General features: G+C 34.7%; 3 protein-coding genes across 3 annotated transcripts; 2 read left to right on the forward strand and 1 right to left on the reverse strand.

Moving 5' to 3' along the window:
* Nucleotides 1-12,225: 12,225 nt before the first annotated feature.
* LOC140452709 (uncharacterized) lies at nt 12,226-19,825 on the forward strand. The gene is made up of 3 exons (XM_072547030.1): nt 12,226-12,576; nt 16,109-17,822; nt 17,889-19,825. The coding sequence occupies exons 1-3, from the start codon at nt 12,226-12,228 to the stop codon at nt 19,823-19,825; spliced, it is 4,002 nt and encodes a 1,333-aa protein (XP_072403131.1).
* Nucleotides 19,826-22,345: 2,520 nt separating this feature from the next.
* Nucleotides 22,346-23,590, reverse strand: LOC140452710 (uncharacterized). Its single transcript, XM_072547031.1, has one exon. The coding sequence runs from the start codon at nt 23,588-23,590 to the stop codon at nt 22,346-22,348; it is 1,245 nt and encodes a 414-aa protein (XP_072403132.1).
* An 11,982-nt stretch (nt 23,591-35,572) lies between these two features.
* Nucleotides 35,573-39,991, forward strand: LOC140452711 (uncharacterized). The gene has a single exon (XM_072547032.1). It carries the CDS (start codon nt 35,573-35,575, stop codon nt 39,989-39,991), a length of 4,419 nt encoding a protein of 1,472 aa, XP_072403133.1.
* Nucleotides 39,992-72,089: the final 32,098 nt, after the last annotated feature.

The raw sequence follows: 72,089 nt of genomic DNA on the forward strand, positions 1-72,089 counted from the left end.
AAGGCTTGGCTTTACCTTTCTAGAGTTAAACGCAGTGTCACAATAGAAACTATCTTCGATTATCTACTTTACTTAATCAGTAGACCCATTTGTACCTTTCGGTGTTGGGCTGTTTAAAATTCAATTCATTAAATTACAATATTTGACAGTCTTCTGAGGTGTCCCAGCTCTTAACAAACTTTCTCCATTCCTTCCTATTGGATGCCATCTGTGTTGCTTCCTGCCAAATCTTACCCTTACTCTGCAATATCTGCGAGATGTCACTGTTCCATCCTTTAATGGGTCTTCCTTTTCTGTTCTTCCCTATTGGTTTGGCGTCCCACACTCTTTTTACTTGTCTATTATTGTCCATCCGGGTTAGATGTCCGAACCATGCCAATTTTTTCTCTTGGATTGACTCGACTATCGGTTTGATTTTGAGTCTTTCTCTTATTTCTTTATTTCTGATTCTATCAGTTCTTTTTACTCCTATCGTTCTTCTGAGGTATTTCATCTCTGCTGCCTGAATTCTGCTCTGATGTCTTTTGTTTATTATCCAATTTTCTGCTCCATATGTCACTGTAGGTCTATATATTGTTTTGTATATTGTCATCTTGGTCTTTGTTGATATTTCTTTGTTATTAAGGAATCCTCTATTTAGTGCTTGGAATAGTTTTCCTGTGTTTTCCATTCTGTTGTTAAGATCATCCTCAATGTCTCCTTTGTTGTTGATTACTGTCCCTCAGTATTTGTATGAATTTGTCTGTATTATTTTTTGTTGGTCTATCATTACTTCTATTTGATCTTCCGTCCCTTGTTTCCTTGATATTTTCATTATTTGAGTCTTCTCTTTGTTTACGTTTAAGTTGTATTTGCTTGCTTCTAGGTTCCATTTCTCTAAGTTGTATTTCAGTTTTTCTGCAGTTTCCGCAATTAATACTATGTCGTCTGCAAATATACACATCTCAGCATTTATCATTTGCATTCTGTTCCAACCGATGCAGTATTTCTTGAATGTTTTCTTACACTCTTTCACTATCTCATCTATTACATTTATGAATAGTACTGGGCTGAGACTTCCCCCTTGTCTAACTCCTTGGGTTGTTTCAAATGGTTCTGACTGTATATTTAACATTCTTACTGTATTTGTTGTTTTCATGTATATACTCTTTGTTGCTTCTATCAGTTCTTCACTGACTTGTTTCTTCTTTAGGCTTTCCCATATATCTTTTCTTTTGACTGAGTCGAATGCTTTTTCCATGTCTATAAAGCTCAGATGTATTTCTTTATTTTTCTTTAAGGCTTTTTCTATTACTTGTTGCATGGTGAATATATGGTCTTGTGTGTTGTGTCCTTTCCTGAATCCACTTTGTACATCCTCTAATTTATGTTCTATTTCTTTTCTAATTTCCCTTTCTATTATGGTTTCGTATACTTTTGCTGCTACACATAGTAGTGATATGCCTCTATAGTTCCTACAGTCTCTTGTGTTTCCTTTCTTGTATATAGGTATAATTACTGCATTTGTCCATTCTCTGGGTATTACTTTTCTCTTCCATATTAGGTTATATATGTATAACAATTTTTCTTTTGCTTTTACTCCTATATATTTTATCATTTCTGGTGCTACTTCATCGCTTCCTGGTGCTTTTCCAATCTTTATCTTTCTTATTGTTTCTTCCAGTTCTTCTTTTTCTATGGTTTCTGGGTTTTCCGTGTTTCTCATGGATACTCTCCTGTTGTGGCTTTCCTTCTCCATTGTATTCGCTTGATTTCCATTCAGTATCAGCTGAAAATGTTCCCTCCATCTTTCCATTATTGTCTTATCGTCGTTTATTATTGTTCCTTCCTTGTTCATTATTTGTTTCAGTTTCGTTTCTTTGTTGCTTCTTAGGTTTTTCAGTGTTCTGTAAAATAATTTTACGTTTTCTGTGCTGTTTTCTTCCATTTTTTCCCCGAATTTTTCCCAACTTTTCTTTTTCTCTTTCCTAACTATCTCTTTATTCTTTGTCTCTTATAATTTTCATATTTTTGTTGTGTTTTGTCTTGGATGTATTCTTTCCATAATTTCTTCTTTTCTTTTATTTCTCTTTTCACTTCATCGTTCCACCAAGATGTTCGTTTCCCTCTGTTGTTATTTCTTGTGGTTCCACATATTGATTTAGCTGTTTTTATCATCGCATTTTTAAATTTTCCCCATTCTTCTTCTATTGTTTCTGTTATTTCATGTTCATTGTCCATCTCTTTCTCTAGTCCTTCTGAGTATCTTATTCTCATTGTTTCTTCCCTTAGTTTATAAATTTTTATTATTTCTTTGTGTTTTCTGTTTATGTTCTCATTTCTTTTTATTTCTTTTCTTTTGCTTTTGAATGTGGTTTCTAGTAGATAGTGGTCACTACCAATTTCATAACTCCTTTTAACCCTTACGTCTCTTATCCAGTTCTTCTCTGTTTTTTGCACTATAGTATAGTCTATAATTGATTGTTCGTCTCTTGATTTGACTTCTCTTGTGATCTTGTGTATCCTTTTATGTTGGAAGTGTGTGTTCATAATCACCAGGTTATTGTCTAGACAGACTTCGAGTAGTAATTTTCCATTTTTGTTTAGTTTGTCCTCCCCATAAGGTCCGATGACATTGTTCCATTTTTCTGTTTCTTTCCCCACTCTACTGTTCATGTCTCCTGTGGTCACAATTTTCTCTGTACAATCATTTATCACTTCTTGTAATTTGTCCCAGAATTCATTCTTTTCGTTTTTTGTTGCGTCTTCATCTGGTCCATAACATATGATTAGGTTTGTATTGGTTTCCTCTGTATCCATATCTATGTCTACTCTTAGTATACGTTCGTTGTAATATATCCAATTTTTTATTTTGTTGATACTCTCCTTCTTTATCATGCACGCTACTCCTGCCTGAGCTCTCTTCGTTTTTCCACTCCACTGTATATTAGTCACATTCCGTTTTCTAATATTATTGATCCTTTTCCTTTTTTCTTTGTCTCTGTTATAACTACTATTTCAATGTTCTTATCTCTAATTTCTTCCCCCAGTTCTATTTCCTTCCCATTTATACCTCTCACATTCCATGATGCCATTTTCCAAATTGTTTTGTTCTTTTCTGTGTTTAAGTTGTACTTCAATTTGTTTTTACTTCCGTTTGTGTTATTATCTTTAGATCTGCTCATGTCCCTGTTCTGTGCCTGTTTTGTTTCTCGGTCCGTCATTGTGTTTTCTTCAGCTAGTTTTTTGAACCAGTTGGTTCTGTATTGTATGATATTTTTTCTATCCGGCTTGTTTTTTAATTCCATTTCCACTTAATGCCTTCAATAACTATGAAACCATATCCAATTTTTGTCCTTTTCCCATTAGTCTTTTCATCTGCTGCTATCTTCCTAAGATTTCTTTGTATCTCAATCTCTTTTAATGTTAGGTCACATTCTATATATACTCTATGTTGCTTATAGTTTATTAGTTTACCCTTGGCTTTCAGTATTTTCATTTTATCTTCGAATTTTTTACATTCGAAAACACACATTGTTTCATTTATCTTTTGTACCCTATTTATTTCTGATTTTACTCCCATTTTTGTTTCTATGAAGTTCTCCAGTTGCTCTACTTCTATTGTGTCTATTGGTAAGCCTTTCATTATTAGGTTATTTTTCTTCTTTTCTTTCTGACATGCTTCGAAGGCTATTCCTATTTTATCTATTTTTTGTTTCATCGTTGTCATTTCTTTCTTTAGATTTTCATTTTCTCTTATTATTTCTTTCATTTGCAATTTGTATTCATTATTTTCCTTCCTAATTTCTTTTAGTGCCTCAATCATATTACCCATTGTATTTTTTATCTCTTCCAGATCCGTGTTTTTCTTTTTATTATCGCTTGCTATTTCTCTCATTAGTTCCATCATTTCGTTCTGGCCGCTGGTTTCATTCGTTGTTGGTTTCGACCTGTCTGGCGTTCGGCTCACTTTTCTGCTCCTGCTAAATATGTCTATCTCCTCTTTGCTTTTTCGTTTACTATCTTCATCAACCTTACCATTCGCCATCTTTCTTCCTATTCAAATAATTAAAGTATTTATAAATATAAATATTATAAGTAACGGTTACGGATCTCAACAAGCGCCGCGCCTACCTCTACAGTTAAATCTTAGCAATTATTCACGATCCTAACCAGTTTCAACTTCTACCACTTGTAAATACAAAAATACAATCAATATCAAAACAATAAATAAATTCAGCCTTTATAATTCTGTATAGTTTTACCGAAACCTGAATAACAGACCTATTGTTTTTGTTGATAATTATTATTGTTTATCATTCTTAATCACCCGTCCAGCGCAAAAAGCTCAACTCGTTTCGACCACTCAGAAGTTTCACTTTTATCCGTAGGGCAATTAAAACTAACTATTAATTTAATACAGTTCAAAATCAGATAACTGATTATTTACTTACATAAAGGTCCTTTTTAAATACACTTTACACTAATTTGCATGCAGATTACACTCGAAGTCACCCAAAATTGGAATTTAATTTCGGAGCGACACTACACACGTCCAACTAGTCTGACTGCCAAACGTCGATCAAAAAGTGATTAGTAATTGTTGTGTAGAGTTTTTAACGTCAAGAGCTGTATTATTATTCAGTAAGAAATTGTTTATTAATACTTTTCTAACCAAAACATTCAGCTGTTTTGACATTTTTTTTGCTATATTCGACATAAGTCAGTCCTACCAGAGACTGGCTCGTCGAAGTTTTAGACAGGCAACCAGTAATACAGACATGCGTTACAACTGCTGCCTATCACTCGAAACTTTAATACAATAAAACCAAAAATAGTTACTTTTGACTACATGAGTAACAACTTAAATCAATGTTCTCCTACAGTTAGCAACACCATGTCTGGAAACAGCATCATCAGTAATAATCCAAATTCATATGCAACTGCTACTATGTCAAAACCCAAACCGAAATATCCCAAAAAAGATCAAGCAATATTAATACATGCTGAACCAAACTTATTACTACTCGACTACGTCAAAGCCATAGGAAACATTGTTAGCCCCAAAAACATATGCTTCGCCTCAAGAATTTCCAATAACCGGATATGCATCTACTTAACAAATTCTGAACTCGTAGAACATATTTTAACAGAATATCCTACGATTACAATCAACTCTGTAGAACTACCCATAAGAAGACTGGTAACCCCAGCCAAGAGACTAATAATCTCCAACGTCTGTCCATCAATACCTCATGAAATTATAGAAAAACACCTTCAAGATCTTGGTCTTCAACTTGCTTCACCAGTGTCACATATCAAATCTGGAATCCCTGGTGATGAATTTACGCATATTATGAGCTTCAGAAGACAGGTATATATCACTCCAACTACAGATAGCCTCGAAATCGAAACATCATTAATAATTCCATTCGACAATAATTCATACAGAATATTTCTCTCTACTGACAAAATGGCATGTTTTCTATGCAAAAAACAAGGACATACAGCAAATAACTGTCAAAATCCCCCTAGCAATCCTCTTCCAAACGAACAAACGTCCCCAGCTGAACCCATCCCTGCTACCCCAATATCAAACAACATGGCACCACCAAACACAACACAAAATTCAGTTCCCAGTCAACAGATAAAAACTGTCGACATATCCACCACTTCTATTGCCGCAAACAATGAATTTCTTCCTCCTACCACTGGTCAGAAACGAACTCGTTCAGACCTCAGCGATTCTACCTCCCAAGAAACATACACATCTACTAACTTACCCATCAAAGACATAAAAATGCCTTCACCCGATGCAAACGTACCTATAAAGCATAAAACTAAAAAATCCAAGTAAGTCGCACCCGATCAGTCTAAATTAACTGCCTCCTCTGTTCTCACAATTAATAATCTTTATCAAAAAAATCCAAACTTATTCTCCTTACCGGTTGAAAATTTTCTTGCCTTTCTGGAAAACTTATTCGGCAGTAATAACCCTCTACAAGAAGCACAGCAGTTCACTCAAAATGTAAGATCACTACTCGACGACATGTTTAGAATATACCCTTCACTGGAAGATAGAACAATTAAGAATAGATTTACAAGGATTTCTAAGAAAATTAAACAGCAACTAAATTTCGACAATTCAGAAATTGGAAGCACAACATCGCAATCTACAAATAATGATGAAGATTATCTAACCGACTCTTCTCTGACCTCTCAACGTTCTAAATGTTAAAAATTTTTTTACTTTCACGTTAGTGCAGTGGAACTGCGATGGGTTCTACCCTCGCTTAGAACGCTTACAACAATTAATAAATAATACAAAAGCAGATATTATCTGCCTTCAAGAAACCAATTTCAAGGAAACACATAGACGTGAACTTAAAAATTTTAAAGGTTACCATTTCCGTAGGCCTACGTTTATAAGAGCAAGTGGGGGAACATCTATCTTCGTGTCTAATGATTTATTTTCTATACAATATATCCTAACCACCAATTTGGAGCTATAGCAATAACTGTCTGGTGTCCCGACCAAATAACCATATGCAGTACATATATTCCACCTAATTATAACTTAACAAAAACCGAGTTAGATGATTTAATCCGCCAACTTCCCAGTCCTTTTATACTAGTTGGAGACTTTAACGCCCATAATACCATGTGGGGCTCAAAGAAAACTTTTGGTAGAGGAAAAACCGTAGAGGCCGTATTGAGTTGCAATAATACTTGTCTGATGCATGGTGGAGCCAGTACATATTTTAACATTGCCTCAGGAACTTACTCATCTATCGATCTAAGCATATGTGATCCCAAGTCTGCCGATTCACTCTCATGGTATACTTTAGATAGCCTATATGATAGTAACCACTTTCCGATAGTCATAACAAATAGCAATAAAAATTTTTGCACCATTACTAAATGGAATATCGCTACAGCGGACTGGAATAATTTTCAAGCTAGCGCCGAAGATCATATTTTATTACTTCAACAATCTGAAGATATAGACGAGGCAATAACTCTCTTTAACAACTGCATTATTATGTCTGCAGAAAATCATGTAAAAAAAATAACAATTTGCCCCTCTAAAAAAGCAGTACCATGGTGGAATTCAGAATGTGAACTAACTGTACGTCAATGCAAAACAGCCCTCAACAGATATCGAAAAAGAAGAACTCAAGAAAACCCAATCTATTTCAAAAAGCTAAGAGCCAAAGCGAAATATGTCCTTAAAAAAAGTAAAAAAGATTCCTGGCAAAATTTTGTCTCTACAATTACTAGTGATACTCCACCATCTAAAGTTTGGATAAAAATAAGACAAATGAAAGGTCATAAAACTCCTCCAAAAAATCCAGCAATATCACTGAATGGAAACGTTATAAGAGATAACCAAAAAATTGCTCAAATAATGGCTGAAAGTTTTGCATGGAAATTCAGGTCTGAAGTCTAACAGATTGAAAGTCCAAATGACCAGAATATACAAATTCCTCTTGTTCCACAAATTAGTAGACACGACATTGATGCTATTAACCTTCCTTTTACACAAGAAGAATTAGCACTTGCACTATCCTCTTGTACGAACTCCGCCGCTGGACCAGACAATATCCCAATTATATTCATCAAAAATTTATCTCATTCCAGCCTCGCAACACTGTTGAATCTTTATAACAAGATATGGCATACTCAGCAATTACCCAAACTGTGGCGTGAATCAATTATCATACCAATAAAAAAATCTGATCTACCCTCAAACCTAACAAAATCATACAGACCTATCTCTTTAACCTGTTCATTATGTAAACTGTTTGAGAAAATGATTAATTCAAGATTAACATGGCTTCTCAAAAAATATGCAATAATTGACTCAGCGCAATCCGGTTTCAGACGTCACCGTTCAACTCTTGACAATTTAGTGCTATTACAAACACAAATAGCTTCCGCTATTTCAAACAAACAGGATCTGATCGCTACTGTCTTTGATATAGAAGGAGCTTTCGATACTATCTCGCCCCAAGCCATTCTTGAAAAGCTTCGTCAATACAAGATAACAGGAAATATTTACTCCTTCATAAAAAACTTTTTACAACAAAGAACGTTCAAAGTAAAAACAAATGGGGAAATTTCGGCGACATTCGGGCAAGATAATGGAGTTCCACAAGGTTCAGTACTCAGTACAACACTGTTCATTCTTGCAATAAATGATATTTGTTTCAGTATTTGTCCACCAGTCAAGCACTTAATATACGCAGATGACCTTATTTTATATTGTCAGGGAAATCGCCACATGCAACGTACTCCAAACCGCTGTAAATCAACTTAGCGAATGGTCCAAAAAAACCGGATTAGCCCTTTCAACGACTAAATCCAAATTAATACGGTTTAGCAGAAGACCCTGCAGCCAAAGTCCAATTATCACCCTTAATGGAACTCCATTGCAACTAGTTACTCATCACAAAATACTTGGTTTAACGTTTGACAGTAGGCTAACTTGGAAACAGCATATTAGTGTATTAAAGGGCAATGCAATGAAGAGACTCAATATCATCAAGGCACTATCAAAGTACACATGGGGTGCGGACGAAACCATCTTACTTAATATATATAGAGCTTTAATCCGCTCAAAACTGGACTACGGCAGCTTCATATATATGTCTGCATCAAAATCTGACTTAAAGCTACTGAACTCTGTGCAAAACACTTCTATTCGTCTTTGCTTAGGCGCTTTCAAATCCAGTCCCATAGATAGCCTTTACTGCGAGGCTAATGAACCACCTCTCTGGATTCGACGAGAGTATCTTCTCCAATCTTACTTTGCTTCCGTATCCGCAAACCCATCCAATCCAGTCTACCATTTAATTACTTCAGCATCGCCTCCGGAGACCCCACAAAGGATCCAATCAATAATAGACATCCAGAAATTAACTCTAAGAAATACCATCGACCTTACTAAAACACATCCCTTCCCAATCCCGGATACCCCGCCTTGGAATAGACCAATCCCACATTCAATCACTTGTCTATTAGAATACAGTAAACATGAAACCTCAAGCTTTCTCATAAGGCAACACTTCAAAGAAATTATAAGCAAGTACCAATTCCAAACAATTCTGTATACAGATGCCTCCAAAAGCGAAGCAGGCGTTGGATGTGCCGTTACCACACATGATGAAGTAATCAAATCATCTTTTTTACCGAATTTATGCAGCGTATACACTGGAGAACTTTATGCAATACTAGAGGCTTTTAAAAAACTAAAAACAGATCATAAAAACCAAGCAATATGCACAGACTCGCTGTCATCACTACAATCGATAAAAAGCCTATACTCTTAGCATCCCTTAGTTCAAGAAATCCATAGGACACACAATGCACTCGCTTTTCAAGCGAGTCAGATGGTAGCCAGATGTCACGATCATCTGGCTACCATCTCATGTTGGCATCCCCGGTAATGAAAAAGCAGACCAAGCAGCCAAGCAAGCTTCTTGTGTAAACAGTCAATCCTCAAAAGCCCAACATATTCAAATCCGTAATGACCTAAAGCAAATCTTCAAGCAACAACAATATCATACCTGGCAAACCCACTGGAACACAATCAAGAGTGCACTACATGAGATCCGGCAGACTGTTGAAAAATTTAAACTTCCAAAAATGTCTAGAAACGAAAAAGCTGTCATCCGAAGATTAAGAATAGGACATACCCGATTCACACATGAATATTTAATGAAATCCGAGCCGAAGCCCAATTGCCAAATCTGCTCAAGTGTATTAACCGTGAAACATATCCTGATCGAGTGTCCCCGGTACGCAAAACACAGAGTGCAACATAAACTTAAGTCAAATATCAAAGACGTTTTAAACTCGTCTGATCAAGTCTTTAACCTAATTGGTTTCTTGAAAGACATTCAGTTGTTCAACAGATTATGACCCCTTGTTTAGTAGGGAGGAAATAGCGTAGGAGCAGAGGAGCACGGAGCACCTGCATACACCTGTCCCTAATTTGCATACACCTGCCCTAATTTGCATACAGCTGTCCCTAATTTGCATACACCTGTCCCTAATTTGAATGTGCTCCCTAATTTGCATACACCTGTCCCTAATTTGAATGTGCTCCCTAATTTGCATACACCTGCCCTAATTTGCATACAGCTGTCCCTAATTTGCATACACCTGTCCCTAATTTGAATGTGCTCCCTAATTTGCATACACCTGTCCCTAATTTGAATGTGCTCCCTAATTTGCATACACCTGCCCTAATTTGAATGTGCTCCCTAATTTGCATACACCTGTCCCTAATTTGAATGTGCTCCCTAATTTGCATACACCTGTCCCTAATTTGAATGTGCTCCCTAATTTGCATACACCTGTCCCTAATTTGAATGTGCTCCCTAATTTGCATACACCTGTCCCAAATTTGAATGTGCTCCCCAATTTGCATACACCTGTCCCTAATTTGCATACAGCTATCCCTAATTTGCCATACCAGGGGTCATGCTCCCTAATTTGCATAAGCTTGTCATCCTAAATATAACCTGGTGTTAAAAGTTAGCCAACTCAAAGTAAAACAATTCCAATTGAATCAAGTTTCAAAATAATAAAATTAACTTATGGTACCCTAATGACACTAGTTTATAAATATCCAGGATTACTAAATCATAAAGTCCTTAAAGATATAAGACATATAGTTTCAAGAAACCCACTCAAAAATTATTAATTTTTACTAGTAGTAAAACAGAGAAATATTTTTTGTTCAATATACTTAAAGCATCAAAAATAATACTTAAATAACCCAAGCCCCTGGAATTAATTTATAGATAAGCAGGAAAACATTCATATCCTTAAAGTCCATGTATGCAGCTATTTTGTTATAAAGATATCAAGGACTATTTAATGGTCAACTTTAACGAAAATGTCCGTATCCACTACGTTGAAGAAAATTGTCCATGTAGAACCAGGTACTGGGAATTTGTTGCTTTGGCCGAGTAAGCTTCCGACTTAGAATAGAAAAAACCGCTAAAATATTAATCATGTACTAAATATAAAACAGAAAAATAAAATACATTCATTAAACATTTTTATTTATACTACTCCTTTCACTAATTTTGAGACAGATTTTACAAAGAAATTTAGAAAAAATTTTAATCACAATTAATACTGTTTGTATTAATTTACTACATAAATTTTAGACCACAAATAGAGTATTGCCGAAAAGCCTCATATCTGTTTCATAAAGTTTCAAGAATAAACAGCCAAAAATCATTAATTTATAAAAAATGCATTCATAAAAAAACATTTTTTATTTTATTCTTTCCACTAATATTTACTGTATTTTAACAAAGAATTTGGTCACTATATAGCTATAACAACACATGTTAATTTTTTAAACACTTTGTACTTGTTCAGATGGGTCTCAAGGTGCAGGGACATTTGTTTTCAATTAATATTGTGTACTGGTACAGTTGCAACTTCCAATAAATGAATCTTGTCTTTTAAGTAATATTTTGTTATATGGGTAGTATAAATTTTGCAGCCTGCAATAATTAAAGTGGCACCTTTTTCTTTAATTAGTATGTTATATGGGTACATATAAATAAAGAAGTTAGCAAATTAACTACTTATGTTGGTAGCAATGAATGTGGATACAAAGAGAATTAATTGTAGTAATATATGCACAGATGCAACTAGCATCTTGTCTTTAAGTGAATAGGTATATAGAGGTACTTATAGATAAATTGTACAACAAGCAATAAATAAAGTAACACCTTTTCTTTCAATTAGTATTGTGTAGTTGGATAGGGGTACTGAATGCATAAACTTTGCAGTCTGCAATAAATGAAATACCCTTTTTCTTTCAATTAGTATTTTGTAGTTTTATATGGGTACATATGTAGCTGCTTGAAAGAGGCCTGAAATTAAGTTAATAAACTGCTGGTAGCACTACACAGGTGAGGTTCTTCAAGATTTAATTGATGTGGGTAGCAGGTATTGAGACACAAAGAAAATTATTAAAAATTATGTTTGTAGAAATTACCTTTAGTAAGAGGTAAGTAGGGAGTGGGTTGGGTCTAAGAAATAAGGTTTATTTTTCATTGGTTACACCACTACATAGCAATTCAGAGAGGGGTATAGGACTGTGAGAGGGATTAGGATCCTATAAAACCAATACTTGCTCCATTATATGATTATTTTTTAGTGACAAACCCAAACAATTTAAGTTAAAAAGTTTTAGTTTTCTGTGAAAAAACCAAAATGAAAGTATCCAAGTTTAGTGTTCCTATTAATGGAAAAAAATCGGGGAAAATTATTACGCAATTGCTAAAATCTCCTCATTTGGAGGATAGTGTTAACTCAAGCATAGAGTTTGTTGAAGGCGATATGGAAAACCATTGTCCCTTAGGATTTAAAGAATTCCAGCAGAAGGTTTCCTGTTCATCCACACCAGGCCAATCAATAATGGATTCAAGATATGATAATATATCTGAAGATAGTGCTTCCGAAGATGAACAAGTTTTAAAAGTGTCAATGAGTGAATTAAACGGGTCAATAGAGGAAGGAAGTGCGCTTAATGCGACAACGGACTACGATGGTATTGATAAAACGGTAGTAACTTCCGATCATGATTTTAAAAAAGTGTTAACAGAATTTGTAAGTGCAAATGAAAAATTTTTAAGTGACTATAAAAACCAAAGGGATATTATTTTAAAAAAACTATCCAGCTATGACAGGAAAAAAAGAGGGCTCAGCAAAGTTTACAAATTTTGAACCAAAAAATTGCTACATCCAACAAATTATTAACAAGTATTCATTCATTGTGCGAGTGAAAAGGTAAAACCAATACTTAGGATTTCAAGACTTGTTCAAATTTAATAGTGAAATTTATTTTGTGAGTGATAATCAAAAATCAATGTAATTTAATCAATCAATGTAATTTTTATTATAGAGTTTAATATTTATCTAATGACAATATAAGCTACATATCTTCCTTGATGTATTAACTGTTATAATTCCATATAAAAGACAAAAAGACTTTTAATGGTACTATGTGTTTTTATAAAAAAACACATAGGAGCCCTAAAAGTCTTTTTGTCTTTTATATGAAGTTATAGCTGTTAGTATATCAACAAAGGTAAAATATTATTTTGTTTTCAAAAGAATACAAAACTTTTTTAAACTTGAACTGATTTATTTTGTAAGCGATAATCAAAAATCAATGTAATTTAATTATTATAGAGTTTAATATTTATCTAATGACAATATAAGCTACATATCTTCCTTGATGTATTAACTGTTATAATTCCATATAAAAGACAAAAAGACTTTTAATGGTACTATGTGTTTTTATAAAAAAACACATAGAAGCCCTAAAAGTCTTTTTGTCTTTTATATGAAGTTAAAGCTGTTAGTATATCAACAAAGGTAAAATATTATTTTGTTTTCAAAAGAATACAAAACTTTTTTAAACTTGAACTGATTTATTTTGTAAGCGATAATCAAAAATCAATGTAATTTAATTATTATAGAGTTTAATATTTATCTAATGACAATATAAGCTACATATCTTCCTTGATGTATTAACTGTTATAATTCCATATAAAAGACAAAAAGACTTTTAATGGTACTATGTGTTTTTTTATAAAAAAACACATAGAAGCCCTAAAAGTCTTTTTGTCTTTTATATGAAGTTATAGCTGTTAGTATATCAACAAAGGTAAAATATTATTTTGTTTTCAAAAGAATACAAAACTTTTTAACTTGAATTGTTTGGGTTTGTCACTAAAAAAATAAAAATATACACAATAATCTGCCTTTTATTTTCTTAGTACCTAGGTTAAAAATTATCTGTTTGATACATATCTTCCTTGATGTACTAACTGTTACAATCTTATATAAAAGACAAAAAGTTTTTTGTCTTTTATATGAAGTTATAGCTGTTAGTACATCAACAAAGGTAAAATATTGCTTTGTTTTCAAAAAAAATACAAAACTTTAGGGTGTTTCATGGTCTAAATTGATAAAAAATGAAAAATAATGACTTTTTATGAAATTTACATGAATTCTTTGACCCAATTTGACAATCGAAATCATTTTTTTGTATAAAGTATAAAAAATACTGTTAATTTTTAAATAAACCAACACATGAAATAATTTTTGTTTTGACTTATAGTTTAAAGCAAATTTCGATTGTTATTAAACATTTTGATTGTTATTAAACATGAAATAATAATCGTAGATTACTTACTTTTTGACATAATTTTAAATAATCCAGATATTTCACAAACACCCACAAACAGACACACACACACACCATTTTTTTACGAAAACAAACAGAAAAAACACCAGATTTTATTCAAATATATCAACAAACGAACCGCCATTTTATGTTACGTTACTTAAGCGTCTATATTCTTTGCTAAAACAGAGATGAGCAGTAAAACATTTATTTATTATTTGAACACTTTTCAGTCATTTAGCTCCATCTATAAATTAAAACGATAACCTCTCCTTCACGTTTGAATGTAATCTTGGAGAGTTTCGCCATTGAAATTAAAGATGGCGCCAGCAGTACCATACCGTACTTCATGGATTATTTCAAATAAAATAGGCCAGGATTTTAACGAAATTTTTTAATTTGTCATAATTTTTAAAAATAAAAGGTTTTAGATAAAAATTAAATGTTTTCAAACTTGGAAATTAAAAGAAATGTTATTGGGATCTTATTTATATTATAGTTAAAGTCCGAAAATTGGATTTTTTAGTGTTTTTTAACATTTTATATCAAATATCTCTGGATCCTTAAAAGATAAAAGGCCCAAATTTTTACAGTATTAGTAGGTAGATAATATCAAGTTCCTGGTAAAGTTTTTTTTTTTGAAAAAAACAAGTAAAACAAAGTTTTTTGGATTTTTTGCAAGTATTTTAAAAAATCTCTGCGGAACTAAACAATACATTTCAAGATAAAAAACTGCTTTGGGTTCAGAGATATGGGACATTTTCATTAAATAAAACTTAAAGAATTAAAACAACACTTTTTTAAAAATTTATATATTTGTATAACCAAGTATAGTACCTATTTAATTGTATAGTCTATGCATTACACAGAAGACAGTGGTTTATAAACACCACGGAATATAGTTTTGTTTCACACACAGCGCAATGATGTCCAGATATTTCATTATATCTCCCACTAACATGGCGGCTCACATGGGCAGATGGGACTTCGCTTGGTAGTCCTTGCAATACACTAAAAAAACAAGATATGCACAGTGGAGTATTGTCCAAAATGTAATAGTGTTCTGTAACGCATATAGGGTAACTTTGTTGATTATTTAAAAACCATCTATTATCAATATCACTAATATTAACAATTTTTTCGTCAATTTCGGAATTATCTACTTCTAAAAATTCACTGTCAATTATTTCGTCAAGATCAATTGTTGATGCCTCACTACTTAAATCGTCTTGTTCCATGATTTCTCTTCTGCTATGGTAAAAGTTTAACTGACCGAATAAGTGTCTTATTTTATTTTATAAAGCCGAGGAGCACCTCTCCTATATCTATTATAAGTGGGGAACTTGTGTTTTTAACCTATCCCCATACACAAAGGGTTAGCATACAACTGTCGTTTACCTGTCAAACATCTGCTTCCTGATTTACATTCACCCATCACTAGTTTGCAGGTGTAATTTACATACAGTTGCCGCCACATGATAATTTACATACATACGGGTCTCATTTTTATAAAGAAATGTGGAAAGCAGAACATCTGTTAAACAACTGCTGCCTATTTTATATTTAACTGTTTTTAATTTGTGGGTGCAATCTGCGTATATCAGCCCTTACAATATAATTTGCAAATATACGGGTCACATAGTCGCAGCTTTTCATTTGTGGTATTTATATAAAGAAAGGTGGAAATCAAAACATCTGCTCACCCACATAGAGGCTATAGCGCAGAAGTAGGGGTAAAAAAGGGTATTTAAGCTTGGGTGAATCATTCTAGATGTTTAAACATATAAGATGAATCAGTGTACGTGCGGTAAAACTTTTTCGCGGTCTTATAACCTTCGTAGACATATGACTGTATGTAATAAGAGTCACTCGCGTGTGTTTATCTGTAACAAATGTGGAAAGACTTTCACACGAGGTTCTAATTTACAACGTCATGAAGTTAGTTCGTGTTACGCCGCTTGCCCTATTCCGAGAAAGAGACTAAGACCAATAGGTGTTGAAGTGCTTGAGAATGGTGTTACTAAACTAACACATGCATTTAAAAATAGAATAGCATCATACCGATTTATGAGTAAATCTAACAAAATTTCCTATTCCGGCTTCATGAATGAGGTTAAACCAAAAGTAATAAAAATTCTTAGTGACTATCTTCTTCAACACACGGCTCTTAAAGTTAACTGTGAACTGTTTGCGATGTTTTACAAACCCGAGAATGAGATGTCAGATATTAAGTCAATGAATACATCTAATAAAATCTTCACTTTGAGTAGTCACATATCCGACATGTATGATGACTTTGCTGAAGCGATAATGACACAAGCATCAGAGTTCCAGGAGAAAGATTCCAACTGGGCACTTCAGGAAATTCTATTCCTAGATGTCAACATTAACAAATTCAGTACTGTTTCTGCATCAGCATATATTAATCTTCCATCGCAGATTAAAAGAAAAGGTGCAATTTTAAATATTCAAAACAAAGATAGCATGTGTTTTGCTTATTGTGTGATGGCTGCTATATTTCCTGCTAATGGTGATCCAACAAAACCAGAGTCATATCCTCCTTGTGACACACTTCTAAATTTTGATGGTATCGGGTTCCCGGTTAAGTTAAAGGACATTAACAAGTTTGAGATTTTAAACAATATATCAGTTAACGTTTACGGTCTTCAATCATATTTTAAAGAAAACAAGATGCAATATGAAGTTGTAGGACCACTTCACTATACTCAACAACGTAAACTTATACATGTTAATCTTTTATTAATAAGTGACAATAATCAGAGCCATTATTGTCTCATAACAGACTTGTATCGCTTAGTAAAAACTCAAAAGACAAAATATGACGGAAAACAATATTTCTGTGATGGGTGTCTTCAAACTTTTTCAACCCTTGAAAAGCTAAAAAATCACCAAGAAAATGATTGTTTACACATCTCTACAATACTCCCAACCAGTGAATTGAGAGTTAACAAGTGTGGTGAAACTCTTCCATCCAATATTCTAAAATTTATCAATATTGAAAAGACAAGCCAACACCCGTTTGTAATTTATGCTGACTTTGAGTCGATTCTTAAGCCAATACATCATTGTGATCCATCAGATGGACAATCCTACACAATCAAAGTTGCAGAACACCAGCCTTATTCATTTTGTTTCTACCTCAAGTGTTTTTTTGATGATAGTTTATCAAGATTGGAAACATATCAGGGTAAGGACGCTGCTAAAGTGTTTGTTCAAAAGTTAGATGCTTTAGCTATTAATTTATACCAGAATCATCTAAAGCATATCAAACCAATGGTGTCTTTGACTAGAGAAGAAAACAAGAATTTTCAGAATGCCTTCAAATGCTCCATTTGCCAGAAATCGTTTTCCTCGTTCGACAAAAGAGTTCAAGATCATGATCATCTTACAGGATTATACAGAGGTGCAGCACACAATTCCTGCAACTTAAATTTTAAGGTACCTAATTTTATTCCAATTCTATTTCATAATTTAACAAATTACGATTGCCACATGTTTATTAAGGAATTAACAACTAATGGGGAGTATTTATCAGCTATTGCGCAAACTAAAGAAAAGTATATTACATTTTCAAAATCTGTTCTAGTACACAATAGTGATGATTCAAAAAAACATAATGTTTATTTAAAATTAAGGTTTGTAGATTCATTTAAATTTTTAGCAAAGTCTTTAGATAAATTAAGCCAAACATTAGAGTCTAGTCAATGCAATGAAATAAGGAAATATTTCCCAGGTGAAAAAGAGTTCGGTTTAATGCGCCGTAAAGGTGTGTTTCCATATACATATATTGATAGTTATATCAAATTAGAAGAGAAACATCTACCATCTAAAGAAAAATTTTATGATAATTTAAGGGGAGAACATATAACTACAGAAGATTATAACAGAGCACAGGAGGTCTGGGATCATTTTAACTGCCAATCTATGGGGGATTATGGAATGCTGTATTTAAAATCAGATGTACTTCTACTAGCTGACATATTTGAAAATTTTAGAAAGGTATGTCTCAAAGAGTACAAATTGGATCCTGCACATTATGTTACAGCCCCATCTCTAACATGGGATGCTATGTTAAAATATACCGATATCGAGCTTCAGCTTTTAACGGATGTTGATATGGTACACTTTTTCAAAAAAGGGATCAGAGGAGGCGTGGCTACCTGTACGAAACGTATGGGTATTGCAAACAACAGATTTTTAAGTAATTTCGATCCAACAAAACCGGAAACGTACATAATGTATCTAGATGCCACTAATCTCTACGGTGCCGCCATGAGCCAACCTCTTCCTTGGGGAAATTTTAGATGGTTAAATGAACAAGAAATTGACCAATTTAATGTTTTTAATATTGATGATGATGGTGAAAAGGGGTATGTGTTGGAAGTAGACTTGCATTATCCACCCAATATGCATGATCAGCATAACGACTTACCATTTTGCCCCGAGTCAATAGTACCACCTAAAAGTAAATACAAAAAACTGATTCCTAATTTATACGATAAAAAAAAATATGTCATACATTATAGAAATTTAAAACAATGTATACAGTACGGATTAAAGTTAGAAAGAGTGCATAGAATACTAGAATTCTCCCAATCACTTTGGTTAAAAAAATATATTGATCTGAATACTTTTCTCCGAAACAACGCCAAAAATGAATTTGAGCGTGATCTTTTTAAGCTTCTTGTCAATGCTATATTCGGCAAAAGCCTGGAAGGAATAGATAAAAGAAAGGATATACGTCTTGTTTCTCAGTGGGAAAATAGCAAGGGAAGGGTTGGAGCAAAATCTTTAATTGCCAAACCAGAATTTAACTCATTATCAATATTCAGCGAAAATTTAGTTGCAATTCATTTAAATAAAACCAAAATTATTTACGATAAACCTTTATATATTGGTTTTTCTATTCTGGATGTATCTAAGACATTTATATATGATTTCTTCTACGGGTATATAAAAAACAAGTACCACAATAATGCTAATCTTCTCTATACAGATACTGATTCGCTCATTCTAGAAGTACAAACACCAAACTTTTATGATGATATGAACAAAAATCTACGTTACTTTGATACATCTAATTATTCGGAAAATAATCAACATGGGGTAGACAAGACAAAGTCAATTCTTGGAAAGATGAAAAATGAATTTCCAAACACCACCATTAAAGCATTTTATGGTACTGGAGCTAAAGCTTATTGTATTGTGGCTGATACAATTGTGAAAAAAGCGAAAGGTGTTTCCAGACATGTTGTTAAAAACCAACTACATTTAAATGATTACGTAAGAGTTGTACAAAACAAAGAAACAATATTTAGAAAAATGTATTTTTTTAGGTCAGAAATGCACACTATTTACACCGAATTGCGAAATAAGGTATCACTAACATCCCGTGACGATAAAAGATATGTTATTCCTGGTGATGTCTCTACTTTGGCTTGGGGCCATTTATTAATTAATCAGCATGAAGGTAATATAGATGACCTTTTATTTTTTGCGAATGAAATGATAGATGCTCCTACATTATATGACTTAAATAATATCCCCAATGAGGAATTGTTCCAAGTTGCACCTTTTTATTATGACTCCTACTTATAAATTATTGTTTGTTATCTGTAATTATATTTAAGAATTAAGCATATGTATATTTTTGTGTATTAATAAAACACTTGTATATTAACATATTTTTTTATTTAAAACTTTAATTAATTCCATTACCAGAGGAACTATTGACAAAGTTGAACATATAGCTATATAATAAAATATTGGAGATAAACCTTTTTCATCCTTGGGACTTTCATTATAAAGTTCTAACCAGCCGGAATCAGTGATTTTTTCACTAAAATGTCTAAAACGCAATTTATATTTGGTACTGTTCAAAGCTATTTGAGCTTGTAAAGTTGGTAGAAAATTGTTTTCCGGATACGATTTCATTCTTGTCCATTTCGACGGCCACGTGTCATTTAGTATACCATTACTATCAAAACACACAAAAGTTTCTCTAACATTGATTGGTTCTTGAATTAAGAGCAAATTTCCCACAATTGCTTGTAAAACAATAAAGTTTAATGATACCATCATAATAATAGCTGTTTAGAATTTAACGTCTATTTATAGTAAATCTAACTTTGGACGTGGGGAGTCCCATTTATGTGGTGGGGATTCCAATAATCCATCACGATAACCTACAGAACGATGAGATAGTCCCATAGGTCTAGTCTCACTACAAAATGCACAAAATTCAAATACCAATTTCCATCCTTTAAATATTAAGTTTCTTCGAATAAGTCTAGTTCCAGACATTTTACGACAAACGAGACAAAGCTTTTGTCGTACAATATAAAAAGGAAGTCTCGAAAATGTTTCCCATTCGTCACTCCTATAGCTAAGTAGATTATCACAATATTTATATGGTATGTTCCCTTCGTTTATTATACTTGAACACATAATTAAAAGTATACAAATTAGATTTTGTGAGGGACTCTAACGAACTGGTTTATGATTTAGCTTAACAAGTTTCAACAGGAATGAGTCCCCGCTAGCTGATAAAGTCTTACACACCTTGCTTGGTACACTCTAGTGTTAATATATTATTATGAGTGGGGGTAATGAGCAACACACCTGCAACCGGTGTCAATGGGGGTAGGAAGGATATAAGGAAGAACCATCGTTAATTTAAACAGTATGGACTCAAGAAGGTTTCGTGAACGGCTTAATCAGTTTAGTATACGCATTAAAAGGATAAAACGTGATATTCTATTTTACAAAAGTCAGAGATATATCAATCATATAAATAATCGTATTAACCAGTTAAAAAGTGAATACAAAGATAAACAACTTATGTTTAAACAGTTTTCAAAGCTGTGTTTGAGTGATGCGCTTGCGTAGTGGTAAAGTTTACACAACAAAACCAGAAGCAGACGTAAGACTATTTTTTCTCTCCAGATACGAAGAGCAAAAGTGGATAGACTTGGTCTTTAAGAATATTAACAGATTTACTAAAGATGGATTGTTGCCTCCGGTCTCGCATAATGGCAGAGCATCCAAAAAAACCGTTGTACAAGTTCACGACCACAGAATTGGAATATTTTAGCCTAGCCTACGTAAGAAAATTTGTAGACCCAATTGAACTTCTCCGTTCATGGTCTATACTACCCAGAAAATTTTGCCAGGATTTTGAAGTTCAAACTCGTCTCCCATGTTTCGTTCATTTCAATCGTCCTGAGTGGAGAACAGAGTTAGAAGGATTCGCCCCAGCTCAATCCAGTTGTCATTTGTGTAAACTTGCACTTCAAAATATAAATTGTAACATGTAATAGTTATTGAATAAAGTACTATTTTTTTAATAAGGTTTTTTATTAATAAAACAAAATGTAAAAAAAAAAAAATTATTTCATTATAAAAGTATCATAAAGTTGAAATACATTACTTAAAGCACAAACACTCCCACTGTTTGAATGATATGGACATCTTGGCTCCATTTTCTGCAGAGCTGGTTGTTCATCAAACTCCAAAACTGGGGATAGACTATACTTTTTGATGTACTGTGACTTTTCTCGCCCTTTAACATAAACCGCATTAACGCCTTTTGTCAAATGTTGGATAATATTATGGAACTGGTGTACTGGTGTAAATCCGTGATTCCAGTTCAATCCATGATGGTTATTCATCAACCAAACAGCTTGATTATAATATTCAGGACCCAATAATCGTATCGGATATGGTGGTTTAAAAAAAAAATGACTAATTTTTTGACCATCATAACTTGCAAACTCTTTCACGATAAACTTATTTTTTTCGGTAATAAAACCTTGGACATCTACTATTAAGCACATGATTACAGACTGAGTTTGTGTAGTGCATAATTTGTATTTTTAAAAGAATTTTCAGTCATGCGCATGAGAGAGTTTCGCATATAATGCCATAATTAGCACCTGACCCTTATACAGTCCTCATACGGGAAGTCTCTCATTAGATACAATTTTACAACACCTGTACCTGCTCTTTGCATACAGCTGCTCCCTATTTAAAACAAACTCCCTAATTTTCAGGTGCTCATTAATTTGCATACAGGTGCTCCCTAATTTGCATTCACCTGTTTTGTATAATATAAATATTTTACAATTGTTTCACAATTTTTGTTAGAGGGTTATATGTGAATTCTTTCTCGTGAAGTATTAGACAATAGGCTGAGATATCAGAGGTTGTTGGTTCATCTGTCTCAAATTCTATACGAAGCACAACAGATCCGGATTGAATTACTTCTTTTTGACGAGAGCAGTCAATGTGTATAAGTGGAGCAATTGTTTTAAAGTCAATTGGATTAAATATGGGTTGGTTTAAGGTCATGTGATAATAACTCTCCTGGAAATTGGCAAACATTTCATATAGTTTGGCAAACCTATTAGTCTTAAAATCTAGTTGAAGATCATTATAGGGATACCTCTCAGAATTTAAAAACACTTTAATATTCTTTAAAGTGCAATGATCAAATTTACTCATATCTTTTGTTAATTTTGATTTTCTGTTATTTTGAAAAGCAACAACAATGTGTCGTGGAGTTTCTATTTTGGTACTAGTCCGCACTGACCATGTGTGACGTGTAGAGTTATTTAGGGCTGGATATTCAATCATTTGCCAACTTCGAAATTTAATAGGTAGTTCTTGGTTTGTATGTGAAATTTTGTTTAGTCGCAACTGTTCTCGAATACTAGGAGTTACATGTGGTACCTCCCAATATAATTTAGTAATGTCAATTTTTGGACGCTCAGTCTCATCTTCGCTTACTACTGCATCAATATCATCATTTGATCGAATAAGTATCAATTCTTGTTTCATGTTCATAATAATTTTTCTAAAATCTTCAAAGAATCCGGATAATAGTCTTAAAGGTATACACACATTAAAGTTTCCATTTGAATCTACCAAAACATTGTTTTTAGGGACTTCACTATTATTTTCCATTCTACTCATTTTTGGAAACCAACCAGCATTTTCCAATAGCAAGCTTTGATTTTCGTTAAGGCTAAGATAGTTTTTAATACTTGATACTAATCCTACATCACGTACTGAATCAATTATTACCCCATTTAATTCAAAACGTAGTTCACGAAACAAGTAAGCTATACTATTATTAATAAATTTTATTTTGGTTGGTGTTTTATTGTCATGTGTGGCTAATTTGCCCTCAATATAGAGGAAACTATTTGCTGGAAACGTCAAACTATCCAAATCTTGTACTGAAATACGGATTTCATCATTGTATCCCAATTTTCCAGGAATGTATGGTTGATAAGTGTGGAACTGATAATCTTCAATAGTGTTATCATTAAAAGGTTGACCAGTAACGTGAAGAATTTCCATTATACCAAGACTTTAAATCCTAACGATTGAAGAAAGCGACGATTAGATGGAGTTATTTGTTTAAAAGGTAATCTCCTTCTATATGATTTTGGTAGAGATGGAGTTATTTTTGTAGAAGGTAATCTCTTTATATATGTTTTTGGTTCGCGAGAAAAAACTAAAACCATTATATACGTTTTCTAAGATGTAGATTTACAGTAACCTCCTCCCCTCCAAAGTCAACAAGTTTACCTGCTTGGTTGATAATTTTTGCTGTAAGGTTAGAGATTGTTTTAATACTCACTGGATAATACAAAATATTTTGGGGTACCTCAACTATTTTATACCCAGTTGGTACGGTTGGGAAGAACTGATGGATAATGTGAACTGGATTTCCGTTTAAATAGGATCCTGATGCTATGTTACAGTCAATACATAATGCGTTTGCACCCCAAATCTCCACTGGGTTGTCTGAGATATGTATCTGGTTTGCTGCTAGTAGCCCTGATTTAAATCCAAATAATTTCCCAATAGAATTCGCGGGAAGAAATGAAATTTCTCTATTACTATTAATTATAACTTTGGAGGATGATAACTGTGGAGTAATTTCTATAGTCGCATCACTATCTCTCTTTTTCATGTTTTCTTTTATAAGTTTTGTAATATCATCTAATTCATAAGACCCCTTTGGTAATTTATAGGTATAAGTAACATTTCGTATATTCCAGAGAAAAATGTTATTGTTTTCATCGATATTTGGAATACTATTAAAACTATAAAAACTAGTTACCCCAATTTCGTAATCGAATTCATCTTCAAGGTAAATCGGAGGATTAAAACTATAACTCAGATTTGAAGCGTTCCCAGTAAGCGTAAAGTTGAAAGACATTGTTTTAAAACGTAAACAATCAATGTTTGCTATTTATAGTAGTTGTATAGAAAATCTAAGGAGTAATGACCACACCTGTATGAGTCGTTTTGGATTTTATCATAATTGTAATATATTTTTACATCGCCATTACTTAAAAAATACTTTATTACGCTTTTTGGAGGGGGTAAGTCTCCATAAGAATCAAAGTAAATTACGTTAGACTTAGATTTTGCATAAGCTACCCAGTGGGTTCCGACTCCTCGATTAGAATCTAAATTTATAACACCACACTCGTTTTTATGAATTTTTTTTGGCATATTATTTCTCATATACACACCTCTAAACAAAGGAAGAGCTTTACCATGCTTTATTATATCAGTACTTGTTAAAGCATGATGAGGAAGATTTAGTTTTTTGAATAAGGCTTCAAGTATAATCCATAGCCCTTATAAGGTCTTAGATATAATCCTTTGCCTTTCTGTTCCATGGCTAGATTATGGCGTTTTTGTTCTTCAAGACTAATTCGATTAGCTTTCGCATCTCCAATGGTCTTGTAAATAGTAGTACCAAGGCCCCCAACAGCAGATAAAGCACCGATTAGTGGGAGAAGTAGGGGAAGGAATCCACCTTTCTTTGGTGTTTTAATGATCCTTTTTTTCTTATTTATTCTTTTACGAAGAGAACCACCTTTTTTGCGTCTTAGACCCATTCCCAACTTACGTTTTCCTTTCATAGCTGTTGTAACAAACCAAGCAGCTGCCTTCTGTCCAAACGGTGTGTCTTTAGATTTTACAATATCCCAAGCTTTGTTTTCTAAAATCTGATCCGCCTTGTGTCTGGTTGATAAATCAGTACTTGTAGAGTATGCAATATCGTGGTGTTTACAAGCCTCGTCTAGTTTATTAATTCCCTTATCTCCCCGCTCTAATCTTTGTTGTAAACGGGTTCCTGGTCCACAATATGAATATCCTGGAAGATGGAGTTCTAATGGAAGCTTATTTATAATTTTGTTTAATAATCCACGCCCTTTTCTTTTTATATGCCCTTGAATCTTTTTTTTCATGGTGTCTCACTTATATATATAGTAGATGGGCTATATATACCCCAAAGTTTTAAAAACATTTTATTAATGAAGATTGAAAAGCAGAAACTCTCTCTTCCTATTTCTAACCATGATGAGGTTACAGAGGAACAACATGTAAAACATGGTTATCTTTTTGGTGGCAACAGAAGGTTTTTAGTTGTTGGACCAAGTGGTTGTGGCAAGACGAATGTATTATTGTCTTTAATTGAGCATCCAAATGGTCTAAGATTTGAGAATATATATTTATATTCCAAGTCGTTGTATCAACCAAAGTATGTATATTTGCGAAACTTGGTTGAGCCAATAAAAGAAATTGGCTTTGAAGGATATAATGATCCCAATAATGTACCATCTCCTGATGATATTAAAGAAAATTCAATAGTTATTTTTGATGATATTCCATCGTGTGATCAAAAAATTGTACAAAGGTATTTTTGTTATGGGAGACATAAAAATATAGATTGCTTTTATTTATGTCAAACATACAGTGCTATTCCAAAACAATTAATTAGAGATAATTCTAATTTACTTGTAGTTTTCCAACAAGACTTTACAAATTTAAAACATATTTTTGACGATCACGTTAATATAGACATGACTTTCCAACAATTTAAAGATTTGTGCTCATTATGTTGGAAAGACAGATATGGATTTCTTGTCATTGATAAAGACTCTCCCAAATCAATGGGTCGATATCGGTATGGGTTCGATAGGTATATAAGGCTTTAAACTAACATTCCTAGTACACAATGGATCCTAAAGTTACGCGAAAACTGCTTTTATCACGACAAGCGTTGAAGAAGAAGTATCGTAGTTTAAAACATGACATAGCTCAGTCTCAATCTGCTTTAGAAAAAAATTATAAACCTATTACACAACCACTTAATGAACTTTTACATAAACTGGAAACTGTTCCGTCTATTAAACAAGAACCACAATATTCGTTTGATAAACCAATCAAGTTGAGTACACCAAAAGACTACAAAATGCGAAAATCCAATTATCGCTTAGCATTTTCTTCTCCAAATACGAGTGTACTTCCTGGGGGATCAAAAACACCTACCAACTTTGGTGATGAATCTATTATTCCAAGGGAAAGACAACCAGAAGAAACTTTTGAGTCAGAAGGACAAACTAATACCACGGATGAGGATATTAATCGGTATTTTGAGGATACGCTTAGAGAATTTAATCAAATGATTACAAATCCAGATATAATGAATCAATTTTATGAGAATTATACATCACCTTTACCAAAGAAATATATTAAAGCTAACATTGAAGACACAAAAGGTAATTTTGACCATGATTTAGGAGTTTACCATGATTTGGAAACTGAAAAATTTTCTATTGGAAATTCTCTAATTGATTTTGATGGCGCGGATCTTATTATCAATAATATAAGATACAAGGGAACTCCAGGGCTCTACGAGCTTTTATTTAAAACGAATCCAGTATCGTTTAAAAAAACAGATGTTAATGAATATATTGATATTTTACGTAGAACAAATGCGATATATAGAAACAATAATCCTGACTTACCTATAAAAAGTATTCCGTCAAAAATAAAGGATAAATATAATTTTATTATTAAACCAGCTTTGGAAACGAGACCACAACCATCTAGAGTTCGTTTAAGTTCACTTCCTGGAAATTTAGCGCAGGGACCTGTTACCCGAAATTTAGCTAAACATTATAAAAAAAGGGGTGGTGCACTTTTCAGAAAATATAGTGGGAAGCCATTAGAGTATAAATACTTTGATAATTTTAATGAAATAATAGATAGATTAAGGTTATTAATCGCATCACAAGCTGCGGGAAACGACGGACACGTGAATGAAATTATATCTATAATTGAAGAACTTCGAGAAGGTGGAATAATACAATAATGCCAATAAATCGTTTCGGAACTCACTTTTTATCCGAGTCAAAAACTTGTAGTGATGACATTTCGGTACCCTTATATTTTACAGCTAATCCAGAAACTTTTTTTAGCAAATGTTTTTATCGTATAAGAGGACATGAAAATTTAAAAATTAATAAAAATTATTATATTTTGGAAAACATGGAGACCACTTTTCCATTTCCGTTTAGTTGTAAAATTGAATCCGTTTTGAAAGTACTTTATTTCGATTGGTTTGTTAAAATTAATTCTAAAACATATAAATTGAATGAATTGGTTGGTGTTCAAATAAAAAAGGGAGATACAATTCAATTCAAGTTAACTAATTTACCTTTAATAATTGTAGACTTTATTCTCCAGTGTCCTTTAGAAAAAGATATATAAACACGAAAGTGTAGATATAATTATCAAAATGCCTGTAAGTAAATTTGGTAACCATTTTTTAAAATCATGTAAAAATTTATCAAGACCGAGTAAACTATATTTTGTTTGCGACGCTTCTACATTTTACAGTAAATTCGTTTTAACACTAAGAGGAGAAAAAAAATTAAATTTGAATAAAGAATACTACGTTCTTGAAAATGGTGGAACAGCTTATGTCTTCTCCGTAAATGGAAAAATAGAGAGCATACAACATTATGCATTTGACGCTCCAGTAATATTAAATTCTGTACAGTATAAATACCATGAATTAATAGGTAAAACTTTTCAGAAAGGTGATAAGATTTCATTTCAATTAGGCACTCATCCCAACGTATTGGTGCATATAACTATCCAATGTCCTTTAGAAAAAAATGTCTAAAAGTCAAGTAATTGAAGAGATACATAGAACAGCGAGAAAAAATTATAGAAGAAGACATGTAATCATAAAAGGGTTAAATGATTTGGTTCAAGCAGATTTAGCCGTAATGATTCCTTATGCCAAAGTGAATAAGGGATACCAATATATTCTTGTTGTTATAAATGCATTTAGCAAATTTGTGTGGGCAGAACCTGTTAAACGAAAAACGGGAATTGAGATAACAAAAGCAATGGAAAAAATTTTGAATCAAATGAAAACATTTCCAAAAAACCTTCAAACAGATTTGGGAACTGAATTTTACAATTCCAATTTTAACTCTCTTATGAAATCACACAATATTAACCACTATAGTACATTTTCCAATCTAAAGGCAAGTATCGCGGAAAGAGTAATAAGAACCATAAAATCAATGTTGTGGAAGCAGTTTAGTTTACAAGGGTCTTATAAATGGGTAACCAATCTTTCTGATATTGTAAAAAAATACAATAATACTAAACATTTAACTACAGGTTTCGCACCTAGCCAAGTCAATGAAAAAAATGCTGGGAATATAACTGCCTATAATTACCTTAAAACCATTGATCCACGGAAACATAAATTAAAAGTTGGTGATTACGTCCGAATTTCAAAACATAGGAGTTTGTTTACTAAGGGTTATTTGCCCAACTGGACAAATGAGATTTTTAGAATAAGAAAAGTTAAGCAAACCAATCCAGTAACTTATTTGTTGGAAGATTCACGAAAAGAAGAAATTCAAGGTGCTTTTTACAGTGAAGAATTACAAAAAACCCGGTTTCCTGATATTTATTTAGTGGAGAAGGTGTTGAGGAGGAAAGGCAACAAGGTATATGTAAAATGGATGGGAATGAATAGTTCTCATAATTCTTGGATTAACAAAAATAATGTAATAAATTAAAACAATGTAATAAATTAAAATATATTTTTTAAAAATGTTTTTTATTTTTGTTCTATATATTACAAAGTTCCTTATCAAAATTTGTCCTAATATTAGTGAAACAAATAAAAAAACTTTTTATGATTGTATTTTATTTCTATGTCTTATATCTAGTACAGGATTAATAATTTTAGCAGTTTCATCTATCCTACGTCGGAACCTCATTCTGTCAGCAACCATGAATTCCCAGTATCTGGTTCTGCATGGACAATTGGCTTCAACGTAGTGAATACGAACATTTTCGTTAAATTTGACCATTGAATAGTCCAGGGTATCTATAGAGTAACTCTAAAGCTATACCATAAGTCGTCTTATTTATATTCTTAATGGGCTCCATAATCTTAAGCCCGGATTCAATCGGGTTATTGGAATCCACCCCCAGCTTTAATATTTCTAAGGAGTTGGTAAATTCTTCCTTCTTTAGGGTTTCTAAATGGTAATTAAGAAGCGGTAGTATTTTCCATATTGATGTTATTGAATTAGCACCCAACATGATCTGTGAATCACCTTTGATAATTTTTACAACTAACATGCATGGAAGCTGCATGAATTCTAGCAGAAAATCTCCATCTTTAATTGGTTGTTGGTGATTTCCCGCCATAAAATTATCGATCACATTTTTATGGGATAAAAATTTGATCCAATCGGTTTGACTGAATAAGACACAATCATGTTTGTATCCACTGATAATAACACTTGGTTCAAAGTTAAATTCGTGGGCTAAACAGATGGACACATATTTGGTATTTGATGGGTTTAAGTAAAATCGACGTTCACTTAAAAACACGTTAGACATCTGCACTTTACCACTCATTGTTAAAAACTAAATAACACACACAATACAAGACTTCTTATACCCCTTTACATGTGTTCACATATCTAGGGTGGGAGGTGTACGCAAATTAGCGAGCACATGCAAAGCTGTATGCAAATTAGCAGCACCTGTGTGCAAATTATGGACAGGTGTATGCAAATTAGGGAGCACATTCAAATTAGGGACAGCTGTATGCAAATTAGGGAGCACATTCAAATTAGGGACAGGTGTATGCAAATTAAGGAGCACATTCAAATTAGGGACAGGTGTATGCAAATTAGGGACAGCTGTATGCAAATTAGGGCAGGTGTATGCAAATTAGGGACAGCTGTATGCAAATTAGGGCAGGTGTATGCAAATTAGGGACAGCTGTATGCAAATTAGGGCAGGTGTATGCAAATTAGGGACAGGTGTATGCAGGTGCTCCGTGCTCCTCTGCTCCTACGCTATTTCCTCCCTACTTTGTTTTCTATGTATTTTACCTTTAACTTATATCTTAGTGATAAAACTGTTGTATTATTTAGTCATAGGCTCTAAACTTATAGATTAACATACTGTAGCAATTAGTAACATGTATTTATTGTAATAATTATTGTACACAATATTGTTTGTGTCAATGGCCATTGCAGCCGAGTCACATTAATTTAAATAAAAAAAAAACCGAAATATATAGAAGCAGTGTACAGTGGTCTGTTAAAAGCTGTAAGTATAGTTTCCAAATTAGCAGTAATTTGATTACAAACATTGTTTTTATTTACATACGAAGAACATTATTTATATTTCGTATTTATTAATTATTTAAAAAACCAGTTTCAACTCTTGGCATTATCTTGCTAATTTACTTTTAAATAAAGAGAGTCGGACCTACCCAAATTAAAATTATTGAAATGAAAGTTCAATTTAAATTTAAAAAGAGATAGAAGATTAAATTTGACAAAATTACAGGTGGTACTTCTGACTACAGGGGTCCATCAATTAATTTCGATCAACAAAATCTAATTTTACCGGCAGTAGATGAAATAAGAACAGAAGAGTACACCATTGCAGTAGGAACTATAGTCCATCCAAAAAATGTAATGTTCTCATCCAAAATGTCAAACGGAAGAATATGCACCTACTTTTCAAGTATACAAGTCGTAGATGATTTACTAAGTCAACATGGCGAAATTAAAAGTGGAGAACATACAATCAAAGCACGTAAACTAATTACACCCGCTAATAGATTAGTTTTATCCAACGTATGTCCATCTATACCCCATGACATAATCGGACAATCTTTAATTAATCTTAGTTTTAAATTAATGTCTCCGATTTCGTTCCTTAGAGCTGAAATACAAGACCCGCAATACAGTCATGTACTTAGTTTTCGAAGACAAGTTTACTTTTCACCTAGAGGCAATTTTACTGTACCCGACTCCGTCCTAATTGATTTTGAAAATATTTCGTACCGCATTTTTTTTCCGATAAACTAACTTGTTACAAATGCTACCAAGCTGGTCACGTTTCCTCGGGCTGTACCTCAAATTCCTCTTATCCACAAAATACTCAAAAGCTATAAACGGAGGAAAATTTTCTTCTACCAATACCATCTACTAGCTCCGAACAAAATCAAATTATACATGTAAATGACGAATCTGGAGAAGAAATGGATGCTCAAGTCAGCACTGATACCGATAATAAAAATAAACGATCTTACTCGGAAGTGCCATCTTCAACTTGCTCCACTCCTACAGAAACTATACCAACAGAATTCACGAAACCAAAACTAGTGCAAATTAAAAAGAAGAAAAAAATTATCAAATTAGACAAATCCAATTTAGAAACTACTACTATTGAGTCGTTAGTAGAACCAGTCAAACAATTTATTCAGGATGCATCACGACCATATGTACTAAATTACACCCAATTACTAGCATTCTTAGAAGGCGTTCACGGTTCTTCGATCACAGTAGAACTGGCTCTAGAATACACACAGGATATACACAGGTTGGGACATATACTAACTGAAATATATCCCATGTTGAACGAAAGAGCAATTAAATCTAGAATTACAAGAATCAAGAAAACACTACTTAGTAAAATAAACTAAGATTTTAGTATTCAGGATGACACCTCTTAAGATACTGACGCATCACAGGAAAATACTCCTTTCAACGATAAATAAAAAAAAACAAAAAAACAAAAAGTTAACAAAATAGCTAATATTCAGTGGAACATTCAATCCGATTTACAAATATAGCAATTATATCGCTTTTAATTAAAGAAACACATCCACAAGTTATCTGCTTACAAGAGACAAATTTCACAACAAATAAAACATACTCATTAATTAAAACAATATGAGACCTACCATAAAATTAGAACAAACGCTGGTAAAGCTAGTGGCGGCGTATCCATTTATGTAAATTTACATTTGACATCAGAAGAAATCCCTATACAATCAGAATTAGAGATCGTAGAAGTTAAAATAAAATCTTTAACACAATATTCTATATGCAATGTATATATTCCATCAGATACAGAAATCACTGCCAAACAACTCGAAATGTTAATTGAACAAATTCCAAAACCCAGAATAATAGTAGGAGACTTTAATGCACATAGTACAACATGGGAATGTCTATCTACAGATAAAAGAGGTGATATTATAGAAAGATTTTTAGCTTAACTAACTTTGTCTTGCTTAACTCAGAGGAAAAAACTCGCTTTAACTCAATTACTGGTAAACATTCCGCCATCGATCTATCTATATGCGAAAGCTCGCTAGCTCAAAATTTAAACTGGTAAGTACTACATCATACTTATGATAGCGATCACTGGCCTATGTTAATAATAAACTACGCATCACACAAAAATACTGAAATATCCTTTCCAGAAAAATGGAAAATCAATAATGCAGATTGAGAAAGTTATCAAAATTTTATTAAAAACTCTATACCCCACTTAAGACCATTGAAGATTGATATTGATTTCATCATTGAAAAATTCACTATAAGAATTATAAAAACTGTAGAAGAAACTATAGGTAAAACAAGCAAGCCAAAACGTAAACAGACGGCCCCATGGTGGAATGCTGAATGTCAAGATGCACTGAAACTTTGTAAAAATGCCTTAAACGTATTAAAAACACACCATATAGAAGAGAACTTAGTTAATTTTATAACTAAAATAGATAGAATAGAGATATATAATTAAAAAGAATAAGCGTGAGTCATGGAAACAATATGTATCCTCAATTACCGATGATATGGTCTGAAGTGTGAAACAAGATCCGCAGAATTGAATGTATTCCATATACTTACAAGATAAACTCTCTTAATATAAACGAAAATCAAATAACTGATGAAGCAAAAATAACAAATGCCTTAGCAGTTTCGTTTCAAACATACAGCAATGACTCTATGTATGACCCTATATTTATTGAACATAAAAGGAACTCAGAACAAGAAATAATCATTGCCAATAACAATCATCCATTGAACTCATCACTAAGTATAAATGAACTAAATAAAGCACTTCAGGACGTTAAAAATTATAGCCCAGGACCTGACGAAATATCTTATGCATTTGTTGCATAGCGCAACCTAAAATTATGATCCAAATGACGAACACCCTTTTTTAAAAAATACTACTTTTAGTTTTAAGTCGAGTTGTACCCCAGAATGCACGATAGATGTTGCATATACTCTTTGCACATAATTGCGAGATTATCACGTATTCTCTTCTCAATTTTATTAGAAAAAAAACATCAGTCATTGTGTCACTGTCACATTTGATTAAAAAATTAATTCGCTCATTTTTCAACACACAATGTTCAATTAACGCAAAATAAAGTTTCTCAAGTAGTAAGATGTTTTTTAAAGTGTAATACGGGAAGTGTGATCGCCAAATGTAAGGTAACACATTTTAATTAATTAATAGATATAATTAGAACCAGATCGAAGGTACTGCCCCAACAGGCAGTGAGCAACACGTCAGGAGGAGAAGATAAAACCCCCCGGTGTTCTACATGTTCCTAACGAGCCGGATACAGCAACTGTTCCCGTTTATGTAAAGCTGGAAGCTGAATTTTCATTAATTATAGCACGAGGGCGATCATCTCTCGTTTCTGCAAAGGCGTTTTCACGCAGTACTCAAGATTTTCTCACACTATTCGTAAAAAACATCACTCGTTTCCTCATTTCTTCGCAAAGAAAAGACATAGTTTTTATTCTCTCACATACACACATTGGAGTTTTGGCGGTTCCAGGATCCAAGGTTGTTCTATTAGCGCCGAGAGGCCTGTATATCGACGTCGACACTTGCAAGGAATAAGGAGTTTATGTGTGGTCGCGGTTGGACTTAATGTGCGGTTTGGTAATTTATTGCAACTTTTACGTATTGTTTTTTGCATTGTCGCATGTCATTTTATTTTTAGATTTTAGATTCGCAGTGATTATAAGTAGATTTTTATGGTAATATTATTTAGTTCATGATACTAAGTATCTCTTGTTGTATTTAAAATTTGTATTATTTTTTCTCACGTTCAAAATGACTGATGTTGCAAAAATTATAAAATTGAGAGGCCATACTAAAGCTTGTATTACTAGAATTTAAACATTTGTCTCAAAAAACCAAAATGTAGTTTTAGATTGCGGTCAATATATTGCACGCAAAAATGTATTAAATGAAACTTATCGCGAGTATCTCAACCTACAAAAGGAACTTGAATTAGAAGATTTTGATAAATATTGTTCAGATAGAGACATAGTTGAAGAACAGTATTATAATTTAGATTCATATTTGTACGAGAAAATCACGCAATTATCTGCAAAACCAGTTCAAACTCAACCTATTGTAACAAACGTAACACCATCTGTTAGCACAATTCAAAATGTAAAGTTGCCAGAATTAAAAATACCTTTTTTCTCGGGCGAAATCTCAGAATGGCCCAGCTTTTTTGATGTTTTCACCAAATTAATAACAAATGATAAACAGTTATCTAATGCTCAAAAACTTATTTATCTCAAATCAGTGTTAAGGAATGAACCGTTAAAGTTAATTGACAATCTAGAAATAATTGATTCCAATTTTGAAATTGCAATACAAAATTTATGCAATAGATTTGAAAATAAATATTTAATAGTAAACAGTCATTTGAACAGTTTATTAAATGCTCCACTCATTAAAAAACCCAATGCACATGCTCTAAGGGATTTTTTAACTCAAATTAAAAGCCATCTCGCTGCCTTAGAAAACCTCAACATCTCGAATCAACTCACTGATTTAATTCTCATCAATCTCTTTACTCAAAAATTAGACTATAATACTAAAAAATCATTTGAAACCGAGCGTAATATAAACAAACTCCCAAGTTTAATGGAGTTCCTTGAATTTATTGAAAGAAAATGCAAAATTCTCGAAAATCTTGTTCCTGAATACTCTCATTCTCCGAAACAAAAACAACCTTCTCGTTTTACTTCTCTTAACACAGTTAGCAATAATTTGCAGTATAGTAGTAATAATCAGTATTTTAAATGTTTCTTATGTCAAAATAACTCCCATAAAATATACACTTGCCGGGAATTCTTAAATATGTCTGAAGATGAGCGTTTTCAAACGGTCAAGGCAAAGAAAGCGTGTCTCAACTGCTTGGCTAGTGGTCATTCAGCAAGCTCATGTACCTCTGCGTCAAATTGCGCTAAATGTAACAGGAGACATCACACATTGCTCCACTTCTCTAACGCTTCTACTCATAACTCAAATAGTTCTCGTTTCAGAACAAATCAAGATTCTCGTAGTCTACCCACTAGAAACACTCATTTCCAAAACACTCGTCATTCTCAAGACTCACAAGAAAATCATAATTCTCAAAATACTCGCCAGTCTCACAATATGCATGATACTCCAAATTCTCGTACTCACTCTAATGTATCTCGTGATCCCAATACTCAAAGCGAAACTTCAAGTTCACCTGCAATCCCACGAATAGCAAATCAATCTCAGTCTAATGATGTCTACCGAGCATCATCTCTCTCTACACTCTCAGGCAAAAAGGAGGTTCTACTCCAAACAGCATGTGTTACAATTTATGATTCTCATAATAATCCCGTTAAGGTTCGCTGCCTTACAGACTCAGCTAGTCAGCTTTCGTTTATCACTGAGGAATTAGCAAGTCGCTTGAAATGTATTTCTTACACAAAAAGTCTTCAAATTTCTGGAATATCCGAAATCTGTTCGACGTCGAATAAAATGGTGGATTTAAATATTTTCTCAAATGTTAATCCCACAAAACATTTTACACTCTCTTGTGCGATTCTCCCAACCATCACTTGTAAGCACCCTCAAATTACATTGGATTTTAATGCTCTCAAAATTCCACCAAACATTCACCTAGCTGATCCAGAATTTTGTACTCCTGCCGAAGTTCAAATGCTGCTTGGAGCAGATGTTTATTTCGACTTACTTACTTACGGGTTAATAAAATTAGGCCCTAATCTTCCTACCTTAACAAATACTCATCTCGGTTATCTTGTAGGTGGAAATGTACCTCAATCATCTGGGTCAATTGACTCATATTCTATACTTAACATTCAAGAAAATACTCAACCTCGAAATGAAGTATCCTTGTTCGTTCAAACTCAAAATACCGATTCACTCGTACGGTCGTTTTGGGAAATAGAAGAAATCTCGTCTTCTACTTGTACTCCAAAAATCCTAACTCCTTCGGAGCAACAAGCCGAAGATATTTTTAAATCGTCACTTAAAATATTATCATCTGGTAGATTCCAAGTAGATCTCCCTTTCAAATCTCCCAACGAATATAAAAAATTGGGCGAATCGTTTTTCCTCGCAAAGAAGCGATTCCTAAACCTCGAACAGAAACTGATCAAGTCAGATCAATTATACGCACAGTATAAACAATTTATTCATGAATATATTGCACTTGGACATTGCAGATATGTGCCTCTCTCCACTCGAAATATTCACTCTGATTTAAAATACTTTATTCCTCACCATTGCGTTTTAAAGGATAGCGTAACAAATAAGTTGCGTGTTGTCTTTGATGGCAGTATGAAAACTACCTCAAATCTAAGTCTTAATGACATAATGCTTCCTGGTTATACGGTACAACGCGAATTATTCGATATTTTGATAAATTTTAGATTATTTAAATACTGTATTGTAGCAGATTTACGTCATATGTACAGACAAATTCGAGTAAATCCCGAACAGGTATTTCTGTTGAACATCTTATGGCGTGATTCACCTCAAGAGGATTTGAAATGTCTTCAACTTGAAACTGTCACTTATGGATTAAATAACTCCGGTTTTCTCAGCACTAGATGTCTTAAGGAATTAGCTCAAAAACATTCCGACAAATTTCCCTTGGCTAGTAATGCTCTTTTAAATTGCTGTTATATCGATGATGTGCTCTATGGCTGTAACGATTTCGAAACACTCTTCGAAATTCATCGTCAATTAACCGAATGTTTAAACCTCGCTTGTTTCTCGCTTCATAAATGGTGTGCAAACTCACCTGAATTTCTCGCAGGTATTTCTCATATCTCTAATGAAGCTAGTTATGTAATCAATCCTGAAAATCACACTAACAAAATTCTCGGCCTATGTTGGAATTCTCACTCCGATCATTTTTCGGTTCTTGTGCCAAAGGTTACCGTTAAGGATACCTATACAAAAAGAGAAGTTCTCTCTTTAATTGCTTCCATTTATGACCCTATCGCATTGATTAACCCTGTAGTGGTATCTGCTAAATTAATTATGAGAAAGATTTGGTTAGAAAGGTCGAATTGGGATGACCACCTCAGTCCAAATTTGCTTACAGAATGGAATCTATTTTTACAAACACTTCCTCACCTCTCCAATCTCAAGATTCCTAGGTTGCTGCAAAATTCTAGCAATGTAACAAGTACTCAAATACATGGGTTTTTGGATGCAAGTCTTAGCGCGTATGGTGCTTGCGTTTATTTAAGAACATCACATGAAAATGGCTTTATCTCTTGCAATCTAATCTCCTCAAAGAGTCGTGTTAGTCCTGTAAAAGTTGTGACTCTTCCTCGATTAGAACTTCTAGGAGTATTATTACTCTCTAATCTTGTTACGAAGATTCTTTCTGTCTTGATTCCATCCCAATCTCAGATAAATTCTGTCAATTTATGGACAGATTCCGAAGTCGTCCTCGCATGGATTAATTCACACCCTTCTCGTTGGTCTACCTTTGTAGCCAATAGAGTAACTCAAATTCAAGAACTCACCTCCAACCATACATGGAGACATGTACGATCGAAAGACAACCCTGCGGATATATTATCTCGTGGTGCTACACCCTTGCAGTTGCTTGATTGTGATCTTTGGTTTAATGGTCCTCAATTTTTGTCAGATCCACACTTTGATTTCAACCTCTTTGTATATAACGGTCCTTCGAGTATTAATGTTGATGAACTGCCTGAACTCAAAAGGGTTACTCATCTGATCAGAAAACCAGATTCACAAGTGTATGATGCCCTCTGCAAATTTTCATGTTTCACTCGACTTCAGAGAGCTTTTGTATACTGCCTTCGTTTTATTCACAATGTAAGAGCTAAGTCTCATAGACGTACAGGTCCTCTCACTCCACATGAACTCTCTAGTTCTGAGTTAATGATTATCAAATTGACCCAGTCTCATTTCTTCAGTTCGGAAATCCAATTTTTAATGGATAATCGTCTGCTTAACGATAAGTCTATTCGTAAATTGAATCCCTTTCTAGATTCGTCTCAAATGATACGAGTAGGCGGTCGTCTTCTCTTTTCAGATGTTTCTTATGATCAGAAATTCCCTCTACTGTTGCCCTCAAAATCACATATTGTCAATTTATTACTTACCCGAGAACATCGAAGACTTCTACATTCTGGCCCTCAAAATACACTGTCCAATGTTAGATTGAAATTCTGGCCTCTTGATGGTCTTCGACAAATCAAACGTATAATACAAAATTGTCTCACTTGTTACCGTTTTAACGCACAAGTCGCTTCCCAAATCATGGCTAATCTCCCGAGGGAAAGAGTTCAAATTGCACGTCCATTTATAAACGTTGGAGTTGATTTTGGTGGTCCATTTCCAATCAAGACCTCTAAACTCAAGAGAGCTCCCCTTACTAAGGCCTATATGACAGTGTTTGTATGTTTAGCTACTCGCGCCGTGTATGTGGAATTAATTTCCAGTCTTTCTACTGAAGCGTTCTTATTGACTCTGAAAAGATTTATCGCCCGAAGGGGTAATCCGAGTATCATTTTCAGCGATAATGGCACCAACTTTCTAGGTGCGAAAAATCAATTGAAAGAACTTTATGAGTTGCTTCTCAAAGGTGATACCTCTGAATCTATTCGCTCTTTCGCTACTTCATGTCAAATTCAATGGAAGTTTATCCCTCCACGCTCACCACACCACGGTGGTATTTGGGAAGCTGCCATAAAGAGCTTCAAATATCATCTCGTAAGAATAATGGGTAACTCCAATTTTACTTTCGAAGAACTATCCACTGTACTTTCGCAGATTGAAGCAGTGCTCAATTCACGCCCTATCTGTGCGCTCTCAGACGACCCGTCCGATTTTTCCTTTCTTACTCCCGGACACTTCCTTATTGGATCTAACTTAATGTCTTATCCTGAATTAGATCTCTCTGATATTCAAGAAAATAAATTGTCTTTGTGGAATAAATGCACAAGAATTCAGCAGCATATGTGGAAGGTTTGGACTCGCGATTATCTTAATAGGCTTCAAAATAGACCTAAATGGTTCACTCCTCAGGTAGGCATAAAGCCTGATGATCTCGTCTTGCTTAAGGACGAAAACTCGCCTCCTCTCAAATGGCCTATAGCACGGGTAGTTGAGACATATCCGGGAAAGGACAACAAGGTAAGAGTTGTTAAGGTCAGAACTCCTGAAGGATTATACGTTCGCTCTATTGCTAAACTGTGTCCTCTTCCTATGACTCACCTTCAAGAATTTTAATAGTTTTTTTTTTAGATTAGTTATACCTTTCTTCAAATTGTACATAAATATTTTTTTTTGATTCGTTCACATCAAGAGGGGGACTATGTTGCATAGCGCAACCTAAAATTATGATCCAAATGACGAACACCCTTTTTTAAAAAATACTACTTTTAGTTTTAAGTCGAGTTGTACCCGAGAATGCACGATAGATGTTGCATATACTCTTTGCACATAATTGCGAGATTATCACGTATTCTCTTTTCAATTTTATTAGAAAAAAAACATCAGTCATTGTGTCACTGTCACATTTGATTAAAAAATTAATTCGCTCATTTTTCAACACACAATGTTCAATTAACGCAAAATAAAGTTTCTCAAGTAGTAAGATGTTTTTTAAAGTGTAATACGGGAAGTGTGATCACCAAATGTAAGGTAACACATTTTAATTAATTAATAGATATAATTAGAACCAGATCGAAGGTACTGCCCCAACAGGCAGTGAGCAACACGTCAGGAGGAGAAGATAAAATCCCCCGGTGTTCTACAGCATTCCTCATAAATCTTCCAGCAATTGCTAGACAATACCTACTGGATATCTATAATCTGTTATTCTATACGAAACAATTCCCAAAATCTTGGAAAGCATCAATTGTAATTCCTATTTTAAAACCTAATAAAATAAAGGCGGATCCAAATTCGTATCGACCTATATCTTTAACATCCACCTTGTGCAAACTAATAGAAAAAATACTCAACAAACGTCTGCAATACTTCCTGGAATCCAATAATTTAATATGCAAACAACAAAGCAGATTTAGGAAAAACAGATGTACAACGAACAACTTGATCAAACTAGAATCGGTCATACACGAGGCATTGGCAAGTAATCGTCAAGTACTGGCCGACTTCTTTGATATATTAAAAGCCTATGATACTATATGGAAGTATGATGTCCTAAAAAGATTAAAACAATGGGGTGTGGACGGAAATCTTCTAGATTTTTTCAAAAAATTCGTTTATGATTGAAATTTTGGAGTTAAACTTACTAATCATTTTTCAAGTTCGTATACCCAAGATAACGGAACCCCCCAAGGATCAACACTCAGTGTAACACTTTTCTTGATTGCAATAAATGAAGTTGTTGATAACATTAATACTCCTGTCCAAATTGGTTTATATGCAGATGACCTTGTTCTTTATGTAAGCAATAAAAATAGCCGGATAGCTGCAACTATTCTGCAAGAGTCCATCAGATCTTTAGAAAAGTGGTCAGAGAGAACGGGACTTCGTTTTTCTACAAACAAAACAAAAGCAATATGGTTTTGAAGAAACAAACAAACAAGTTGGCCAAAATTAACACTATATAATCAAAATTTGCAATATGTAGAAGAACATGAAATTCTTGCATGCAAAAGATGAACTTTCTCAAAATATTAGCCAATCATAATTGGGAAGCTGATATCACACAATTACTGAATATATATAAAACACTGATTCGTAGCAAGCTAGATTATGGATCAATAGTCTACAGTTCAGCTAAAGATAGTTTATTAAAGCAATTGGACATCATACAAAATACCGTATTAAGGCCTGCACTCGGAGCCTACAGGACCAATCCAGTAGAAAGTCTGTATGAAGAAGCTGATGAACCACCTCTTTCAATTAGAAGACATAGAGTAAGTTTATAATATGCAGCTAAAATTTAAGCAAACTCTAATAACCCTGCTTACTCCTACACATTTTCTGACAATTTTTATTTAATTTTTGAACAAAAACCCTTTCTTTCTGCATCATTTAGAAAAAGAATCACAGGTTACAATTTTCCGAAAGTTATTTCCAATGAAATAAACTACCCTCCTCCTTGAACCATAAAACTCCCCAAATGTAATACAAATCTTCTACTCTATCCCAAATCTGATACTTCATCATATATAATTCTACAACGGTTTCAAGCGATTAAAGACAAGTACAAAAGATATTACTAAATATATACAGATGAGTCAAAAACTTCTGAAATGGAAACGGTAGGCACAGCTGTGGATTTTAGAAAAGCATTTGACAATGTCAATCATGAACAATTGATAGATATTCTGCGAAAGACAGGTATTGACGACAAGGACATTCGAATTGTGGAAAACCTATACTGGGGTCAAACAGCAAGAGCAAAAATTGGCAACGAACTCACTAAAAGTGTGCAGATCAAAAGAGGTGTCCGTCAGGGTTGTATATTATCCCCACTCCTATTCAATATTTATTCCGAAGAAATATTTAATAAATGTATGGAAAATGCAAATGAGGGCATAAAAATAAACGGCGAGTTAACGAACAATATAAGATATGCCGACGACACGGTGATCCTTGCCAGTACCATAGACGAATTACAGCAGGTAATGGAAAGAGTTTATTCAGTTAGTGAGGAATACGGCCTGAGCCTCAACTTCAAGAAGACAAAGTGGATGCTGATAAGCAGGAAGCAACAGCCTGCTCGACAGTTACGGATAAGTAACATACTAATTGACCATGTAGAATCTTATGTGTACCTTGGCACCAACGTAAATGCAAAATGGGAACAGACCACAGAAATTAAGGCGAGAATAGAACGAGCTAGAGCAGCATTTAGCAATATGAAAAAGCTCCTAATAAGCAGGGATTTGTCTCTTCCCCTAAAACTACGTCTAGTTAAATGCTACATTTTTCCGATCTTACTGTATGGTGTGGAGGCCTGGACGCTGACGGAGACGCTCACGAGAAAACTAGAAGCATTCGAAATGTGGGTGTACCGACGCATTCTTCGTATATCCTGGACCGAACATGTCACCAACACAGAGGTAATCCAAAGAATCGGAAAGGAGAAAGAAATCGTGAATACAATTAAACCAAGAAAGCTTGAATATCTAGGCCACATATTGAGACACGATAAGTACCGTCTACTGCAATTGATTGTCCAGGGAAAAATAGACAGTAAGCGAGGGCCAGGCAGGAGAAGACACTCGTGGCTCCAAAATCTGAGGAAGTGGTTCGGGCTCACATCGGTCGAACTATTCAGAAGCGCCGCAAATAAGATCAGAATTGCCATGTTAATAGACAACGTTCGCAACGGACAGGGCACTTGAAGAAAAAGAAGAAGGCACAGCTTCCGTTGACGAAACAATTAAACATCAGTTCCAGCTACCTAAGGAGTACTCCATATGTTCCGCCGAATTATATGCCATACATCCCTACAACATATTATATCAAACCAGCCCAAATTGGAAGCAGTCATTTTCACAGATTCTTTAAGAGCAGTACAAGGAATATTAAGGGTTTACCCAAACCACCCAATACTATGCCAAATTAAAATTGATCTAGAAGAACTTTATAGTAAGAATAAAAGGGTAGAATTTTTTTAAATTCCATCTCATGTAGGCATAACAAATAACTCAAAAGCTGATCGGGAAGCTAAATACGCCTGCTACACGAATAGATCTGATAAAGAACTCCTAGAAATTCCTCATTTCGATATTCAAAACACCACCAAAGAATTTTCAATGAGAATATGGCTCGAAAGATGGAAAAAGCTTGAAGACAACAAACTACAACGCATCAACCCAAATTCGTCACCAAAAGGGGTAATGCCACAAAAACGACGAGATCAAGTCATACAACACCGGTTGAGAATAGGACATACTAGGTTAACCCACCAGTACCTAATGAAGAAAGAACAACAAAAACTGTGCTATGTTTGTGATATTCTTCTGACAATCGAACACATTCTTATTAATTACCCACTCTATCACCTGGAACGACTTCAAAGTGATTTACCAAGTGATCTAAAAACTGCTCTGAACTATAGTAAATGTAATAAAAGGACTAAGTTTCTAAAACTAACTAAATTATACAATCTAATATAAAAATAGACTTAAGTTCTCAATTGTAATTAGTTGTTATAAGCAAACATCTGATTTTATGTACAACTCTTCCCCGCCAATAACCTTTCATGGTTGACACGGTTTACTTAATAAAAAAACAAATGTTTTATGTGTGGTGTCAACTTCGAATTAAAAGACGAAATCTATAAACCGTCGACTTTGTCAAGATTTGTCGCTTACAAGCGTTTCGATTTCCGGAAATACCAACAATATAATCGTCCCTCCGAGGATTTTTAAATAATTTCTTCGTTAGGGACTCTTAAACCCAAAGTAAATGCCAAACTTCCGTAGTTCATCAAAATATCCGAAGTCGAAGTATTAATGCAAGTAAACCGACAAACTTATATTTCCCTATTTTACACTGCAATATACTGGGAGGACTTGCACGTAAATTTTACGATATAAATTTGATACTTTAAAGTAATAATGTGAATGTTTTATGCCTTAGTGAACACTGGTTGAAAGAAAATAATCTTAAAGTAACCAATATTGAAAACTTTAATTCAGTGTCTTATTTAGCAAGAAATGATAAAGAAAGTGGAGGTGTATGCATATTTGTAAATAATAAGTTTAGTTGTGAACAGCTAAATTTACGTCAATGGTGTATTGAAAGTAAAGTTGAAATATATGGAGTAAAATTTAAAGTTCATGGAAGTAAAAAATTTTTATTTATTGTAACTATATGCAGACCTCCTTATAGTGTGAATTTTAATACTCTTATTACGAAGTTAGAACTATTGTTGCAGAGTATTTATAACAAAAATTATTTTTACGGTAGATGTGGAGATTTTAATATCAATTTTTTAGAAAATAGCAATCAGAAAAATATTTTAATAAACTTATTTTTAGAATACAACATTAAATTTCACATAAATGTACCTACTAGAATTACCAAAAATTCTTCAACGTGTATTGACAACTTTTTTTCCAATTTAGATATTCAAAAGGTGAGTGTATGTGACACATTTCTATCAGATCATACTTATCAATTATGTGCTTTTGATATGAAAGTTATTGGAAAAAATCCTCAAACTGTTTGTAACAGAAACTTATGCGATGCCAACTTAATACCTTTTCAAAATATTTTAGCTAATATTTGATTGGAGTGATCTATATGTGGCTAGTAGTTTTGAAGAAAAATTTTCAATATCTTGTAATACTTTCTTATATTATTATGATATTATTTTCTTAAAACGTAGAGTAACTACCAAACCAAGAAAAAAAACGTGGTATGCACCTCATATTAAGGGTTTGCATGATCAATTGTGTCAGATAAATGGATTAAGAAAACATCTCAATAACCCACAGTATTCAGAACGATACAAGAAATTTAAACAAGACTATCAAATAATTGTTAAAAAACATAAAGGAACAATAGGATAATAAATGTAGAAATAGTAGTAATGTATTGAAGCAAAGTTGGAAAATAATTAATAAAAATAGAGGTAAAAAACTGCCAATCAAATCAAATATTAATATCTTTTAGTAACAACGGTGATTTACAAAATTATTATAAAGCTGATCAAATCAACAATTATTTTATTAGTGCTGTAAAAAATAATGAAGTATCAGTTGTTAACCATACTATACAAATTGTCCAATTTAATTCAATATTCCTTTTATCACCAATCGCTGAAAAAGATGTTATATCTATTGCATTAAAAACTGCTTCTAAAACAGCTGCAGGGGTAGACGATCATACTTTATAAATGAATCCTTTACATGCGGAGTATTTCCAGATATAAAGGAATCTTGAAATTAAGGGAAGAAATTCCCTTAATTTCCTTTTCTCTATCTGATTTAGAGACTGTCCAGCAACTGCAACCATTTGGTCGAATTTGTCGTTGGAATTATCAGATATTGTCGACTGACGGATTATGGATGTCACAGGTGCACAAGTTCCTACTTTTGTCTCTTTCTTGATGGTCACTGGGTAGTCATTGATAAGTCTCACAGGAATTTATTTAGCCGAAGTCACCAATTCCTTTCCAATTATGATTCCACGGCCAACCTCATCGTCATGGTTCTAAGGCTATATAATAACAGGTGTCCCTTCGTTCAAAATTCCCTGTAGCCGCGCTACTATGATCGTTTCGCTTCTCGCAGGCACGACTGTATCTTCTTTAATGGCTGCTTGCAGAGTGTTGTCATCCTGTGGATGAAGAAATACCTCCTCGTTGCCAACTTTGATTACCTTATTCTTAAAATCCAATTGGAATCCATGCATATTCATTACGTCCATTCCTAATATAACGTCCTCTTCGATGTCAGCAACTATAACAGTATGGACGAACTTTTCTGCTCCAATTTCCAATTGTACCTGGATTTCTCCATGAATGTTGCCATTTTCACCTGTAGCGGTCCGAAGTCGCAACCTCGTTTGTAACAGTTTCTTACGGCTGTTTATAACTGTCGGGCGTATAATGGTTCTGGTCACTCCGGTATCCACCAACAACGTATGCTTTTTACCCTTTATTTCTCCATCTACATAACACTATCTTCACGACATTTTAAAGAAGCTATAAGTATGAGAGGGTCTTTGGAAAAGTTCCGGGCCGAAGCTTCCCCGCTAAGGCCGACTCTTTCTAGTTTTCCTGATAGTGAGTTTCTTGATTTTATGGTCTTCGTTTTCTTGCAGGTCTTACTTTTCATCATATTAACGAGCTGGTCAAGTTTATCTTCATCTCCTTCCTCTTTTACAGTGCTAACTTTACTGTAACCGCCAGAGGCCTGTGTAGCTGACTCGTATTCGAGGGCGATGGATAAGACATCAATCAGCGTCTTATTATGAGCTATTCGCAGTGTTCTCTGCATTTCATGATCACGAAGACCATCAATAAACGTTTGAACAGCCAATTTTTCCATCATGTCTTCGGAAGCTGTTGGATAAGCATATCATACTAATATGGCAATACTAGTAGTAGAAAGGCATGCGTTTCACTCCACTTTGACCTTTGACCCCTGACGTCCGCGCTCCGGTCACGCCCCGTGATGACGTCATAGTTTGAACGCTAGCCGGCACGGCCAGTAATAATTGGTTATTTTTCATATGAATTAATTTACATACTATTTTTGTATTTCAACTATTATCTACTATCTATAAGACAATTTTAATCCAAATTATTAAAGGTTTGTTCCAACCCGTCACAAATACCGTTCAGGAATGGTTACGCGTATGCTCAGTAACGAAAAATGTGTTACTGCTCATACTCGTAACCATTCAAGAACGGTAATATGACGGGTTGGAACAAACCTCTAATTATTATTAAATAAAAAATTATATCGTATGTAGAACTTGAACCCAGAACCCACACCACCAAAGGCACGCACTCATATTGATAAGCCACATAGACGTCTAAAATCTACCAACAATAATCTGTATAAAAAAAACAAACAAGACGTAGTAGGTATATCTGCGTGTATAAATTTATCATCAGCATGTAATGTACGAAAAAATTCCGATATACTTTTGGGTAAACCTCACTCCCATTACCAGAGAAGAGTATTTAAATCAGAATGGTTGTATTCGAGAGGAAAGTTCTGTGCAGGTATACGTAATGAAATTTCTACCCTAGCGAGCAGAGGCGTTAACAATTTAGAAAAATATACATCAGAGCATGAACTACACGTAAAATCAACCTGCAAGTGTGAAAGAGGCGAGGAAGGTATTAGAAAAAAAGATGAAGCAAATGAAAAGAGAAGAAAATTCTACAAAACTGAACGTGGGATAGCGATACGAAAATCATACAAAGAAAAAATGGTTAAAAAACGTAACATAATTGCTGAACTAATGAATTAAGGTTTAAATAAAAAGGCCGAACTGCAAAGAGAAACTATTTTAAAATTGTTAGATCTATTATAATTTTTAATAAATAATACGTAACATTTTGGTATTTTATTTCATAACAAAAAAACACTTTTTGAATGTGGTAATCGTTGCAAATTTATTTAGAATAGGTCAGTCCAAGCTAGACTGTATTATGTCTAACAGAGAATTGCCCCATTTAATTTGTATTGAATTTTCTTCCAAGGTTGACTCAAATGTCCACCACAGGACTCCACTGTCCAAGGTACCCTTTCCGTTTTCCATGCTTTTTATATGTGTGTCCAGGATCCTATGCTCTGTATATTGAGACATATGACGGGGAATCTTAACGAGGCCTAAAACATCTCCAATACGACAATATTCTAAAACATATTCTTGAATATGCCAGAGAATGTTGACTTATTGCCTCTTGGGTAGGCCGTGGAAAGAGATGTGACATTACTTAAGTCTATTATATTCACGTAAATTTTATAAACAACCTGTACAAGAAGCCCAGAAAGCAACAGCTCCCATTATTTTACGAGAAGTCCAGAAAGAAGAAGCTCGGTAAACATTATTTTACGAGAAAATCCTGAAAGAAGAAGAAGAAACCTTGAAGGTCTATAAACAGTATTGTAACCTTGCCAATCACCCTCCACATTTTATCCGTGCTCGGGATAGGAATAGGAAGACGATCAGTAGGAAGACCACGAAAACGATGGAATGACAACTTACTGGAAGCACATTCAAAAACAGAGTCATGTCTATATAAAAAGATATATATATAAAAGATCGACAACTTTGACATTTACTGTAGAACAATAATATATAAAGTATATCGGAATTTTTTCGTACATTACATGCTGATGATAAATTTATACACGCAGATATACCTACTACGTCTTGTTTGTTTTTTTTATACAGATTATTGTTAGTAGATTTTAGACGTCTATGTGGCTTATCAATATGAGTGCGTGCCTTTGGTGGTGTGGGTTCTGGGTTCGAATCCTACATACGATATAATTTTTTATTTAATAATAATTTAATAATTTGGATTAAAATTGTCTTATAGATAGTAGATAATAGTTGAAATACAAAAATAGTATGTAAATTAATTCATATTAAAAATAACCAATTATTACTGGCCGTGCCGGCTAGCGTTCAAACTATGACGTCATCACGGGGCGTGACCGGAGCGCGGACACCGAACAACGTTGTTCGGTGGCGCGGATAGGGCTTGTGACGTCAGGGGTCAAAGGTCAAAGTGGAGTGAAACGCATACCTTTCTACTTACCTCACATTCTTGAACAGCCTCATCTCTCTTCTGTCTTAGATTTTTAAGCTGCGACTGACATACATGCTCCAAATGTTTGTGGCCATATCGGATATTTAACCTCTTCTTCAGTTGTTCGAAATCATCCCTCTCCTTTACGGCTATGGTCTGAAGCACATCTAAGGCATCTCCTCGAAGAGCGATAGTCAGGTTTACAGCCTTTATTTTTTCAGACCATCCATTCGCTCTTGCAGCTGATTCGAACTATTTCATGTAGTTGTTCCATGACGATTTTCCGTCGAAAGTTGGGACTTTCACATGAACAGAAGCTCCACTTTCTTGAAATTTCGGCCGTGTTTCCAACTTACATTTCGTCTCTTCTCCTTTTTTCTCTACTGTAATTGGATTGTTTCCTCTCTCTTCTGTCCCTGTTTCCTCCATCTTCCTTTCCGTCTCTTTCCATATCTTTTCTTCGAAGGCCAACAAATCGGCAGCAACTTGGTCTTTTAACGACGATATTCTATCGTCGAGGGCAGACATCTCAGAAGTGGCTTTAGAGATTTCCAAAGATTTGGGGTGTAGAGTTGTGTTATAGAGGTAGCACCTTTTATCGGAACGACCACATCGAGCGTCATAGACGGGAGATGGTTCTTGATAACTGGTCCTCATAAGACAGCTAACTCTCACTTATGGCTCCACGTGCCACACCCCGGGCAACTGCATTGGTCTGCAGGCTAAACTAAGTGAGGGTAGCCAGATATGGCGAAAATTTTACCGAGCGATTGCCGGTATAAGCGATCTCCCACTTGCTGACCAACGGCTTCGGGCGGATGAGTTGGTAAGTGGTAGGGATCAAACTAGCACGCAGCGTCTGACCCAGAGTGGGCGGCTGCAAATAGCGTCTGTGTCCAGAGGATCGGCTAAAATACAAACCAGAGAAGGCAACGGGAAACCACTCTGGTATATATTTCCCAAGAAAACTACAATGAAAGCACAAACAGAAATGGCCCCTAGTCCCCGGCAGATCTTAGATGAACAAGGGGTGCGAAGAATCCCCGGGAGGAATAGCCTAAATATTTTAAATACAAACTTTAAGATTGCAACATGGAACGTTAGAAGTCTGTTCGAATCAGGAAAACTAGCAAATGCATGCCACGAAATGAAACGTTTAGGGTTGCAGATATTGGGTTTGAGTGAAGTTAGATGGCCAGGTTCAGGTAAGGTTAAAAGCATGAACAAAACTTTCTATTACTCGGGTAATAATGATCCGGTTCATCGTAACGGGGTTGGAATAATTTTAGAAGACAAATATAACAATGCCGTCACAAACTTTGTGCCATTTTCGGACCGATGTCTTCTTATTCAACTATCTGGAAAGCCAGTAAATATTAACATCATTCAAACTTATGCCCCTACGGCCGATAAACCCATAGAAGAGCTAGAAGCGTGGTATGCTGACATAGAAAAACTTATAAAGATGACCAAAAAACGAGACCTAACATTTATCTTAGGTGACTTTAATGCTAAGTTAGGTAGAGGAAAAGTTTCTGGATTGATTGGAGACTTCGGACTTGGAACAAGGAACGACAGGGGAGAGAGAATGACAGAATTCTGCCAACAACACAACATGGTAGCGACAAATACATGGTTTAAATTACACCCTCGCAGATTGTACACTTGGACTTCACCACAACACAATGGAAACAGAGTAATCCGTAACCAAATAGATTACATATTGGTCAACAAAAGATATCACAATGCAATCATCAGTGCAAAAACATATCCTGGAACTGACATCAATTCCGATCATAATCCTGTTGTTGCAAAAGTTCGCGCAAGATGGAAACTAATAAAGAAACAAAAACCTCAACACCAACTATTAGACATCCAATTATTGAAAAACGACACCATATATCAGACAGTAAATAAAGAATTAAACAAAAATTTAGGAAATATCGACCACAATAGAATTAGCGAGTACGATGACATAAACGTTCTGTGGAAAACTATTAAAGAACAAATGAACAATGTAACGGAAAAACATCTAAAAGTAACACCTAGAAATAACAAACAGGAATGGATGACAGAAGAGATTTTACAATTAATGAACAAACGAAGAGAATCCAAAGGAAAAAATGACAAGGACGGAGAATACAAAAGACTAAATAGAATAATTCGAAAAAAAAATAACCGAAGCAAAAGAGAAATGGCTGGAAACAAAATGCGTGGAAATAGAAGAACTACAACAAAGGCACGATTTTTTTAATTTACATAAAAAGGTAAAAGAGTTTACATCGACTACCAAGAGAACGACTTTTCACACCATGCTGAACACGGATGGCAAACTACTAGAATCAACGGAAGACAAACTGAAAGAATGGGAAAACTATATTAAAATTCTTTTTCACGACATACGAGAAGAACCAAGATTGGAAAATAACAACGAAGGGCCAACAATTCTGAAATCATAAATGCAATTAATCATCTTAAAACAAATAAAAGCCCAGGTCCAGACGGAATATACCCAGAAACGTTAAAATTAATCAGCGAAGAAAATATCGAAATATTTGTCCTTTTATTCAATCGCATTTATGATACAGGTAAAATACCCCAAGATTGGCTGGAGTCAATATTCATCCCACTACCAAAAAAGCCAAACCCACAACACTGCAATGAGTTCCGTCTGATAAGCCTTATGAGTCATGCAGTAAAAGTCCTACTAAAAATCGTACATAATCGTATCTATAGAAAGTGCGAAACAATCATCGGAGACGATCAGTTTGGATTCAGAGCCGGCATGGGAACGAGAGAAGCCCTGTTCAGTTTACTAGTTCTCGCCCAAAAATGCTACGACCAACAGAAAGATATATTTATATGCTTTATAGACTTCGAAAAAGCATTTGATAGAGTAAGACACGACCTACTATTAGAACGTTTGCAAGAAGTCGGTTTAGATGGAAAAGACATCAAATTCTTAAAAAACTTGTACTGGAACCAAAACGCCAGAGTTAGGATCGAAGGTTCCACATCCGCAGAAGTAGAACTTAGGAGGGGAGTTAGACAAGGATGTGTTCTGTCGCCTCTGCTGTTTAATCTTTACTCCGAGTTTCTATTTAAAGAAGCATTGGAGGATTCCAAGGATGGAGTCAAGGTGAATGGCGTAAATATCAACAGTATCAGATACGCCGATGATACAGTGTTAATTGCGGATTCCGACGTAGGTCTACAACGACTCATCGACAAGACCAACTCGACCTGTGAGCAATTTGGTATGAAAATAAACATTAAAAAAACCAAAGTGATGTCAATCCGAAAAAATCAAAACGTACCTCAACCTTGCACAATAAATGGGCACATTTTAGAACAGGTCAATAGATTTAAGTACCTGGGATGTTGGATCGATAGCAGCCTAAATCCTGATCTAGAAATAAGATCGAGAATAGAACAGGCCAGAAAATCTTCGAAAACCTCGAAAAAATAAAAAAACTGCTTTGTGATTCTCGAATAAAACTCGAAATTCGACTACGTTTATCAAAATGCTACGTCTGGTCGACTCTTCTATATGCAGTTGAAACGTGGACCCTAAAAACATCAACCGTAAATAAATTGGAGGCCTTTGAAATGTGGATCTACCGGAGAATGCTCAAAATTTCATGGACATCGCATACCTCAAACGAAGAAGTGCTGCATAGAATAGGCAAGGAAAGAGAACTTTTTAACACAGTAAAAGTTAGAAAAACATCATACCTAGGCCACATACTGAGAAATAATAAGTACCAATATGCCCAACTTATAGTGAAAGGAAAAATCGAGGGAAAGAGAGGCCTAGGAAGGAAAAGACTATCGTGGCTCAGAAACATCCGACAATGGACAGGGCTAAATTTTGAACAGCTAATAAGAACAGCTGAAGATAGAGAAGATTTTAAAATTGTAGTAGCCAACCTCCATTGAGGAGAGGGCACTTTAAGAAGAAGAAGAAAGAGATGTAAGCAGACACTTTGCTTTTCAGAGAAGAAATCTCTTCAGAAACTTTGTCATCTAATGATGCGGTATCGCCATAAACTTTATCTACATCACCAGAAACTTTGGCTACATCAGAAGAAACTTTCGGAATATCGTCAGAAACTTTGTTCTCTAATTTCGAAATCAACGAGATGACAGCATCATGTTTATCTTCAAATATATAAGTTTCTGGATCCAAACCCTCTTCCACCCAAGCGTTCTTTAGTCGTTGGACTGACTCAGCCTTTTTTCCGGTAGAAGCTAATTCTCTATCCTTGAGACGTCTTCTTAAATTCGTAACTGTGAGCTCATAAATCGTAGTCATTTTCACAATTTATTTTATATATTCCACTTTTCTGACACCACTGTTGTATTTTTAATAAATCTAATTTATTATTTTTATTTATTATCAAAGGCTCTGCACATATAACACTTACAAGTTTATTTAAAGTTTTTATTTGTACAATATAAATAATTTATTCCACACTAATACTTATATAATTTATCTATATTTATTACAATACCTGCGTTACATTTTAAAAAGTCGACTCGATGTTCAAAACTAACTGCCCCTTTAAATAAAATGTCTCATATATATATATATATATATATATATATATATATATATATATATATATATATATATATATATGTATATATATATATATATATATATATATATATATATATATATATATATATATATATATATGTATATATATATATCTACGGCATAAAGTGGACTCCGCCCATGTTAAAATTCAGGTTCAAGTGAGCTCCGTGGTCAAGTCGACACCGATATACGGAGCTCACTTGACCATTCCATAATATTGGCTCTGTCGATTCGTCAACATGTATAGTTTCATAATTTTTAAAAATTTTGTGGAGCCCTTAAGTACCCCTGTATCATGAATGTATATTGCTTAGTTCACGTGTATATCTTATAGGGGTCGTTCAGATCTTTTTCATTGTATATTGAAACCATAGGTATATCGGTTTAAGTAAGCTCTGATAGTTTGGCAACTCTGCCATTAAGCTGTATACTTCTCGCGTATAGTCTGAACGGTTTATATGGACTCCTTATTTTTGTTATCATTCAAACGCATTACATTGTGTAACAGATATGAATACTATTAACTACCTGTTTTTGGTAGGTACGTGCTTTTCTAAAAATAGCTTTATAGATACAAAAGGATTTTGTTACCAAATTGGATTTTTTTCACATGCGGAAATTTCCTAATGTATTTTGTTAACGTGAGTATGTCTTCATACGTTTTATTTAAGAATTCGATAGATAAGAACTTCTTTTATTTTATCCATTGTTTTATGATATCTTTTATACAGATTTTTTATTATTTTATTTCTTGTTTTATCTGTGTACTACAGATAGTAGTGCACAAAAAAAAGAAGAATGCTTAATTTATCTAACAACAATTATACCACTTCACCCATATTACATACTTACACCCATATTACATACTGAATGTTTTATCTCCTATTTAGGGGTAATATGTAGTCAATATAAGTGTAGTTAGTGTCAAATTTGCAATGATCAATATAAGTAATAGCTTACTGACTGTACTTTACATGTTTAGTTCAAATAAATAAACCTTGTCCCTTCAGAAAAGAGCGATTGGAATGGCAAAGTCAACTAAGAAAGTGTAATGAATCTTGTATCACCCCAGATTCACACAGGTTAATCGGTGTTTAAAGGCAAGAGTCCTCATTGCAGATTTAAGGAAGATAACTACCATAAGAAAGTTCCTTTCGAGAGTTCAGATGGCGAGAAGCAGCTTATTTTTTTTTGTATGTCTTGCAGATGTGTTGGTCTAGCTAGTTATTCCTCGATTCTAGTCATAAAATGGGTTGTTATTCGTGGAGTGGATGTTACGAATCTAGACTTTGTTTCTTTTGTTCTCTAGCTACTTATCTTCGGATATTATGTGGATTGATAACTACGATATTGTAGAGCTTATGTATGGATGTGAGTCTTAATATCCGCTGAATTTGGCTGACTAATTTATAGCTAAATCTACGTGTTAAGTATGTATTGATATCACCCATACAAGCAAGGTATATTCGGCAGAAGAAGCATAGAGTTCAAGCGTCTACGTTTTAAGAGTGGAAGGATGTGCTTCCCATTTTTAGCTGACAAGTTCGCGAAGAATATTATTTTTCTGGTTCTAGTTTTCCATTTAGTTTTAAACAAAGTTTTGTGAATTACACAGTGTGTTTAAGGATTTCATGACACTATTGGTTCAGGTATATGTTCAAATTTGTGAAAGCGTCTCTGTTAGGGACATTGAAGGAGCCCGCCTGACTTTTTCCAGGGTTTGGCTTAAAATTAATTTATAATCTATTTTTGTTGTGTTTAAGATATGATATTTAGATTTTTCTCCACTTCAGCAACAAAATTTTTTGGTTGTGCAACAATAGATGTATCGTCTACAAAATAAAAGTCCTAGTATTTACTGGTATGGGTTGTGTAAATATTATACAGTGTAGGTGCCATTACGGTACCCCAAAGGAGACCGTTCTACTACGTTCTCCATCTTCATCTTCTATTCTTATCATTGAGTGATACGGAAAATCTTCTGTTGTGTAGGCATACGCGGATAATACAAGTGAGTTTATTACCTAAGGGGATATCACATAGATTTTGGAGAAATGTGCTTTAATTTAAGGTGTCGTAAGCAGAATTTATATTGACAAATACCACTCCTCATGTCTGATATTTTTCATATGCGTCTTTGCTGTGTTGGGCAAGATTTAGTATGTGTAACGAACATGATCTATCCTGTCATATATAGCCACTTTTATCTTTCAATTGAAGTTTTTCTTCTAATATCGGTTTATATTAAGGATCATATGCAGAAGTATTTTGTATAGCTGAAAAAATAAATAGATATATTGGCAGATAGCTTTTGTGGTCGTTGGGGTTTTTGTCAGGTTTAAGCAAGGCCACAACTTTGTCTTTGCTTTGCTTGTCTACACACTTTGTATATTAGCCATTGTTGTATTTTTTTGTCCAAATTTTATAATTAGTTTTGTGCTTAGATCCTCAGTCAGGAGCCGTAATATTGTTCATAATATACGTGGATAGTGGATCCAAATTCAACATCGTTGAAAGGTTTCCTCAGCTGACTTGTTTGACCTCTCCCATTTTATGTTTTTCTTTGCCGGCATTTATTATGTTTATTTCGTTATTTTCAGCGATCAGCTTAATACCAAATACCCTAGGTTTAGCCCTCTATTTGCTTCCTGCAGGAGAAATACGTCACATTTGTGTTAAGCACATATGTCTCATAAGCTTAAGTAAAGTAGAGTGTCTTTATCTGTAGATATGTCCTTAATATTTATAGACATAATTAGAATAGTTGGTCCTAAAAAGGACCGAATTGATAAAAATCATATTGAACGGGTGATTGAAGAATTAACCGATTTAACAATTATTCATTACCCAGAGTACGCTCGATTGCGGTGGTCTTATTGTTACTTCAAATTTCGTGAAGGCTTCCACGATGAACTTCATAAAATGACTAATCTTTTACTTTTCAATAAAAATTTAAATTTTACATACTGTTACTTTTAGACGATATTTCGAGTCAGATTTGTTTAGTAATAACTGTACTTAATATATAGTCTCTTTGTGAAATGAGCTTGTAATATCGGTTTACAACACATATATGGATAATAAGAAAAAAAACAGGTTAAAATGTGACAACAAACTGCTATATAACAGTACGAGACAATATTCATAAGCTATCAGCTGTAAAAGTCATTGCCTTTTTTCCTGTCGTATCATATTTTAGCATATCATATTTTGAGTGAAATTGATCCTAAATTCGTCTAATAATATTAAGTTTTTAATACATACGCTTCAATAGGGTCGGTTAGTTCTTCTTCTTCTTTTACTTTTATTGTGTTGTTTTGGTATATATTTTCGATTGTTTTGATTATTCAATAAAATTGACATTAATTTGATAGTTTCCGTTTTATTAGTACTGATGGTATGTAACTAGCATATGTTGGTACTATATATCAATTTGAACATGTGGAAGTGAGAGCACTCTCTTGTTAGTAATTTCAGTGTAAATTATTACGAAACCAGAAATAACCCATAATATTCTCCCCGTGTGATCTTAGTATTTCCGTTGATTCAATAGTATAGGGTATCCAATATTTTAATCAACGGTAAGCCAGAGTTTTATTAGTTTTCATATATATATTTGCAAAATGAAGAAGAAAGTTCAGTACAGGCAGTTAAACAGCTGATCTGTCAATTTAGAAGTAAGAGCAAGTACCAACTTGCTGAAAAGCATCTTCTTCTTCTTAGCCTTGTGTCGTCCACGTTTGGACATAGGCCTCTCCCAACTCCTTTTATCGGTCTCTATCCTGAGCAACATATTTCCAATTTGTTCCGGCTATTCTTTTAATATCATCAACCCATCTCATCTGTGGTCTTCCTCTTGGTCGTTTACTTTCGTAAGGTCTCCAATGCTGTATTGTAGTATTCCAACGTTGTTCTTTTTGTCTAGCAGTCTGGCCCGCGAAGCTCCATTTAAGTTTGGCAATTTTTGTTGCTATGTTCTCGACTTTTGTTTTTGATCTTACCCAGTCGCTCCTCTTTTTATGTGACAGTCGTATACCTAACATTGCTCTTTCCATTGTTCTTTCTGTTGTGGCTAGTTTATTCATATTTGCTTTGGTTAGGGTCTAGGTTTGCATTCCATATGTCATGATAGGAAGGATGTATTGGTTGAGCACTTTGCTCCTCAAGTATTGGGGTATTTTGCGGTTCTTAAGCATCCAACTAAGTTTTCCAAATCCTGCCCATGCTAGTCTTGCTCTTCTAGTAATTTCCGCACTTTGGTTCTCTTTGTCAAGTCTCAGGATTTGGCCTAGGTAGATTTACCTTTTGGCCTGAAAAGCATACCAAACACAAAAGGGATAATAAAATGTACTGCACAAACTATTGCGATATAAGATATATATATAAGCTATATATCTGTTAATTATTAGGATATACAGTATTTTTTCTAATACACCTGGAACGATTGAGTGAATAGGTGAACTATCAAATAGGAGGCTATTAGTGTAGAATTAGAAAATATAATAAATCGTTGATCAATTATTTACTATTAGGCAGTTAATGAGAATTGTTGGGAATACAAAAAAAAACATTAAACTAGTTATTTATAGATTTTAAACAAACACATGATATAATCATAAGAATAAAACTATGAAATACCATTGCAGAACTAGGCTTACCTAAGAAACTAATTAATTTAACAAGGAGTAATCTCCAAGTAAAGACTTCAAGGAAAACTGTCGACTTATTTTCAAATGTACTGCAAAGTGCTTTAAAAACTTTAAACGAATTAGCGTAACATCTGTTTTGAAAACTAAATATTATGAGACGAATTGGGGATATTATATTACACAAACTAAACCGCTTGCCTACAAAAAATATCAGGAAAATATGATACGGCGAAAACGACTAATGACTTTACAGCTAATTGCACACATAAGTATCAATGTAACTATAGCTCACAAAATGGGTTCAATTACATTGCAATTTTTAAATTTTTCGTGATAAAATGAAGTGATTGATTGTTGTTTTGAAAAGGTAAGTTGTTTTTTATTTTTGTATTCCTATCATCTGATATTGTAATATCAACAACATTTTTCATAATATATTCTGAAATGCGCTTTCTATTACTGATAACGAACAAAAGTTTTTTTAACTTCTCGTTAATATAATTATGTAGGAATTTAGATTTTTATCTTGTTCTTACTATAGTGCTAAAGCACAAATGAATTTATAGTCTACCGTATTTTTTCCTAGTGGTCATAGTTTTTAATTGTAGTATAGCTTATGTGTTTATAATAACTAGCACATAGAAAATAATAAAATTTTGTAGCCTGTGCTTTATGTTTATTATCCTTTATTGTATTGGAACATCTAGAAGTATAGTAATACATTTTAATTGTTGAACAAAAGAGAAAATAAAAACACTTTTTGTGGTGTGCCACTTAACCATACACAAAATCGTACACAAATAGTCAAATGGTAGTAAAAGTTTCCGATATAGGCCGCCAGACGGCAAAGGCATCGCCGCGCTCGATGTATGATACGCTATACTATGAAATGTTTTTCATATAGTCTTCGGATTAGATTTTTTCAAAACATTAAATTACATCTTTTTGTCTTTCTTTATTTAGGCTAACCGCTACTGTTTTTTTCTTCAGCGTTTCTTCTTAATCTACATTAATGTTATATTTACAATTCTTTCTGGAACGAGCTATAATTTTTCTCAAATAACCATTTTGTGTGGTTTAGTCGCCTTACGGTTTAGCGTGCTTTGGCTCTTTAAAGTCCCTTTTAATATTAATATCGTTTGAGAAATTTTTCCCAGATGACTAAATAAATTTCTTTAACATACAAGAGAGAGGACGTAGAGTAGGGCATAACGTAACTTAGATGTTGAATAAAAACTGCAAATTGCGGCTTAGATTGATAAATACCACTCCTCATACCTAATATCTTTTGTACCCATCTTTGCTGTGTTGGGCAAGATTTAGTATTGGTGACGTACATGATCTTTCCTGTCTATAGCAACTTTTGTCTTTTAATTTGAGTTTTTCTTCTGTTTTACCTCTTGAGCAGTATTTTGTAAAGCTGACAAAATAAATATATTGACCGATAGCTTTTGTGGTCGTTGGAGTTTTTGCCAGGTTTAAGCAAGGCAACAACTTTGTCTTTGCTTTGTTTGTCTGAAGACTTTGGATATCAGTAACTGTTGTATTTTTGGTCCAAATTTTATAATAAGCTTTGTGCTCAGATCTTTAGTCAGTGCCGTACTATTCTTCATTATATACGTAGATAGTGGATCCAAGCTCAACATCGTTAAACGGTTCCTTCAGCTGACTGGTTTTGTCCTCTCTCATTTTAAGTTTTTCTTTGCTTCTTTGCCGGCAGAGATAGCACTTTTACATTTATTATGTGATTTTCAGCGATCAGCTTAATACCAAATACACTATTTTTTGCCCTCTATGTATTTTCTGCACTAGAAATACGTCACATTTGTGCTAAGCGCATATGTCTGATAAGGTTAAGTAAAGTAAAGTGTCTTTATCTCTAGATATGCCCTTAATATTTATAGACATTATTAGAATAATTGATCCTAAAAAGGACCGATTTGACAAAATCATATTGACCGGGTGATTCTGATTAGCCGATTAATTAATTATTCATTACCCAGGGTACAACTGATTACGGTGGTCTTATTTGTACTCAAATTTTCGTAAAGGCTTTTCTTTTGAACCCCATAAGAAATGGCTAATTAACTTTTCATTAAAAATAATTTTACACACTGTTACTTTTAGACGATATTTCGAATCAGATTTGTATAGTAATAAGTATAGTTAATATGGAGTCTCTTTGTGAAAAGTAAATGAGTTTGTAATATCGGTCACAACTCATATATGAATGATAAGGACATAAACGGTTAAAATAAGTGCACAGAATTTTAACTAAATATATCGGCGCCATTGTTTAGGAGATGGATTTATCCCAGAGATTAAAGGTTAAATGTATATTCCAGGTGCTATCTACGTATTTTCATTACTAAAAAAGTATATTTAAAATAAAGGCCTTAAGATATATTTAGATTCTATGGAAATTAGAATCTATGGAAATTAGCAAATTAAAAAATACATACATAATTATTCTGAATGACAAAATTGAGACAAACAGTTGCCCCAAGTATTGTTTATATTGTAAAGGTTATCGTCATAGTATAGTCAGAACGCAACAAGGTTCTATTGGATTTTCTGCTTTTTGTCTCCTCATTCCTATTGAAAACTTAGCCACGTAAATAACGTTTTAAAAATATATATCAATATTTCTGTAGTGCCTTTCCTAAGATAACTTTTTTTAAGCCTACTTCGTTTGACTACATGTAATGGATTTGATAGTTCCCAACAGATAAGTATTGATTGTAGGTTGGATAGCAGTTGGTTGTACAGGCATGTGTTGATAAATATGATGGGGCGGTAGGTAGTCCCATTATTCCTAAATCTGACCATATGTTACCTCCCCTGTTGATTCGTGGACGTCCTAAGGGCATTTTTTCTCTCGGGACATTCTCCCAGTTTAACTTGGCAATGCAGTTATTAGAAAGCCTTTGGATGTAGCCAGCGTAACTATGGCGTTGAGATTTAGTCTCTTGTATGACGTTGCTATCTTTATATATCTGTTAGACCTTGGCATTAGTTCCGGTTCGGTATTGGTTAGTATTCGGACCTTTGTAAGTTGGAAAATAGATCTGATGGCTTTTTTAGTAATCCTGATCTAATTAATACCTAAGTTTTACTTACATTGTTTTGTCAGCGTTCTCGTCACATTTTCAGTCAATAGCACTGGTTTAATCACTTTTTTATATATCCTGATTTTAGGGATTTGTATTAGACTTCTGGATTTAAAAGTGTTATGTGGATTATATTTACATCAGTTAGCTACCTGAATATATACCCTAATTTAATAATAAATATGTGGGAGCTTACATCAACAAAGAATTAGATTCAGACTAAGACTAAATGGCAAGGGCAGCGTTCTTAAAATTCAAGCAATTGTTCTGTGACAAAAATCTTAATACTGCGCTGAGACTGAGGTTTGTTGAATGTTACGTCTGGTCTCAACTATTGTACGGAGTAGAAATATGGACAGTAAAAGCGCAAATAGTTAGGAAGCTTCAAGCCTTTGAATTTTAGATATACCTGGAACACATACTAAGGAATATAAAGTCTTCTGCAGGCCATCATGCAGGGTAGAGTCGATGGCAAAAAGGGAATAGGTAGAAAGAGGAAGTCATGGCTGCGAAATATTCGTGACTGGACAAACATGACTGTAGACGAATTATTCCACGTTGCAAAAGACAGAGATACTTTTAGAAATGTGGTCGCCAACCTCCGTTAATGGGGACGGCATAGGAAGAAAAATAATGATACGCTAAACAAAAAAAACAGAGATGAAGATAGGCGCCAAGAAACTCTGTGTTATAAAACAGTTGAATAAAATACAGATTCTCGATTCAAATATTCAAAAATTTAATGAACAGCTTACTAAAATAGAAATAACGTCTATTTAAAATGCAATTCATTAATGGCTCAAGGTACAAAGCAGTCCTAGCATCTGCTAATGATATTGATCTTATAAGAAACTCTCTCCGCAAACGACATCTTCAACAAAGTGAAGAGAGCACGAAAAATGTTTTACTTAAAATCAACAAAATAAAAACCAAATACAAGCGAATCAACAGAAGAAAGCAATTCAATACAGAGCATAATTTACTTAAGACCTATTTTAATACATGAATGCGAATCATGGACAATGACTAAAACAAATAAGGAAGAACTCCGAATATTTGAAAGAAAAATAATAAGAAAACTTTTTTAACCTCATTATCATATTGCTACAAATCCGTATAGAATAAGAACACATACTAAATAAAGAAAGCTCTTATAAATATATTGTTTAGGAAAATAAATCGCTTAAGGTAGATCAGACACATGCATAGACGCCAAGATGTCAAACTTGGTTAAAAAACGTAAACTTATTTTTGAAACCAAATTCAGTATTTTGCTTTAATCTGTGCCTTCTAAGAATTGCAAGGAAAAACAGACGTTGATAAAACTGTTTGTTATTAGAGACATGGGGAATCTAAAAATTGCATTCCACAACATATCTCCTCAACTAAGCAAAAATCCTTAACGAATTGGTTTCTAGTACTCGTACAGAGTATATCGGAATAAAAGGAAAAAGACAGTTAAGCAAGAAGAAAAGTGCAAGCATTTACGTTTTAAGGGTGAAAGGATGTGCGCCCCATTTTTAGCTGACAAGCTTGCGGAGCATACTATTTCTGGTCCTTAGTTTGCCTTTTAGTTTTAAACAAGATTCTGTGATTGACAACGTGCGATATAAACTATCTACAAGGTATTTATAGGAAATTCAGAGTTCAAGGATTTCATCACACTATTGGATGTTCAGTTTTGTGAAAGCGCCTGTGTTGGGAAAATTGAAGGAGCGTTCCTAAGATTTTCGGGGTTTGGCTTAAAATTAAATCGTAGTTCATTTTTATTATATTTAAGGCATCTACTAGATTTTTTTCCACTCCAGCAACAAAAGTTTTTGGTTGTGCAATGTATGGTCTACATGAAAATCCTAGTATCTACTGGTATCTGTTGATCATTTGTGTAAATGTAATACAGTGTAGGTGCCATTACGCTACCCCAAGCGAGACCGTTTGTCTGCGTTCTCCATATTACCATTGAATGATACGAAAAATCTTCTGTTTTGTAGATATACGCGGATAAAACGATGTTTACAGTTTGTCATACAGTTTTTGGAGAAATGTCCTCTAATTTAATGTGTCGTAGGCGGCATTTAGATTGACAAATACCACCCCTGATACCTGATATCTTTCGTACCCGTTGTTGCTTTTTGCAACAACGGGTACGTTATTACGTACGTTATAAGTATTACGAATAAAAATAAATAAGCAAGAAGAATATAAGTGAACCATATTTAAAATAAGTGACAGAAAAAAGAATATTATATATACATTTACTTCTAAATTAAAAATAAAATACTCGTATGCCTGATAACGAAAGATACAAAATTTACAAGCGACAAAGTATTTTTTAAAACAACCGAACATATTATATGTAATAATTGTAATAGATATGTTGGCTATAATCAAATTACCATAAAGTCACCGAAATATTTTATCTGAGTAATGACTCACTACTGATTGCTACGTTACGTTATACGATACATTTATAGTTAAAAGCGAAATTAGGTGTTATGCCTCCTTATTATTTTAGTATCTGTTACAAGTTACATACTAAAGTATTATAGTAAGATATAGAATTCCCTACATTTAAAAATTGAAATATTGAAATTAGACAGTAAAAAATTATAATTTTAAGATTGATTTACAAATTATTCTAATTTATATTTTACTACTTTATGAAACAAATATTGTACATCATAAAACGTAGCAATCGAAACATCGGAACGTACATTTATATAATAAATTTTTCAGTGTCAATGCATTAAAAAATACTAATACATAAAAATTGCCTTTTCCAAGCTTATAACAGACACTAACTTAAGTTTAAAAATAATTAAAGCAAGTAATATAAATTCCCACCATAAAATATTTAACTACATTAACCAAGTATTTGTGAAATTTCGGAATGACTAAATTGATTGATATTTAAATAAATTTCAAGTTCCAAAACGTACCTGCTGTAAAATTTAAAAATCTACGACTAATCAAATTATTGGCAACATCGGAGGAGTTTAGTTGTGTACGGTGAAGAATACATACGGATCCCAAAAGTATTTTACCCTATTACGGAGTTCATTTAATCCTACGTGATGGTCGGAGTCTACATAAAGCGCTACCCAGATAATAATATACACGGTGTATATTCTCCTGGAGTTAGTATAATACCGTTTTAGTACGGGGCCCACATTAACCGCTAGATCTATATATATATATATATATATATATATATATATATATATATATATATATATATATATATATATATATAAATAACCGTTAAACGAGAATTCCGGCGATTCCCTGAAAGTCGCTCGGACTGGTCTTTCATCTGAACGGAGAATTTACTAGAATTCGGTCGACGACCCTTGCTGATCTCGAACGCCATGGAACTGGTTTTAGCGTAGGGGTCCCTTGGATATTGCCTACTAGAAAAATACTTGATTATTTATATAACAAAACTGTCAAAATGACAATATATGCAAAATTTCGTTAAGATCTCATATATATTAAAATTTGAAATTTGATTAAGGAAATGGATAAGATAGCAACACAAAATCTCATTTTGTTACAGTTTCTATGGATAATACGACTTTTGATCCAAAATACAACAACAATGATGATAATTTTGATGAAAAATGTGTAACATTCAATTTTTTAGATAATGCTCCCCTCGATGTCTGTGAAACTGATTTTAGTCAACGATGGAACTATAAATCTAATTGCCTAAAATTTGTGAAAATTTTGAAAAATGTGTAACAATCCAGTCTTTTTGGATTATAAATTAAAAATTTTTGAAAGATGTAACATTCCAGTTTTTGGATAATATTCTTCTCTATGCATATGAAATTGATTTTAATTCATGATAAAATTATAAATCTAATTGCCCAAAATTTACCATTATAACAAAAAGGAAAGTCTCTTTTTTGCCTGTTTTCTCTGTATCCTGAGTAAGCTGAAGAAGCTTTGAATAAATTTCACATTTTTTTTAAAGATTTGCACAAAGATGCTACCAGCATAATTGATTCAACTGAAGATGAAGAAAATGTTCTCACGACACAATTTTTAAGAGGCAAATTTATATAACATCTCCCAATAGATGTCTACATTAGGATGTCCTGTTTTGGCAAGCTTATAGTGACGCAATTCCAAATTAATCTAAACGAAAAGTCTATTAGTTAAAATCAAAGAAAGAAAGTCTTTGTATAGATACAAGAAGGCTGGTAAAGGTTTTAAAATTAGCAAATATACACCAAAATCCGATAAAACAATATATATAGACGATCCCTACGACTACGAACCTACGATGGCTAAAAACTCATCACCTAAAGACGATTCGTTGTTTTCAAAAACAGATCAATGTACATACAGACTCCTATCCATTTAAGCCCCGATTCATAGAGCAACAAGGCGATTGTCCAGGTCTTGCATACCCAGGTAGATAAATGATGCCTCCATATCCTGGCCTTTTTCCATTTGACATCGAAGTGGCTGCATTGCATACAATTCACATCTTTCATGAATATTCAGGGAATAAATTACAGTCTAGGTGTAAAAATGTGTACATATGGTATAGTTTTATCAGAAAACGTGGTACTCATTGTAGTGAATGCAATAATAAACCAAATCCCCCATAAAAAACAATACATGGTAACTGATTTACTAAATTTAGTGACTTGCCCGGATATCCTACAGGTATAGCAATGCAAACCGATATGCTTATATGCAGGCTTATATGGACCCTTTGCAAACAAACTATTATATGCCACACTGGCCAAGATCCTGAAAGAAGTCCAGAATAAAACCAGACTTGTTATGAGTATTTTTCTAGTCCGTATGATAAAGAAAAACTACTCAAAGTAGATGGTCCTGAAAAGTCTATTGATAACATTGTGAAGCTTATGTGGTGGTTTCGACATCTTCAGGGATTGACAGATAGTTAGAAAAATAAAACGAAGATTTCCAAATAGAAGTTTGAAGTGTTGAAATCCAAGAAGCAATGGTAGCGACAAAATTAGGTCAAAATGAGATGACCATTTTGGGCTATAAAATAACCTCGCCGTGGTGGAAGAGGCTAGTCATCAGTCTTGGTCCCTCTATTGTGGGATATATCCCGGGGAGCACGACCGATAAAGCTAAGTACAATCCAACTAACGTCCAGCGTCTGTGCACCGGGTGCACAAGACACTACATTTTTTTTCCAAATTATCCAAACACATTTCTTTAATAAAAATCTTCATTTCTTCCCATATAATAAAACCCATCCTACAGTAGGATGAGCGCAGATGAGCCTGGATTGGTCACCGTGGCTCATCTCCGGACATCCACCAAATTTCAAGTCACTAACACTTTTGATAATTTAGATTCTTAACATCCATACAAACGGATATGCATAGGGCAGGCGGCTATGCATAATCCTAATATACCGCCTCCCTAACCTCAAGGTGTAACACCATCGTGCCAAAGAGGTGCATGGCCTAGGGGTAATAAGCGATGCCCAAGGGAGGTGGCGAACCTGAGGGGAAAACAGCCTTGGTGGGGTAAGGGCGCACTGCCCCACTGGACCGATCAGCACGACCCAACTCGTTAGAAGAAAGATGAGAAAGAAAAAGAAAAATAAAAGAGACGGAAGAGGGAGCAGCGGAGATGAAGGAGAAAGTAGAAGAGGAGGAGTGAAAGAAAGGGATGAAACTCAAGGAAAGAAGAGCTGGAGAAGAGAAGTGGAAGAAATTGTAGATAGAAATAAAGCAAACAAAAATAGCGGGAAGGATAGGGAAGAAAGGGAAAATCAGCAAACCAAGAGAGAAGAAGAAATAAAGGGAGGAGAAAAAGAGAAAGGAGAAAACAGGCAGAAGGAAGGAAAAAATAAAATAAGGAAGGAGATTCTAAGGAAAGAAACCGAAAGAAAGGAAGACGAAGAAGCAAGCAGCTCAGACAGCAAATGCAGCTTTGATGATGAATGGAAAAAAAGGAGGTCAAGAAAAAAAACCAAGCAACACGACAGAAACATCCAGTTTAGAGGAAGAGGGGAAGCTACTGAACTACAAAACTAGATCAAAGTTGGAGCGTCTCCAGGACAGCGTAGCGGAACTCGGGAAACTTATGAGAAAGGTGCCAAATACAAGGCTATCCATAAACAGGGAGGTCGGCATCTTGAGAAATCGGATGCTCGATTATATCGAGGAAGTGGAGGAAAATAATGAAGAAGAGGCTCCAAGAAAGTCTGTGTGCATGACATCCAGAGGCGTGCAGATCAACATGGAACCCTTGAAAGTTAAGAAGTTGGCGACAATGGGGGTTCAAGTGGATCTAGAGAATCCAGAAGCCATTAAACGAAGTGTAGACGGTATCACAAATAAGATGACAACATGCAAGGAAGAGAAGGAAACAATAGAATTTCTAAATGAAGACTGGCTAGAGGAGGTCTTCACTAGGACTATAGTGAAAGAAGGTGACATCTCAGAATTAACAGGAGACGTGGCAGTCTTTGTCACCAACAATGACGAGGACAACAAAGCCATGGAAAAGGCCAAAGCTATGTTTCCGCAGCTACCAGGTGCTCCAGCGGAGGTGGATGAGGAGGGCGGCCTGGGAACTATGAAAGTCACGATGTCTGTTCATAAAGATGGAACGTGGATCCACAAGGAGAAGTATGGATTTAAACTTCTCCCAAACAAAAAGGAAGAACCTGTGCCGGTGAAGTTCCTGAAAACATGCAGGAAACTGGTACAGAAGATGGAGGAGCTGGGAAGAGAAAACTTGGGAATCCACACACCGGCAGCACTGGGAGTTGAGACATCGAAAAAAATTATGGAATGGGCTGTAAGAGGAAAAGATGTAACGATCACGCTCCTAGGTAAAAAAACAACAAGAAGGTGGACCAATATCAACACCAAGTCCAAAGAACAAAATGGAGTCGTAATCATCAATAAAACCAAAGAAAAATCCTTTGTGGATCTAATGACAGAGGTAAAAAACAAGCTGACAGGAAGAAAGGACATTGACATTAAAAGGATCAGACAGACTAGAGACCAAGGAATATCACTGGAGTTGGTCGGAGGACGGGAAAAGGCGGAGGAAGTGAAGAAACTTCTCTCTGATAATACATGCGTGTCGAGAGCAGTGGCAAAAGGAGGCATCGTGAAGAGAAGAATCTTAGTACAGGAAATCCCACCCAATACAACGAAGGAAGAGATCCAAAAGGCCACAGAGGAAGCAGCTGGCAAAGAGCGGGTCTGTGACAATATAAAAATTTGGACCGAGACACGAGGCCCAGTAAAAGGGCTGATGAGTGCCGTGATCGATGTGGATGAAGATGCTGCCGAAAAGATCTTGCAAATGAAAAGAATAAAAGTAGACTACACATCCTGCCGAGTAATAAAATCAAGGGTAGAAATACCGAGATGCTTGAGATGCCTTGCCTTTGGACACAAACAATGGCACTGCAAGGGGCAGAACAGAAGAGGATGTTGCTTCCGATGTGGCAAAGAGGGTCACATAGCGCTGGAATGCAAGGAAGAAACAACCAGATGCCTCAACTGCGACGTGAATGGGAATGTGGCAAATGCAAGAATATGCCCAAAGTTCAACCGGCTGGTTGAAAATAGGAATAACTGAGGACTAGTCCCAAGAGTACGAGAGTGTAAAAGAGAGCGCGAAAGAAATCCAAGTTTTAGAAATGGCAAACAAAGAAAACATGACTCGAGAGCTGAAAGTGCTCCAAACTAATGTGGGAACGGCAAGACTAGCACATGATCTTGCTGAGACTGCCGCAGTAGAAAAGAACATCGATGTGCTGGTGACGGCGGAACCAAATCCAACAGCGGTGAAAAGAAGAGGATGGTTTGTAGATACGACCGGGAGAGCTGCTGTACGAATCTACAATAGGAAACTGCGAGTGTATGAAATTAAGCCGAAAGAAGGATATGTGATTGTTCGGATGGAGGGGGTGCGACTGGTCTGCTGTTATATTTCTCCGAACGTGACGGTGGGCGAGTACGAGATGAAGATAGACGAGATCATGCAGGAAGTGGGAAACACAGGAGGAGAATACGTAGTGCTGGGAGATTTTAACGCAAAAGCAGCGGAGTGGGGATCTCCCATCACCGATGCTCGCGGCAGGATACTAACTGACTGGGTGGGTGCTCTAGACCTAGTGGTTCTGAACACAGGTCTGGAACCTACGTTTGTTAGGAGAGGTACAGGTATGTACATCGACGTGACCATGGCGACACAAGAAATAGCGACGAAAGCAATAGGTTGGAAGATTTTGCCAGACTACACTGGAACTGAACATCATTACATTGAGTTCTCGATAACTGGAAAGGGGACCACTAACACGTTCCGTGCATCCGGGACGTCGGTGGACAGATGCGGCGATGGGAATGACTGGAAAGTATACGAGGAGCTAATTAAATGGAGAGTGAGCATAATGCAGGGTCAATCACCGACAGTGGAAAGGCTGGAGAGAGTCATTAAAGAAGCGATGGAGGGAAGCAAGATTGGTCGCCAAGATGTCAACAGGATGCCATATTGGTGGAATGCGGACATCGAGGCACTAAGAAATGTGTGTATAGCAATGAGAAGAAGGTTAACAAGAGCAAGAGGTAGAGCAGGAATCAACCCTGAGATCATCGAGGAGATCGAGGAAGAGTACCGCACAAGGAAGAGGGAACTGTACAGGAAAATCCGTACAGAAAAAAGAAGGCACTGGAAAGAGTTGTGTGAACAGCTGGATGAGGACATCTGGGGCCAGGGATACAAGATCGTCATGAAGAAGTTCCATGCGTATTCTCCTTACGAAATGCCTATGGATAAGAAGCTTGAGGTAACAAGAGAGCTCTTTCCGGACGGCAGATGTCATGGTGTATGGAGGGATGAAGGAGCTGCGCGAGCTGTACCCTTTACCATGGATGAACTTATCGAGGCATTGGGTTCACTGAAGACTCGTAGGTCCCCAGGACTAGATCAGATACCACCTGAGGCGGTGAAGGGTCTAGGACGGGTGGAACCTGCGTGGCTTCTGAAACACATGAATGCACTGCTGGAAGCACAAACCTTTCCTGAGACTTGGAGGACATCGAGGTTAATACTGCTTCCCAAAGCTAGGGAAAAGTATCGCCCCATCTGTCTGCTTCCATGCATCAGTAAGCTGTATGAAAGGATGCTGCGAGTACGCATAGACGACATGATTGAGAGATCAGGTGGTTTATCAAGGAGGCAATTTGGTTTTTGTAAAGAGAAAAGCACGATTGATGCAATCATGAGTGTACTCGAAGCATTGCGCAACAGAGGGGATGAACATCGCTGGGCGGCTTTGCTGTTGTTTGATGTTAAGAATGCATTCAATACGTTGCAGTATAACGAGGTAATGAAGGCAATGGAGGAGAGAGAATGTCCTGGTTACCTGATGAATGTGGTGGCGGAGTATCTGTCCGAGAGAAGGATTATGGTGGAAAAGGGCACGATCGTGGACGTGACGGCCGGGGTACCCCAGGGATCTGTCTTGGGCCCGACGCTATGGAATCTGGCATATGACGGGGTTATGCACTGTGAATACGGAGAGGGTACAACCCCCTTCGCATTCGCGGATGACCTCGCTGTACTGGTAGTGGCCCGGGATGAGCCAGATCTAAAAATTTTGGCGGTGGAAAGAAAAGAGCTTTATGAGAGAAGAGGTCCAAACCGTACTGTGGCCGAGAAAAGACAGGAAAGGGAAATGTCAATAGATAGACTACCTGTGTCTGAGCGCAACCCCTAAATCGCAACCCCTAAAATCGCAACCCCCGGTTGTAAGTTCCAAACAGCTTAACGTAGGATGACGTACGAGGGCTCGTTGGAAGGAGGATGAAAAATGGGGTTGAACGCAGTATGTGCCGTGCGCATCGGAGCATGCCAAAAGGTCATTACGTCATATCTTTGTTTCTATTGGTCCGATCGTGACGTACGAGGGCTCGTTGGAACGGGGAGGAGACGTGGAATACTTTGACACAAAAACAAAGATGGCAGCATTGCCAAATGGGCGCTAGAACGTATCTTCGTTCCTATTGGCCTGATTTTGACGTATGAGGTGTCAAATGAAAGCGTTAGTGACAGAGAAGCCATGTCAACGTTCAGTATGAATATTCTTCTTCTTCTTCTTTTCCGTACTGTGCCTAAGAGAACGTGACAGTCGACGCAGAACGTAAAATGTCACGTGACATCCGACGTAGAACGTGACATTCAACGCAGAACGTAAAATGTCTCGTGAAATGACGTGACAATCGACGCAGGACGTGACAGTTATGTTTCAGTCAAAGCAAGACGTCGCTTGACATACATAGAGTAATGGAATTTAAATAAAACAACCATTAAGAAGGAACACATCAACCTTTATTCATATGTAGTTACAATTTTGTTTAACAAAGTTTTTAATTGTTTTAATAGGCCGTCTTCAGGGCAGTGTATACCAAAAAGTTCCCAGCTAAACGTTCTTGCTGTTAAAACTTTACGTGTATATTCGCTATACTTATAATAGGTATTGTTCTGGAAAAAGTAAATAAACCCATCCGTGTAGCGGAATGCTGATGTTATTTTATCTGGTAGTCCTGGGAAGAGATAATTTATTGGTCCACGGTTTAAGACATCTCCAGCTTCGTTAAATTCAGTATAAGAATTATTATTGTATAATAAATACGTTTGACCGCTGTTTGAAACAAGGCATTTATTTGGGTTCTCGCAGGTATAGGAGGAAACATAAAACGGTTTTGAATTTTTAAATTGGGAAAAGATGCAT

Source organism: Diabrotica undecimpunctata, chromosome 11 (assembly GCF_040954645.1).
Source record: "Diabrotica undecimpunctata isolate CICGRU chromosome 11, icDiaUnde3, whole genome shotgun sequence".
Lineage (NCBI taxonomy): Eukaryota > Metazoa > Arthropoda > Insecta > Coleoptera > Chrysomelidae > Diabrotica > Diabrotica undecimpunctata.

Excerpts from the sequence above, each read along its gene's own strand:
- LOC140452711 (XM_072547032.1), top strand. The coding sequence starts at position 35,573 with ATGTCTGAAGATGAGCGTTTTCAAACGGTCAAGGCAAAGAAAGCGTGT.
- LOC140452710 (XM_072547031.1), bottom strand. The coding sequence starts at position 23,590 with ATGGAAATTCTTCACGTTACTGGTCAACCTTTTAATGATAACACTATT.
- LOC140452709 (XM_072547030.1), top strand. The coding sequence starts at position 12,226 with ATGAAAGTATCCAAGTTTAGTGTTCCTATTAATGGAAAAAAATCGGGG. Across the intron at positions 12,577-16,108 it reads ACGATGGTATTGATAAAACG|ACTTTCACACGAGGTTCTAA; the intron begins GTAGTAACTTCC and ends AAATGTGGAAAG. Across the intron at positions 17,823-17,888 it reads ATCTGTTCTAGTACACAATA|CAAAGTCTTTAGATAAATTA; the intron begins GTGATGATTCAA and ends TTAAATTTTTAG.